Genomic DNA, 72,089 nt, shown 5'->3' with positions numbered 1-72,089 from the left:
GAGTTTCCTTCACAAAGTATGTAGGCAATAACTTTGGGAAGGAAATCCATGCCATTGTCTTTGATGTTTCTTCATCAACCTTGAAATTCGAATCATAGATCAGTGTTCTCATTTGGTACGAGTATCCCTCTCTATCTTGAATGTAGTATACAGGCTTTGATGTGAAATTCACAAAGTCTTCAAAAAGACTTAATCTGATAAGCACATGGCGGTTTCTTAGAAAACCTGTTCTACACTCACCTTTTATTCCACATTGTGTAGGGATTATGAGACGAAGTTGTTCAATATCTGGTTGACCATATGAGAACTTTCCTACCACAGCATACTGAAGATTTTCAATGATATTCATCTGATCAACTTCTACTTCAGTGTATTTAATATATGGCACCCCATGTAGGTAAGTTACTGGTTTCATTGGAATTTGGGGCAGTAATTGGATCTGATTATGTAATGTATCATTCAAGGTTTTTGGTTTGAACAGATCTGAATATTGTAATGGATTAGGATTGGTTTTTGGAATAGTCGTAGTTAGTGAGGGTTGGCCAGCCTCCATTGTGGACTGGCCACCGGCCATCACTTATTCCACAATTGAAGACGGAAAAGTGATGCAAAGTACCAATCTTTAAGGGTAAAATTGATTAAGATCTTGAGTAAATCTAAAAATAAAAATTGATTGCACAAGAGAAGTAGCTAAAGAATTGCACCACTAAACAGAGAAAGAATCAGATCTGATAAATTTGCAAATAATCTAAAAGAAAGAAGGCAGGTGTACCTTCAGATCTGCTTTTTCGGACAATTTGATTTCTTTATTTCTTTTGTTGCTCAGCTGACTGATTCTTGTTAGTGCAGACGAAAATCCGACTTCAAGCCAACCAAATAAAATTCCAATTGTTAATTCTCAAGACCTTGGGCTGCAATCTGTGAGAAGAAAGACATGGGAGCCTCCCAGCAAGGTAAGTCCTTTGATCTCATATACTTCATTACTTCCATTGTTCTATTTTCCCCATTGGACCTTCTTATCAGGAATCACGACAGATAATTTGAGATGGAGAGTAATTTTTTGGATGGCCATAACATCTAACCGTTATATAATACAAACTAGTTGTGTGGTTTTTTTTTTTTTTTTTTTTTTAAATTGTCTCATAAACAACTTCGAATTCACTTTCTTATGAGATAAAAAGTAGCCTTAGACAGCTAATGTATGTGAGTCACAAAATAAAATTCTTTATTTTCCTTTTCCATTTGCCAGGGCAAAAAATTTGAAAAACTATGACAAATGGTACAAATGAAAAAGACAAAAAAGGAAGTGAGTGAGAGAATTGTACTTAAATGCCTCAAAGAATGAGATGGATGACACGAGATATTGACTAAAGTATTATCCAAGAAATTCAATAATTTTGCTCAAATGAAAAATGGTAAGCTCCACCATGAAACTCAATCATCATGACTAAACTCTTCACAAATTTAACAACATGCAAAGTAAAAAAATAATGCCTCAAAACAAAGGGAAAAAAAATAAAATATAAGTGGAATCTCCAAAATCCAAAAGGTCCTGTCTGTTCTTTGTAATATTTCACTAAAGAATGTTGCTTCCTAGAAACAAAGACAGAAACATCAATCCAACAGCAACAAAAACAGACATTTGTAATTTCCAAGAAGATGATTGGTTTGAAGATTGAACAGGAATTGAACCAAAAACATTAGTGTAAGAAGGTGAATCTGCTGATGGAGCAAAAGCAGGTGAATCTGCATCATCATAAATTGTTCCATTTCCACCTGGTATTGAAATGTGAAGTTTTTGTAACTTTTCACAGTGACCTTCTGTTCCACTTGTGAAGTAAAATTCACCAGGTCTTGTAATATTGAACAAAGAATTTCCATTGTTCATGTACAAGATTGGATTTTTAAGGTTGCAACTATTGTAGTTTTGTTTTGTCACCTGTATTACTGAATCTTCACTTGGAGGGTACAAAAACACTGCAAAAAAAAAAAAAAAAAAAAAAAAATTAATTCAAGAAAGATTGATGGGGTTGAATATTTGTTCAAAGGGTATTAAAAAAAGCTAAAATCTTGAAGATCTGAGCTTACAAATTGAATCTCCAAGCTTGAGGACATGATTCTTGGACCATTTGACATAAACATCTTTATTTGCAGAAGAGGGTATATTCCAAGCATTTAAATCTCCAACCTTGTACTGATAACACAAGACTAGTTTGGTTTGTATTAACAGAAACAACTGAAATACAATGTACAAAGAATGATACTTTCTTGGAATTCTAAGAGTAGCCATGATTTTGTGCTCTCTCTCTTGTTTCCCTTTTGCCAAAATTGAGTGGAGGAGTCACAAATTAAAAGGGGGAAATTACCTTATAACACTGATTGGTTTGGCACAGTAGATCAGAGAGAGGATACTTACTAGAATACCCTTTATCCTTTGCATAATATTTATATTCCTTCCGTTTCAATTTATGTAATTCAAATTTCTTCTTAACTTGTGACAAAAAAGAATATCAAACTTATATATTTAGAAATAAAATAATTTTAAAATTCTCATTTATTTTAATGTGGTAATTTATAATCATAAAAACGTTTAAAATTCATTTTAAATCAAAAATTCTAAACAATATTTCTTACATTTCATATTGATTAACGAGTGTCACATAAGTTGAGACAAACGAATTAGGTGCAAATGAAGGTGCTCACCGTCAAAGGGCAAAAGAGGATCTAAAGCAAAAGAACAAAGTGTGTTGGGTTGTGTAGGGTCAATTATTTGATTAACAATGGCACATGGACAGTTGGACAATGAAACACTGGATGCAGCTTAACATGGGAATGGAGAGGACTAGAGCAGCAAATGGTTACTCAGTGTGCTTATAATTTTAGTTTATACATGTCACCATGTGCTTTGTGTCCTTGCCATTATTTATTTCAGGTCATTTCTTCCTTTTGTAATTTTTCTGTTAACAATAATAATAAATAATGAGTAACATTAACTGCGCAAGTTAGAGTCAACTATGCAAATACACTTATCTCAATCAACACAAGAACCAAAAGAACAAGAACAGGCTGCTGCATTCCATTTTTACATTGAAATTATAAAACCTTCATTTTTGGGGATCCGAAAAGGTCAATTCTAATTGTTTAACGAAAAGATTAGTTGTAACTAATTAAACATTGATGAAAGTCAACATAGATTTGATCTGAATAACACATTACCTACAAATACGCAGCGGAAATTTGTGAAACTTTTCGCTGCAACATTGTTCTTTGTTAAGTTTTTGTTTCTTCGTTGCTTCATTACTCGTTTTAATTCCTTCAAGTGTCTTGCTTAAAGTATTGGCCAGGCATATTACCATACCAAGATATACAAAGTGAGTATTATTCAGAGTAATTATAATATGACTGGGAAAACATTGTCTTAAACATATCAGAGACATACTAACAAATGAATTTAAGTAAAACCCAAAATGCAAATATGCTTTTACATTATCAAGAAAACATGCTATGCAGTGTAGCAACTCTCCATCAGCTTTCATATATTGATAGAAGGATACCCCTTTTTTCATATTGCAAAATCTACTTGCTGCATGAAGATTCAACAATGAAGTGAACCCCATTGATGAGCTTAGGAATGTAACTTCATCATATCCTTCTGACGAGAAATAACCACAGGTGCTTTAGTTAGTAAATAGCACTCTATTTACTCATTGATTTTTTTAATAGAAAACTGATAGTTGTTCTGCATGGTCTCGCTGAATTAACACGTCAGCGACTTCATCAACTTAGGCATTTAGAGGCGCAGTTTCCATTTCTCTCTCCTTGTGTGTCCAATCTTGAGGCTCTACAAATGCATCAACAAATGAAAAATCTTATATCTGAGTCAACTATCAATTTTTCGAGCTTAATGCACCTAACAGACAGTTTTAAGCCTTGTAACAAATCTCGGGGCACGGATATAAACAACTAGAACAAGTTACCATTGTTTTTGAAGAAGACAGAAGAAAGTATTGGCCCCCAAAATCTATATAGCATAATAGAGGTAACTATTTGTCACATGCTCCCATATCTCCACCGATAAATCATTCGTCGGGCTAACATTTTTCTCAAACTCGGAGTAAGGACTCAAAAAATTAATGGGAAGCAATTCTTACTTGGCTTTTCAGCAATAGCAGAGAGGCGTTTTTGCAAGATTGATGCCACAAAGAGGAAAATCGAACACATGCCAAACATAACAGTAATTGGAAATGCGTCAACCTGAATAAGAGAAAAATTGATCAATAAACAGTCAAAGAGCAATTCCTTGGATCCCACAGTTCATTGTGGAATTTTAGGAAAATCTACACTTATATTTCTTCTAGCAATCAAAATAAATAATTCTGAGGGTAGTTGTATGAGGATATACATCACATGTAGTGTGCACCATTGTTACTTAGCACTGCCTGCCACAATGCTACGGTACAATTTAGTATCTTAATTCTTAAAGCTATCCTGCTTGAAATTTAAATCATATATGCATAAGTATAACAATTAGTAAATGATACTCCAATATTACTTAGGTTGGTGTAACAGTTAGGAAAGAAATCTCACATTGTACAACACAACGCATACGAAGATATTGAGAGGAATGCGGAAAAAGTTCATGATTGTACTCCTAGCCTCCTCAGGAATGTACTGGGACCTCATTTTCATTATAGAAGGCCAAAATATTCCGACACAAGCCTCAAATGCACAAAAACCAAGAAGCTGAATGCAGCCAGAAAAAGAAATGCCTCCACCTTTTTCATTAGAAGGTGTCACCAAGAACTGTTTAAAGGTGAAAAATAAGTGGAATTAGAGAGAAACAATAGAATCACAACACCTGCGCAGTTATGCATTTAATAAAATCAACCCCTGGGATTCTTCCTTACACTTGTGAAGACGGGGATAAAGAGACAGACAGCAGATACTGCAAAAACAATCTGCATATAGCTTTCGACTTTGAGAGATGAGCGAGCTAGTAATCGAGATGCAAGGGAGCTGCCCAACATTGAAGACAACATGAAAGTTGCAAAGATGAAGCCATGAGGAATCTCCTCCGAATTAGGGCTCAGAGCTGGAGTCCATAGGAACACAAAAGTATACATTGAACCTTCAAATAAGGACTGTATAGCACCCAATAATGCGATCTTCTCATCTGGATTACATATGAGAAGAACTATTAGAGAAGCCTCACATATATGTCGCAAAGCAAAAGAAGTAACTCCATCTGTCCTATCTTTATTAGAAAACCTTGGAATAACACAAATACATTGCTCTGATCCCTGCGAAGACAGATGCAAAGGAATTAAGAGACTTTTGGCTATAAGCTTTATAGGCTGTATATATAAGATATTTGCAAAAGTCTTGACAGAAAGGCTTAAAATGGTGATGGTCTCACAACAGATGACTTTCATCAAAGGAAGAAAAATTAATGGATGTTGTCCTAATAGCTAATGAAGCTGTGGATACAAGCACCCAACAGAAAAATCCAGGAAGTATTTGCAAACTAGGCATTCATAAGGGCATATGACAATGTAAATTGGAATATCTTGCTCAATATGTTATACCAAATGAGCTTTGGGGTGAAATGGATCAACTGGGTGAAATATTGCATGTCTACTATCAGATTTTCTATCCTCATAAATGGATCTCCTGAGGGCTTCTTCTTTGTCCACAGAGATCTAAGACAGGGTGACCCATTATCTCCATTTCTGTTCCTAATAGCCATCGAAGGACTGAACAACATGGTTAAAACAACATAAGATAATGGGTGGATTAAAGGCTTTGAGGTATCCACGAATGGTAACAATAGTGAGGAGATCACACACCTTCAGTACGCAGATGACACTCTGATCTTCTGTGATGCAGAAGAGGAACAGTTGAGGTTCCTAAGAATTATTTTGGTATTTTTTTGAAGGAATCTCAGGAATCCATATTAACTGGAAAAAGAGTCACCTTTTCCCAATTAGTGAAGTACCTCATATGGAACCTTCGGCATCGATTTTGGGAGTAGTAGGAATCTTTCCTCCCGTCTATCTTGGCATGCCGCTGGGTGCCAAATCCAAATCCAAGGAGATATGGAACCCTGTTATGGAAAATGTGAGCTATCCAGGAGTAAATCCCAATATTTGTCAATGGGAGGAAGACTCACTTTAATCAACTCAGTATTAGATTCACTTCCAACATATATGATGTCACTCATCCCCATTCCTGCAGGAGTTACTCAAAGATTGCACAGTCTAAGGAGATCTTTCTTGTGGCAAGGAAACAAAGAAAAAAGGGTGGAAGTCTCTTATAATTAGCAAAGCTACAGGTGGATTAGGCATCAGAAACTTATACAATAACAGCAAGGCACTCAAAGATGAAATGGTTATAGAGGCACTCTCAAGAACCTTAAACCTTATGGAGTAATGTGATCAAAGCTAAATATGGGAGGAAGACAATTGGATGACAAAGGAAGTTAACACAACAGATGGTGTTAGTCTATAGAGGTCGATCAGGACACTTTGGCCTGTTTTAGAAAACCAATCATCAATCAGAGTGCAATAGCATCAAAGCTTCTCACTGGAAAGATAACTAGCTCGGGACTGGATGTCTGAAGGAAATTTTCCCTGATATTTATGTCCTGACCCAACATCAACAGAAGATTGTAGCTGAGATGTGGTCTCCCCAAGAATGGGAACTCGTATTTAGGAAATGTTTGCTTGCCTGGGAGGTGGCCAGACTGACTAATTTCTACAAAGAAATGGAAGGTTTCATAGGACCTCAGAATGGAGAGGACACTTTAAAGAGGCAGGGTCATAGCAGTGGCAAGTACAAGGTGAATGCAGCATACAAGATTATAAACCAAACTGATCTACAGATTAACAAATGGCCTTGGAAGCATATCTGGAAAATAAAGATTGCCTACAAGGTAGCAAGCTTCTCATGGCTACTGGCAAAGGAGGTTGTTTTGACCCAAGACAATCTTATTAAGAGAGTGATGTCACTTTGCTCAAGATGTTACTTATGTGGTGAAGATGTTGAAACAATTAGCCATCTATTTTTACATTGCAGGATAACTTACCAACTAGAAGATCTTTATTAATCTCAGAGGCATAGCTTGGACAATGCCTTTATTGAAGTTTTCTTTAGTTGGGATGTAGCTGGAGCTGGAGCAAAAGATAGAGATAGATGGAGGACTGTCCAGCATGTATTTGGTGGACAATCTGGAGAGAAAGAAACTCCGGATGTTTGAGGATAGTGGCAATACAGAGCAGAAGATCAAACTTAACTGTATCCTACTCTCTTGTTTTTGGTGTAAACAGATTTATACAAAAGATACTGTCTCAAAACTAGACATACTAGAATCTTGTTGGGATTGCAGATCAGTTTCTTCTCTTTTTCCTTCTGCACACATGTAAATATGGTTCCAGACTTCCAGTACAACACATGTACTGATTTATTAACATACACAATATGTTACCATCTCAAAAAAGAAAATATAAAAAATTAAAATTGTAACCTACTGCAGATGGGTCAGATAAATTGGTAAAGTTGCATGGTATTTGTAGCACTAAAGACATGCACATGAAGAATCATAAAAGTCTCTGTGTTGTATTGTAATCCGTTTTTTTATTTTACTAAAATATCAATATGATCTACTTCTCCACATACATGAATAGGTTAGAAGAAGGGATCAAAGCTTAAATTATGAAAACTACCAGAAGCAATTGCCACAGCGGCACCCTTGAATTGGGTAATTAAGTCTTTGCTTTCTGAAGGATCACCATAATTCTCAGTCCAAGTTGACAGTATAATGACCGCACCAATAGCAAGGAAACATGAAGCAGCATCGAAAGGAGAAACAGGACCCAGATTTAGTGTGTCCACAAGAACATTTCCAAATAGCCCGGCCAAAATAGCCACAAGACCATTGCCAAGAAATATTGCTTTTGAGAATGTTAATGATAGCCACTGTTGATCAAAGCCCCTCTGCAAGATAGGATCCAAAAAATCAAAGTCATTGAAAGAGAAAAAGGTCAGAAAACATAATACTACCATCAGATATGAGTCAACTAAGGATTACACAATCTTAGCTATAAGTGGCCTTTTGATGTACATGTAGAGTTAAGGAAGAATAGTTTGATAAAAAAACTCCTTAACCACAAAATAATATTGTAATAATTAATATAAGAATGTGTCCATATCATCGGTAGGGTTATACAATTTGCATCTTTAAACTAACAATAGAATAATTTAAGCACCTTATTATGCTCTGCAACAAGCCAAGACTCAAAGGCTGAGAATAGGAGAGAAGTGGCAATTCCTCCTAATATACGGCCCACCATCAAAATTTTGTACTGAGGAGAATGTTTGGTGATACAGCTCAAAATGTAAGTGATGCAGTATGTGACACAAGCCCGCTTTCGACCCCTAGAGAATTTTTTAGTGGTGAATGTAACATATCAAAAATAAAAAGAAGAGCATTCAACATCAAGATATAGCGGGCATACTGTTTGTCTGCTAAGGATCCTACAATTGTCCCGAACAGCATGGAAGATCCAAAGCCAGCAATAAAGAGATGGCCAATCTCACCCTTCCCATATCCATATGTTGTGTAAAGGTAGTAGACATAAGGACCCTGCAACCAATCACCAGCTATTGCCAGAAAAGGATATCAGTAACTTATGTACAGGCATTATAATGTGCATATACAGGCACAACTACAGATAAGCAGGTAAGCGACCACAAACCTACCCAAACAACTAACAATCATGAAGAATAAAACCATATCCTGCAAGTGTCTAGCAAATATATAAATCTATGATTAATGTCATGACTAAGGGAAATAGCATATTTTGTCAAAGTCCAATATCCAAAAATTGAATCAACTTGTTTTTATTATCCATTTTTGGATCTACAACCTCTCCAGAATTTTCAAGTTCATGTCTATGTAGTAATGTTTCAATTCCATGGCTGCAAAAGTTCTAGATCTTTCAATTTATTTTGATTTTGATAAGCCATTATTTTAGGTAACTTGAGTTTCCACCCTTTTAAAAGCAAATTTATACACAGTTCTACTTGATTGCACATCCCTCTCCAATCAGGAAAAGATTTTTTTTGTACACTGTCAGTACCATTCCCCTGTTCTAACTTTCAGAAGGAGAAAAGACAAAAGAAAAGAGGTTTTTCTTAATTTTGAAGCAATTAAAAATATCTAATCATACATGCAATCTGACGCCCTATATAGCACGTGCATGGCCACTGCTAATTTATTTGGTGGAATTTTAGCACTTCAATGTATAATCTTAGACAGAGATTAAATATACGACAAAAAACAACTAACTGGTATAGATAAAAGCTTCATATAATATGTTATCAAAAAGAAATGAGACAAAACGGTGTATGATAATAACTCACTGAGGTTATGTGTGTTCAACACTCTTCTGTCTCAGTTCTGTTTTGATAACAACTCTGGTTTTTCAGGAAGCATGATAATAAGTGCAAGATCTAATGGCCAAGGCTGAAGTATCATAACCCCAGAGTTCTTTTCACTTCGTCTGGAAATTACTAGTAGGAGTAGGATATTTTAAGGGAATGATTGGTCGGTCAGAAAAGGAAAAAGGCGTGAAAATCAAAGTGTCACTTCCATTCATTAAGGAACAATACCTAATCCCAAGGATGCTCAAAGTATTTTCGATTGGTCATTCGGGAACTAATCTTTAGCTGCCAAGCTAAAGAACCAGATATCACGAAGTCCACAGGAAAATTATTACTTACTGACCCAAGTGAGAAGCAAAAATATTCAGTAACATTTTATTTTTTTCTATCTATATATATACTATAACATTCTTGCAATCATCTTGTTAGGATTCCTGGCTCCGCCACTAGACTGTTTACCATTCATACATGATATGTGTGTATATATGTATATGCTTTTGATAACACAAAAATCTGTTACGTGGGTCCACCCCTCATTGCTTCTCCACTTAAATGGAGTACTAGACTTTAGTTCTCCACCTATGACCACATATCCCATGCTATACATGGCAAATTTGTAAAAAAAAAAAATGTCAAAAAAGAATAAAGGTAAACAGATATCTAAGCCAAGCTTCATAACCATGATTGGAATTTCAAAATACATTATGACATTGGATCAAAAGAAAAGATGCAAACTTGAATGGAAAGAAAGGGCAGCATTTTTAGAAGAGGGGAGGCAATGAGGAGATACTGACCCATCATGAGAGAATAGACAAGGATGTAATTGTTCTTGAAAGAATTGAAAGCAGGTGATGTTGTTATGCGATCTTTGTTTGTCTTGCTAAGCTCCAATGCAGCTACTACTGCTGATAATCCCCCAAACACCACAAAGTAAAATGCTTCCATTTTTCTCACATCAATCAAACACAAATGGATCTATATCCTCCCTTATAAAAGAAGAAGGAAATGGAGAGAGAGAGAGAGAGAAGAAAGTAAAGCTATTGTTTTTTTGTTGTTAGAGAAATTGACTACTCACCTATGGATGGGGATTAACGGACTTGGCCTTACTGAAACTAGTTATTGTCATAAGAAATGAAATGACTAGCCCAATATCTTTGTGATCTAATTTAAGAAATAGCCTGTTTAGGTTTTGTATATTTATACTTAAATATACATATACTATGCATATAATATGCTTACGATATACACTATTTTACGTATAATATACATATCAGTGTATAGATTTGTATATTTGGACTACTGCCGGTAATTAAGTTTGGCCGATGGTACATTTATGTAAGTTTTCCGATAAGAAATGAAATGAGCAGCCAAAATTTTGATGTAAATTTAGCCGTAGGAATTGCATTAGTACTCAGTTTTTACCGTACTATTCCAGTTATATTCAATTTTTTTCAAATTATACAATTGTATCCAATTTGGGGACAAAAGTCTGCTCCTTCTCTGCTTCTTCTACTCCTACTCCTCCTTTTTCTTCTTCTTCAAAAGCTTTGCTCCATGTTAATTAACAAAGATTCTATGGTACTAATTGCAATGTGGGGTACCAGAGCATATATAATGCTCTTTGAGCTCTAAGTGTTGAAGTTAATGTATTGTAAATTTTCATTTTATTTGGGCTAATTTCTGATTGAAAAGTCATAGATTAAATTGAGGCACCATGGATAAAATGAATGAGGTACCATAGCGAAATGCAATGGATGACTAAATTAATTTTGGATTGAAAAAGAATAATTTACATTGAAGTACCATGAATGAAATACCATGAGCGAAATGAAATGGAGGCACCACAAGTTAAATGAAAATGGAGGTAACATGAGTGAAATAAAATGAATAAATTATCAAAGTCTAGATATAGGAGTTTGGAGAAAAATAATGTTCAAAGTATGGGACTACTAAGCTAAACTTTAGAACAATATATCTGAAGTTTGCTTACACAAACCTAATTTGAAACATGTATGTCTGAACCTTTTTAACTTTTGTCCCATAGGACGTTTGAGGTGATTTTGAAATGATTGAACTTACAAACATATATGAACTTAAGGGCCGTTTGGTAGCTAATTTGGAGGTGAGTTATGCAAGTATTAAACATCCTACATAAGTAATACCACGTTTGGTAGCTGGTTATGAGGTAAGTTATTCATGTATAAAATTAATACGGCTTTTATTTGCAATTTAGAAAACCACATAACTAATAGACGTACATGTATAAGTTATGAGCAAATCTATGTATTATTTTATGTAGGATAGAAGATAGAATAACTAATAAATGAATAACTTAACCCTGCATAGCTAATCTCTGCATAAAATAATACATACATTCCTTCATCATTAATCTGTGTATAACTGATACCTATATAATTCTAACCAACTACCAAACGACCCCATAAGTTATGACTATAAATAGTGTTCCTCAAATTAGTTATCAAAGCATTTGTGCTAATTTAACAAGAGTAGTTTGAAGGAAAAACAACACAAAATACCCAAGAAAGGCAAAATATTTACCCGGCCATGTCCTTCCATAAACTAATTTCGCTTCTACTTAGACGGCCCAAAATATTTACACGATTAGCCCCCGCCCAAAACCCTTCCTCCATGATACCATCTCAGTATATCTTATAGATACCACGATGGTATCAATGAGGCCTAAGAGAGTATCTCATTGAAGGACTGAAGCAGTCCTCCATGATACTATCTCAGTATATGATTTACATAATGACATCATGGAGGACTGAGGAGTGTCTCATTAAAGGACTGAAGCAGTCCTCCATCTTACCATCTCTGTATACGTGTATAAGATGATGGTATTATAGAAGTTTTTTTTTTTTTTTTTAGAAAAGTGTGTTTTTTGGAATGTTATCCGCTATGATACCCTATCAGTATATTATATATACCATATGACTACCATAGAGCACTGTTGAGTGTTTTGAAGAGATGAAAGAAGATTTCTATAATACCATCATGGTATATAGGTATTGCACCCCGACGAGGAGCATGATGTATTACACCTGTAGGCCGGATATCACCTGGCGAAACAGTTACCATAATTATCATATAACCGTTATTCAATATAATGTGACTTAAACATGACTCAAAGGACACCTGCACGCAGAAAATTAAAGGCCCAAATACAGAAATATGCAATGATCCAACATATATATATATATATATACACACACACACACACACACACACACATAAGCGAGCCGACAAGGCCGCTACAATATCATAAGTGTCATAAAGCCGACAAAGCTATCAGGAGTATATCAAAACTCAAAACAAAGCTAGACATAACATCTACATACCCCACTATGTCTATGAGCCTCGAAGAGTGTGCATACAAAAGCATAAAGGTCGAGATAGGGCCCCGGCGTACCCATAACATACAAACATATATCATGATAATATAAGTATACCAAAAGATAGCAATTCCAGATAGCGGCACTTGCTGACAGCTGCTGAAGCTGGAAGTCCTACTGTGGTTGTGGTCCTCTATTACACCTGTCAAGACCTGCAACACTAAATGCAACGACCCATAGAATGGGACGTCAGTACGGATAAAGGTACTGAGTATGTACGGCAGGAAACAGTAACATAAGTAAGACGTAAATATAGAAGAATAGAAGTAACCTGATCCATCTGAGGACGTACAATATGCAATACATGAGTTTTCAAAATCATATGCAAGTATATACATATAGTAGCATTATCATCGTGTCATCATCATATCATCATCATCCCGCGCCCAAGGCATATCATAACATATCCACTGCAGTGATGTGCACATCTACGTACCTGCCCGATCAACTATAGCGCGACGCGGTATAGTAAAATAGTGCAATATATATATAATGCATGAGGAGCCAATGAACTAACATCGGACCTTTCTAAGTGACGTAAGGTCGGTAACCTTCGAATGAATTATGGAATTCGTATCGAATCCAAAGAAACAACTTAATGATGATAAACATGATAATATTTCAAGAATCATTGAAGAAGTACATCAAACTAATTGAGAAACAAGTAAGTAATCTGATAAGTGTATTTTGTTGGATTATAAATATATAATTATTCTTACAAAAACATAAAAGTTATCATTATTTTTCTATATTTTTAACAAAATATTGCAGGAAAGAATTAATACAGGGTCAAGTAAGATATCACAGAAAAACACAACAAAGCGGGATAAAAAGGAGCAAGAGTGTCATTGAAAGAATACGGAAGACATTCTACAACAAAACCAAGAATTCATAACATGTTTTCATGTCAAAATCGTTACCAAAGCAAAACGGTTACGAGAAGTCATAACATGTTATATATATATATATATATATATATATATATATATATATATATATATATATATATATATATATATAATCGTTACGAACAAGCAAAACGGTTATGACGAAGTCACTTTATGGCTATAAAGTGGACATTGTCAAACTCTGATGAGGGAGAAGAATTAGTCTTGGTCCATTTGTCTTCTTTTGTCTTTGTAGGATAACATTTTCTATTTTTTTTAGTTTTTCTTACTCCATAATGGAGTAATTTCTTTCTGTTGGGATAGTTGAGGAAGCTTGATATATTCATGATACTATCTCAGTTTTTGTATGTTCTTGGCTTGAAACATTTTATTTATATTTCAAACTATGCTGGAATGATAATTTCAATTCATTATTATCACGTCTACATATTTTATCTCTAAGTTATTCTTATATTAATTTTGTAATTCTCGCGGAGCAAAATTAATATATAATAACCAATGAGTAAAATAGCAGAGTGAGAGTAATTTTTAGTATTATTATTCCAAGTCTTTATCTTATTTCTTCCAGTCCTAATTCTCACGGAGGGATTGACTCAAATGACTTTATTGATTTAAAGGCTAATTGTTGACACCCAATTTTGTCCCTCCTTTATTCCAATTTATTTCCTTGGGCTTCTAATTTTATTGTTAATCTAAATACTTTTATTCACTACTATGTTATTACTATTGCTGCTATTATTTGTAAGTATCGCCACTTTATTATAATTACTATTTTAATATCACCCTCACATTATTACCTATTTATTGCTTGTTAATCATAAAGTTAAGCTAGATAATATTTCTTACTCTATTATTACATTATCTATATATTTATAGTTTTGCTATTATTAGTAACTTAGTAAAATTGAATTGTATCCTTATTACTATTAATTACTAATTGTGTGATTGTTACATATACTTTCCAAGTTATAAATTCCTATAAAGAAACATGAGGAATTGGACCAAGCACATAACCATGAGATAGCCCAATTTTCGGCCAAATTAGCAGCCCATTACCCGACTAGCCCACATTTTCAACTCACCAGCCCATACCCGAAACCGACCCGGCCCATTTATTTTCATTTCATCAGACCTAAATCTCTAATGAACAAAAGACAATGCACGTTGCACCACTTCGTTTCTATCTCCCTTCTCTCTTCCTCCCCATTTCTAGCCAAAACCCTAATCCCTTTCACCCTGCCAGATCTTGCCCGCCCATTTTGGGCAAGAGTTTTCAATACTTTTTTTATTCTCCCCAGCTAATAGCAACGTTCAACAGCCGCACATGATCGCCTCTCTCATCTCTGTCCTTTTGCAACAAAAATCCATTTCTTTCTTCAACCATGGCAGATCCTTGCCCCCCTTTTTCGTGCAAGTAGCTATATGGTCAACACAAGAGGCAAAGCAAACGTTTGAAATCTGATTTTATACAGAGAAAATCAAAAGCATTTCAACCCGTGACACCCCTCAGATGAAGCTGGCTGCTACACTTTTGGACCGTTCTTGAATGGTTGTTTTGAAATTCGAAACCTTTCACCTAAATATCGCGCCCAAATCGAAAACCTAGGTTTCATTTGCACCTATAAATATTATCTTAATCGTTCAGCAGAAAAAACAACAATCGGGAACAGAATACTTTACCATACTCAACATTTCACCTTTCCACTACTATTTTAAGTCCTAGCTTGTTCTAATTCTACTCTGTTTCAAGTTCTTTCTAGCCGCTGATGTCTTTCCTTGAAAATATCGATTTCTTGAGTCTTAACATTTTCGGGTAGCTTACTCCTACATTTGACACGATTCGATAAATCATTCGAGTCTGCTCTTGAACATTTCTGGAAAATAAGAACTTCTGGATTGTTGTAATTCGAGTTTCGAAATCTTTCGTCGTATTCGAGAGTAGATTCGAGGCCATCGACACCCAGTTCACTGTACCCAAAACAGGTCAGAAATCCTCCTTATCTCTGCTTTAAATTCTGTTCTATACAGACTTATGTAGCTAAGTTAGTTTAATTTAGTGCGACTATGACTTGGTATGATGATTGGTTACTTGGTTGAGTACGTTGTAATAATCCAGTTCGTCGAGATATAGGAGCTACGTCATGTGATTAATCTGCCTTAACGGATTATGTGTGTTAGTTTGGTTGGTTGTTTAGCACGTCGATCATTTCACTTAGTTAAGCATGAATATGCATTAATTAGCTCAGTTCTTCTTTGTTCAGAATGTTTATGTGTTTGGCTGGAATTTCATTTGTTTTAGAATCTAACAAGGATCGATGCCATGTTTTGTCCGTAAACGCGTGCCTAACTTCATTGCGCTTACATCTATCTTATACTACACCCCAATTAATATAAACAAGAGGCTAAAGACTGTTTGGCTTTATACACGAATACAGTACTTCTAATTCTGTGTGTCATGTGTTTAGGGAACTCGTTGGCTATTTATGATGTGGATGCTTTCGAAATAGTGATTAACAAATACATAGGCATTTGGTATTTTTTTTTCCAGACAGAACCGTGATCTGAATGTGCTTTAAATTATGTCTCCTTTTTAATGGCTTTTGACTAATGTTCTGTTTCCTTGCATAATCCAGCTTAAATTCTGAAACTATTTTCAAGTACCTTTATCGAAAGTGACTCCCTACATTCTTTAACTTAATCATGTGTTTAAACAATCCTTAAAAATCCTCCTTATGTCTTGGTCTGCTTATGGAATTGAAGCTTGGTTTATAATTCCATCCTTGCTTTCTTTCTCTTGTGTGAACTAGTGTAGGATGCAACGTGGAGGCAGTTAGTGTGTTGGTGGTTTTGATTAGTTTAAATTATCTCTAAATTCATAAATAAGATCTGGTTTGATTGTGTGAGTAATGGATTTTTTCTTTAGGTTGAAACATCTTGAAGTTTTATTGTTTAATCCTATCTCTGTCATGAGATTCTTATCAACACTCGAACTGCAGTCGCAGGGGTGGCCATAACATATGGCATTTACACTTCAGTCAAGAAATAATACAAGTGGATCAGATTTTGATGTCTTCTTTCATGCATTTTTAGAGGTCATACATGTTTTTATGTTTAGGTGCTGAGATCAGCGCATTCAACTCTAAACTGCCCTGCTCTAGGAATGGGCAGTCGTTTTTTTATTTTTTTTATTTTCCCTTTTACAAATTTTCCCTAAGCTTTTCTCTGTGTGAAACAAATGCTGAAGTAGGCAAAGTGACTATGAAAATAGATAGAGCAGGGCAGTTTAGAGTTTAGAGGAGTTAGAAGTATCTATTTTTTCTTTCAACTGAGTGCAACTTTTTTTATGCCATAGCTATACGTTCTATCTTCATAGTGTATTTTATAGTGTTTTCATAGCAGCCCCTTTTGTTTGGTCTGAAATTTGTTGAGTTCATCATATGATAATTCTATGCTAATCTTTTTTTTTTTTTTACATGTACACATCGGAGAAAATGGAGTCCCAATTCGGGACTCATCGTCTTCCGCATTCGGTGTTGGGCCGAAGCCCAACGTAATTTCTCTCGAGTCAGCCTCATCAGCCATCCGCAGCAATATATTCAAGTTGCTGGGCCGAAGCCCCAACAGTAAACAGATCGCAGCCTTAAATGGGCCGAGCCCACTTAAGCATACATGTTTTCCGTTGCCCTATTTTTTTTTTCTCGTGTATCTGTTTGCTAACTTATGTGTTTGTGTGCCGAAAAATTAATTGCTACAAGATTGACAATTAGATTATCTAATTATTTAGATTTTTTGACTTCCCGATATTAATAGGATATTCACCATGTTGAGGATAATACTTAGCTGTGAAAATTAAGTGATAATAATAGCTGCCCTGTTTTCATCTAGAAATATGTTTAAGGCTTTTAACTTTGGCGACGTACTTGGAAAATAATTTTGGTTTTGGATGCGGGCAATACATTTCTATCACGCAACTTTTAGTTCAAAATTTATCTTTTGCAAAAATTCTACCACTATCTAGTCTATTGAAAAACTTTAAATTTTAGCTTACTTTTTTGGAAAAAATAACGTGCTAATTCTTTCCTATTTTTGTTTCAAACACCTTTGGAGAGTTAATCCTTTAAATTTAAAAGCAAGACTTTTCAAATGATTTACAACTTTGATATTATTTCATCAACAAAATGTATTACTTATCACTTATGTTTTAAACAGATCTTCAACATACTTTTTTTCATAAAATATTCACATTTTTACACTTAGCCTAATTAATTGTAAGTTCGGTCGGTTAATCATTATTAATGGATCTTAGAGGGTGCATAATACCTTCCCTTTAAGTTAGTTGAACCCTTACCTAGAATTTTGGTTTCGTAGACTTAAAATGGAGTTAACTTTAATGAACTTTAGTTGTCCTAATTCACCATAATTAATTAGGTGGCGATTCCCTTAACTTTAATTAACCCCGGAATCACCGGAATGTTATAAATTATTTTGACTTAGGTTAGAATAGGGTATGACACTAATCACAAGAGATCTTTACTCTTGTAGCACAATTCAAGCAAGAAAATATTTCAGTTTAATCGTCACTAGTTTTAAAGCAATTAATTGACATAACCTCACGAAGTGTTAATTAATTATTTATTTCTTAGCGTGAAATATAATTGTATTGGCAATAAGCAATTATTCCTTAGAGAAATGCATGTAGAAACTAAGATTTTATTGTAAAAATATATCAAGTAAATTCAGCAATTCCCAACTCTTTTTATATATAAATCTTCCGGAAGTGGTTTGTTTTAATTAAGTAATTTATAATTTCAAACTCAACTTTCATCAATTTGATTCTCTCAAATAGTGACAGAGACAGTACAAATTTGTAGCATAGGTGGTTCCAATATCTGTGGGACGATATCTTAAACTTTACTATAATTTGATAGAGTACGAGCCGAAAAATCTATACAAATTAATTTCATCATAATCCAATAAAGAACATCTATAAGAAGTGATACATGATTGGAGTGAATTGTTATGAAACGCTCGTGTTCATGTTCTAGTTAGATTCGTGCAAAAAAAAAAGGGAAACAACACCTTGCATACCTTAAATCGTCGATCCGCTGCTTGAAGAAATCAATTATTCTAAAGGCCCTTAGTCCCTTGCCCCTACATGGAGATATATGACTTTACTTAGGCCATAATTGTTCATACACCAACGCATATGTAATGCATCTTTGAGACTATTTTGTTTGGGGTTAAGGGAATTCGGGCAACATATCCTCTGTTTTTACTACGTTCCCATGATCTCAATAACAACCAAAACCAATATCAAAGGCATTTGATCTAATTCAATATCCATATAATTCCTTTAACAACATTCCATAAGAGGTTACGCCATCTTTCGGCTATTAGGCTTAACACGCGACAATTTAACAAATATAACTTTGACTTAACCAAATTCTTCGATTATAGAGAAGGAATTTTACCTCAATTGGGTTAATTAGTACTTGCTACTGGTTTGGACCCGAGATACACCTTTCCCTCAGCGATATAAAGATGAAATCCAAGCTCACAACGTTAGCCGCACTTCCCGAGCCTAGTTGGACGATAGATTGTAATACTTATGGTGGAGATGCTGTAGAATCATTAGGAGAGTGCAAATATATGCTATGATGCTTTTAGACTCAGAGAATTATGGTGGGAATAACATAGGAGGGGTATTTATACTTGTTTAGGTTGGTTGCCAAAGCCTCAATTCGACGGCAAGCTCGACGGTACCGTCATTATTCGACGGTCTGTCGACTTGCAATCGTCGAGTTGCATAGAGGAATCGTACAATTTTGTACAAGCCGTATCTTCCACCGTAAATCTCGGATTTGCGATTTGTAAATTGCATTGGAAAGAAGACTCTTTGAACTTCAATTTATATAGGTTATGCATTCCATAACTCCTTATATACTAGGAGATATACCTCCCCAAAGTTGGACTAAAATCTCAGTCCAGAATTCTGCCAAATCTTCTCCACGTTTTGACAAACTTAGTTTCTTCGAGTCGCTTGATCCCGGAGCCTTTGGATACATGTTTAACACTTGGTAAAAGTATTCCTTGACCTCTTGAGAGCTCCATGGCCTCTCCGCGCTTACGTCGAGGAATACGTAGCATACTTAGTTTCTCGAAGGGTGAGATGTAACAATAGGAGATAAGGTCATACCATCTTGGTATCATCATTTTGGGGGCCTCTAGGTAAATAGTTTTGGGGCATGAAAGTAAAGGGACATTTTCGGATAATTATTTTGCTTGCAGTGGGCATCCGGGAACTTTTCCCTAGTTTTAACTAGCTTGATGGGCCCATGTAGCGTGTCTAATGCACGAATTTTCGTAAAAAGAAATCTCTCGAAGTGTCCCTCATGGAACTGCTATTTACTCTCCTCATCTCAAATTATCTGTCGCTTTTTTGTTTTACATGCTTTTAAGAAATATTAATTAGGATGAAGGAAATATTTAATTGATAGACTCTATGAATCTCTACAATATCTCTTATTCTAAAATAGCTAGCAGCACCCCTATTTATAATAGTAGAAATCTACTTTAACTCAAAACAGGAAAATCTATTCCTATACTAATTTGACTATAAATCCGAACCAGACATGGATTAAAATATCAAATCCTAACCAATTTTGAACTATTATTTCAAACATTCTCCCGTAATTCAAAATTGTATATCTAATTGTTGATTCATTTGTCATCATTTTCAAATTGATGAGGCACTTGTTTTGCAACCCATCAATTGTTAAAGCACTTTCTCTTCAACCGTCACTCACATCTTCCAATTTGTTGAAGCACTTTCTCTTCAACCTTCAATTGTTGAAGTACTTTCTCTTTAACCTTCACAATAGTTGGAGCACTTTCTATCCAACATTCCAGTTTGTTGATGCACTTTCTCATCAACCTTCAATTGTTGAAGCACTTTCTCTTTAACCTTCACAATAGTTGGAGCACTTTCTCTCCAACATTCCAGTTTATTGATGCAATTTCTCATCAACCTTCAATTGTTGAAGCACTTTCTCTTCAACCTTCAATGTTGGAGCACTTCTCTCCAACTCCCATTTTTTTTTCTTGGTTCGGTTGGAGAACTTCTCTCCAACTTCCAATAGTTGATGCACTTCTCATCAACACCCATTATTATTTTTCTTGGTTGTATTGGAGCACTTCTCTCAACTTCTAATAGTTGATGCACTTCTCATCAACATTCTAATTTTGTTGATTTCTTCTCTTCCTCCATGACATATTTGCTTGCACCTCTTTAAACATGCAATATTTTTCGTAATCATGCATGATTATTTTTCATGCATATATCATTAGCCCGACGTTTGCCAACATAATCATTGGCCCAACGGGCTGTATATATGGGTATAGTCGTTCGTCGGCAGCGGAAGCTCTTTAATTCTCTACTATGATCGTAGAAGTTTTGATACCAATTTAAAAGAAAATATTTAATTTATAAACACTATGAATCTCTACAATATCTCTTATTCTTTCTTGTTCTCAATATCTCTTATTATTTCTTGTTCTTTCTTATTATGAAATAGCTAGTAGCACTCCTATTTAGTAAGAAACCTACTTTAACTCAAAACAGGAAAACAACCTATTCCTATACTAATTTGATTATAAATCCTAACTAGACATGGATTAAAATATCAAATGATCCTAGCCAATTTTGGTTTTCTACAATTTTGAATTATTATTTCCAACATAGGATGCGTATTTGACTATGTTACCCTTGTTTATATCTAAGTTATAATCTCTCTCCATTAAATATTTACTCTATTTATGTTATCCCCATTAACGATAAAATTATACTAAGGGTAAAATGGAGAAGATAATTAATTGTGCCCTAAACTTCAAAAATGTCAAATAATTTGAGACATTTCTTTTTAATAACCACGACAGATAATTTAAGACAGAGGGAGTAATTTTTATTTCCGTTTTTGCATATCTTGAAAAAATAGGTTGGGTTTGTCTTATGGCACGGAAAATGACTCTTTTACCATCCTATTCCCTTGATTTTTTTCTCTATAAATCCCCCTAAAATTTTCTTAATTAATTTGGCATGTAATCGAACTTAAGAGAAGTAATTGTTATTCTTGCGAACTACATTTTGGGCTTGTCGTCTTTTCAATTTTTAAAATGAACGTAGAAGTGATTTTTTATGGGAAAATTTCATAAATAACTAACTTTTAGGGGTTATTTTTGCTGCGTAGCTACATTTTATCTATTTACATCTCGTAGCAAACATATAGCTAAACTTAGTGCTTGTTTCTTATTGTATTCACTATGGTGCGTTGCTGTATTCATGAATACAACGAGTAAAATTCAGTTGTATTCAAATTTGACTATATTTAGTTGTATTCAATTCGGCTGTATTCATTCGTACCTACTTTTACACTGTATTCAATTTATTAATTTAAATTCAGTTGTATTCAAACAACATAAATGCAAAAAGATATACGGATATTCAGTTGTATTCAAAATTCACTGTATACATTTGTATACAAAATAATCTTGTTCGAAGTACAAGAGAAAAATACATAAAGAAACATTCTATTTTACACTAAAAAAATAGCGAATACACTCAAATACACTAAGATATGAGATACAACAAATAAAATATACTCAGATCTAAGAAAAATTCGGTCGATTGGCCATGAATTCCGACCTTAGAAGACGACGACGGTGGAGGAGAGTGTATTTATAAGTGTAATTCTGAGATACACTCTATTTTGTGGTGACTGCTCCGGTTCAGATCTGATATACACTCAATTCGCTCAGATCTGAAATGCACTCTATTTTTGTGGTGACTGCTCCAGTTCACCGAAGCTAGAAGCTCCTTGCCGAAGCAGCGAAGAAGACGCAAGTCAGTGAAATTGATAATGCTGAGAAGATAAGGCAAAGGAACATCACATGTTCTATGACTAATACACGGAATTCATGGAGGATGTGCCTATTGTTTTGTAGGTTCAAAGCTGCATTTAGGAAAATAGAGGAAAATGGGAGAGAGAGGCCAGAGGGGTGAGAGAAAATGGGAGGAGATTGTGGGAGAATAGAGAGAAAATAGTTTTTAATATTAAATACAACATAATTTTAGTGTACTAGTTATCTTGTGTAATTAACATACATGATTTTGCTATGAGATGTAAATTAAGCAAGTATAGCTACTAAATATAAATAAACCTTAATGTTCTCTATACCATATAGATTTTTTTTATTTATACTGCATAAATTCTTTTTCGTTCTCCGGATTTGGGACAAACATTCCTTTAATTTTTATTATCAACCCACCCTAAAAGTCATGGGTTAAAATCCTATTCACACCAAAAGAAAAAAAAAATTAAAAAAAAAAATAGTACGCGCTCGCACGAAATTATGTGTCAGTCATTTCTCCAAGCAAGAGTCGGCGTCTCAAAAATTTCGGTGGAATAAAACAAAACTAATGGACGACCTTCGAGTCACCGTAAGTAAATATGAACACTCACTCTGTACATTTTTACTGGTCCTATGTATTAAAAATAGTTTTATTTTTACTTGCCTACTTTAAAAAATTAAGAGATAATTTATCGTTTCATCATTATTTTATCTTGATTATTAATTATTGAGTTGGAAAATTCAAGAAATTTTTATTGGTTACATAATTTTTAAAGTATGTTTAATTGATTTCAATCATTAGGCTACTTAACAATAATTAACGGTGATAAAATAAAGTTATTCTATTTTTGACTCTTTAATAAACGTGTCAAGTCAATACATGACAAGTAAAAATGGACGGAGGAATTAGTAATGAACAGATCTATATATAATATAAAGCTAAGCATAGACAAAGTGATGTGACACCTCTCTATGACCTAGAAATTAGAATATTTGAGTATTTAGGTTTAGATTGTTCCTTCCAAAAGGAAGAGTGCATGTAAGTTGTAACGGGGCACTAATGCACATAATGGTGCAATTATTGTGTAACAAATGATCTCCTTGAAACCGCTTACAAAAAAGCATTGAGCTAATAATAGAGAGTTTATATAGTGAGTGTTATAAATGCTATATTTTCATTGTTGTGCTTGAACTTTTTTTGGGGGTGGAAGAAGGTATTGGTTTTGTGGAATTCCAAGACAACGAAGTTGCTGGTATATGCATGTGATTTAGGGTGTTGTTTTTTCTTCTTCTTTCTTTACTTTGTTTCGTTGTTTTGAGGTAGGTCTTTACAAGAAAAAGGCAGGACCTTTCCCCATTCCCTCCAACCAACCAGGAAAATGAAATGGGGGAAAAAAAATATTTTTTTGCCTTTTCTCCTTCTTTTTATTTTTGTATATTATTTATTGTAAGAATAAAGTCTCAATTGTTTTTGAACCTTTTATTCTCCTTATTGGAAAAAAACTTAATTGTCTCAATTTCTATGTTTCTATTCTTTATTAATGCAAGAAAAGACCATGCTGTCTCAATTGTTATAACTACTAATATGTTAATAATTTTTCTTACATTTCTTTATGTGGTGTATATGAGATTGTAAATGGAGCTTCTCCGGGCTAACAAACAAGTGGTTTGTACAACATGGGTTGCGGTGGCAGTTTGGCGTCCCTTTACTTTTAATTAGAGGTCTCGAGTTCGAGCTCCTGGGAGTGAATTTTTTTTGTTGGAAGCGTTGTCCCCAGAAATAGGCAGCGATCCAGATTTAGTCAAGGCTCAATGTGAGTACCGGACACCCGGTAGAAAACCCCAAAAAAAAAGTTTTGTGGTGAATATTGTCACCTCCTTGCTAGAAATAAATGCTTTAGGTTAAATGTAAGAATTAATTTGATTTGTAAAGACTTAAATAAGAGAAAAACTTTCGAAATTGACGAATAAAATGTTAAACTTTTTTAAAATATAAAATATACTACTATAGAGAATGAAAAATAAAATGACGGTTATTACTTTAATTAACAACTAGTGAAATTTCTCGCACTACGTGCGGTCTTTATAAATGTAGTTGATATCGAAAAGCTAAACATTTATACAAAAATTTACAAATAAATATAAAATATAAGATATACATTTGCCAAATATAAAAATCAAATTAAATGATCAATGTATAAAAAATAAATAAAAGTGTCACATAGTTCTCGAGGAACAATCATTTCATAGGGAAAAAGAGCTAACCTTTCATATTATAGGAAAAAAGAGTATGTAAGGGGAGTCTCCTAGCTTGTCCTTACTATTTATATTTTGTCCACAAATACTTTATTATTAAAATTAAAAACACTATTAAGTTAATATATTTAGAGGTAAAATTGAAAGAACAGAAGAAAATTATGTTCAGGGAAATAAAAACATCATCTTTTGTTATATCACGTAAGATCGGAATTACATACCGAAGATCTATCAGAAACAGCCTCTCTATCCGAGGTAGGAGTAAGGTCTGCATACTCTACCCTCCCCAAATTCCACTTTGTGGGATTTCACTGGATATGTTGATGTACATAATTTCAAAATTACATTCATATATAAAGATGTAGATTAAGTAATCATAATAATAGTCTGCATTTGTATTTTTTTTTTTTTTATCATTCGATATCTGATATTCGTTCATCGGGTAATTTGTATACTTCCATCACCCCGGTCGCGAAAGGCTCTTTAAAGAAAGAGACGAAATTCATGTATACCACACCTACCCGATCCTTAATCTACATCAATTGTGAAATAAGAAAGAAGTATATAGCTCCAAATTCTCTTATCCGTAAAAAGCATACAATATATTACACGAGGCATATGCATGGCATTCAAAAGGCTACAAGACATGCAGTATGTCAATAATTAAAATTGTAATAATAATAATAATAATAATAATAATAATAATAAATTAAGTTACAAATGTACAAATCAGAAAGACTGCCATTTCACATCTAATTTCCCTTGAAGTTGAATTAAAATTTGTCAAATATGTTGTCCTAAAAGAAAATCTTGTTCTCATGGAAAATTCAAAGGGAGCACCACCTGTACAGAATGTATTATCCACATACATCTCTGCCTTTTTTTCCTCCGTCGTTGAATCATTATCTACACAATTAAGAGGAAACAAAAACTGTAACTACAAAGGCAAAGATTTGACACTGTCAGCTCATCCTTTTTCCAGACACCAGGTTTAACAATAATTTTATTATTTATTGAGAATTCATAAAGAGATTGGAGAGAGCCAAAGTTGTTTGTCTCTGTTGCATAGATTGTGATACGGAACTGATTTATACATATAGAGGGATAGATTAAAACTGAAAAAGGACCAAAAAGAAAAACAAATCATAACTAACAAATTCAATAATTACAAAGATGAAGATAAAACATTAGGGAGGAGAAAATTATGATACCTGGACTCGTGGATTCATCTGGGATTTCTCGTTTCAAAGTCGAGCCAATGAACCATCCTTCAGAAATTATACAGCTCATGAATCGTAATTAAAGACTCTTGATTTATTGAGGAAAAAGAAAAGTAAAAAAACGCATATGAGAAGGAAGAGACGTCCTGTAGTATTCTGAAACGGTGGCTATATGGGCTTTAGTTGCACAATTATTATTCTGTGACTTCATTACTGGTACATGGGCATTAGTTCCACATTAATTTTGTGAGCTTTTTTTAACCATTAGTTATGCATGAAATATTCTAAAAAGAGTCCCCAAAAAAGGAGAAAAAAGATAAATTCAATTGATGGTCATAGAGAGGTGCCACATCACCTTGTTTATCCCTAGCTTTATATTATATATAGATTGATAGGTCTTGTGATATAAATTTTATTAAGGATCCCTTCTTCTCATCTACTTTCCTAGGAACCAAATCTCGTGATGAAAAGCTAGAGAATAAAAACGAAGAATTGATAATTAAATGGAGTAAGCCTTAAGATATAATCTTTCTGACTTGAGGACTATAAATAATATTTTATTTTCAAATATTATAAAACATCGGTTTTTAAATAGGGAAAAGGGTCAAATTTACCCTGCAACTACTGTTTGTAGTTTAAATTTGCTCTCCGTTAAAGTTTTGACCAGTGGCAGTGGAGGGTGGTGGACAGCGGTGACAGTAGCGGAGAGGAAGAAGGGGAAGTGGTAGTTTGACGGAGAAGAAGATTAGGTATTGTAATTTTTTAATAAAAAAAGAAAGAAAATTACATGACAAAATTCAATTTGTAAGTTATAAAATAAAAATAAAAATATATACACGCATGACGTCTATGTGGATAAATAAGGACTCCTAATCAGTAATCCGTTAGTTATAAGGGCAAATGTAACAAGTTTCTTGACGAAAGAGGTAAATATGAACTAAAACTTTAACGGAGGACAAATCTACACTATAAACCATAATTAGAGGGTAAATTTGAACTTTTCCCTTTTAACTATAATGAGGTTCACTAGTGTTGATGCAAGAGGTGAGGTCACAAATATAGATGGTCGTCTACTTCTGGATTGACATTGATGTCTCTGTATGTGAATTATGAGGCATTTTCCAAGTAATAGATTAGAGATACCAGTGGATTCGCGTTTATTTCCTACTCTTCTTTGTTTTCTTTTTTTGGTGCAATCAGTAAGAATCTTTTTCTTTTAAAAATATTACTCATAAACGAGCAAAAAGCGAAATCTTAAACCATTAGAAAGAGTAGGCCATTTGTCTTCTTTTCTTAATCATAAAAGCCACCTCCAATCCACCATCAGGTTTCTAAGCATTTCGCGCTTACGTTTACTCTTCTTCATATTCAGACCGTATAATTTTGGATATTTAACACTTGATTATAATATAACCTACTAAAAAAGCAGCCCGGTGTACTAAGCTCCTGCTATGCGCGGGTTCCGGGGAAGGGCCGGACCACATGGGTATATTGTACGCAGCCTTACCTTGCATTTCTGCAAGAGACTGTTTTCACGGCTCGAACCCGTGACCTCCTGATCACATGGCAGTAACTCTACCAGTTACGCTAAGACTCCCCTTCATTATAATATAACCTACTAAAATATTAAAATATATACTTAATTTTGACTAAAGCTGGTTCTTTCATCTGACAATATTTATACCTGAGTATCCGTCCCAAACTGTACTTAACTATGTAAGTGTTCTAAAATTAATGATACAGCCATCATAAATACGTGCTTATCTCAGAAGCACATGTTTTAACAGTTGTTATTATTTGATTTGTTCGTTGACTCAAGGCTTGAGTCAAGTCTATCGAACTCAATAGCTTTGATTCAAATTCTATATTTATCTTTAAAAATCTATTGATTATGTATATATAATGGATCCAGAACCCATCAATTAAAATAAAAATAAAAATAGAACTCCGAACCCATAAACTTCAAAGCCTAACTCGCCTCTTCATACAAAATTATTCTAATTTCTAATAAGTCTTGACTTTCACCATTTTACTAGAAGAGACGCCGGCCACATATTTAATAAGAAATGAAACGAAAAAGAACACGTGATACGAATCCCTTATGAATCTTCTTGGTTGCTGCAGATGTGGAAAAAAATGACTTAAGTTTGCATAAATAGTAAGTCCCCCATGATAATAAGCACTATCTGCAACTTGAGCTTCTCCAAATGTACTGAAAGCTACATTTAATTTCCTTTAATTTCCCCTCAAACACTTTTAATTAAAAATGGACCGGCGGCTGAATGAAGTAGTTTTCAGGGGAGATGTTCGAGCCATTAAGAAACTCATTGAAGAAGATGAAAACATAGTAAAACAAACCATTGAAGGGTCATTACACACCATATTGCACCTAGCAGCTAGATTTGGGCATGTTGAATTGGTCAAGATGATTGTGAAGTTGTTCCCTGAGATGACGTCGGCCGAGAACGGGGATCTAGAGACCCCTCTGCATGAAGCATGCAAAGAAGGGAGGCTTGAAATTGTGAGAATCCTGCTTGAGAATGACCCTTGGGTTGCTTACAAGACCAATATGTGGGATAAGAGTGTGCTTTATGTAGCATGTGAGAGAGGGAGGATTGACGTGGTTAAACATTTGTTAAATAATGTGCAGATGCTGTTGATGCTTGAAGTTGATATGTTCACTACTTCACTTCATGCTGCAGCTTCATCCGGCCATACAGGTAAAATTAAACTTCCTTCTCTTTTTTTCTTATTTTATTTAGGTGGTTTCAGACATACCTCAACTACCTCAACTGATCTACCGAGTATGTACTATCTCTCGCTGGCGTAAGTATCTGGTCATTCTAACTTAGATGATAAGAAGAAATCACTTGTATTTTTTTTTTTTTTTTTTTGTCGTTATTGAAATTATATTTGATCTCTGGTCTCTTAAGTGCAACTTAGAGATTAGATATTATGAAATATAAGATGCCTGATTGATCATGTTCATCCATAAATTCCCTTATTGAACTTATCAAAAAAACCAAGTAATTTTCGTTATAAAATATATCACTCTTTATGTATTAAGCTCTAAACAAACTGATCATAACTTCTTTTTTTGATACATGCAAACTGATGATAACTGGTACTATACTATACAATGCAAAGAAATGTAGAGAATTTGCTTCAATTAAGGAATAAATAGTCTTGAAGAACGGGAACTTGTTTTGGATAAGAAAGTCCTAAGAGCACCAAAGCAGCTAGTGGCAATTATATTTTGCCAAGTTATGCCTTTTGCCTACCAAATTAAACTAGTAAAGAGTTCACAAATAAAATGTCTGTGTTAGCTTTTAAACTTACTAACTTAGGTCTATAAACGAGTACCATCTCTAACTATTCGGAAATAATTAACGGGTGATGATAATGGATGGTGTCGGTAGGATCAAGTTTCATAAAACCATTAAAGCAGCCAAAAAGTTTGAAAGATGAGAAAATAACTTCCAAGTAAAAATGAATTCTGGACACATCTTAGTTCTTATTATTTCTTAATGCCTAACTTTATATATGATGGTCACTGTTGTTTTTTCAATTATTTTAGCGATTTAGGTATTCATTGGGGATGACATGCATGATCATACATAATGATCACTTGAATTGCTTATAGTATATTTTACTGCTAATTTAATTTAAGAGTAAATACATGTTATATTTACCTGCTTAATTTATTTCCTTCTTAACGGTGTCACCCTAAACAGTAGAAGAAAAAGCACTATTGCTATGGATAAGGTTTAAGGGCGTGATTGGTTAATTTCCTCACCTATGCGTGCAAGTTGGGGTGGGCTCACAATTGAGCCAACCCGGATATATCGTCCCTACTTAATTACTTCATTAACTATTCTCATAACTCAAAATTGGTCTAATATCGTAGTAAAACATAAGATTGTGCTAAAATTAGACTAAGCAACATGGTGAAATTAAACTTAATGGGAATGGGGTGCCTTTCAATCAAAGGGTTGTTGGATAGCTAGGTCGTCTCTATTTTCAAATGTTCACACGAGCAAAGTCTACGTCTGGGCTAAGTCCTCATTGCTGGAATCATTAAGGACAATTGTCCAATCGTGATCCTCCTCTTCTGTTTACTTTGGGAAATTTGCGCTTTAGTCCCTAAAATATTGATAAATTTCAGTTAAATATTTATGATATCGGGTAACCACATATAACTTTACAATTAATAGCATTGTGCACTTTTGATTCTTTTACTTGCGCGTCTTCACAAATTAATGAATTATTAACTGTTAAATCATATAATTACCCATTTATTATGTTACAAAATTGTATTGCTAATCCTTATTTAAGGATAATAAAGTTTTGCGTAAATCTAAATATAACATTTTTCTTATGTAAAGGGACCAAAACAAATATTTTTAGTAATTGAAGGTTAAATATACTTAGTAAAGTATCAGAATGATAAAAATTAGGATTTATTAATAATTGAGGGATCAACAATGCAACCATTTTTCTTATTCTTTTTACAGTAAAGTCTTTAAAATGGAGTAAGTTATATACATTGTTAGCTTCAATAATTTTTTACAGTATCAGGTCACCCAAATGATATCTACAAGTAAGCATAGCCTTAATACGTGAGATTTGTAATCTTGAAATAAATATATAATGTAAACTTTAAAATGTCACTCATTATTTCTGAGAAGAAAAATGCTCTCTCCAATTTCATTATAAAGTCACCTTTATATTTGTTTATGTGCCTTTACTTTTTGCGAAACTATTTTACAAAGGAATTCACCACCCAGTCGAAATAGGAGTAGTAATAAGGGATAAGGCATAGAACCACATTTAAACTATGACGAAATTATCAATTACACACCTAAATTATATATGCGTGGATCCTGTAATGCCCAGAACTTTTTTTTTTCCGTAATAAAATCCTACTGGACATTTTCTTTTTAAGGAAGGTTTCATCCATAAATTTACTTTCATCCATAAATTTCCGAGTGAAGGGAAAATTTATGAGAGTAAAAAGTTACACTCCCTTAGTTTCAATATATGTGTCTTACTTTTTTTTTTAGTCCGTTTAAAAAAAATGTCTCTTTCCTTTTTTTATAACTCTTTAATTTCAACTTTTCACCTGACATGCTTGAAACCACAAGGTTAGAGCCATTTTGGTATATTCTATATATCGTTAGTTTAAAGCCACAAGATTCAAAAGTCTTTTTTACTTGTTTAAGCTCCATCCCAAGTCAAAACCAGACATATAAATTGAAACGGAGGGAGTAGTAGTATGTTAACTATTACTGGGAGTTAATTGGTTTGTAAAAAGAATTGGTAATTTCTAAAATTGTGAAAGGGGTGTATAATACGAATTTCCAGTTATTTGTTAGCATAAGGGCAAAATAACTACGTTGAAGTGTGAACCAATGAGGACTACTAGATATTGAAACTTCGCAATGGTCATAAATAAAACTATATAAAGGCTATATGACAAATGTTCTCGCGACTATATGAAGTATGAACATGACTTTGATTAAAGTTCATCCGAAAATTAAAATCATGTTTAACTAGTCTATCGAAAATCCCTTTAAGACAATATGCTATATATGTCTTGGCATGATTCAATTAAATGTCATTAGAACATCTTTGTCAATGAACACGTCCCGGGTCAAGTTGGCTAATCTAACTCTCTGCAAAGAGTGAAGAGATCTTATATCCATTCCCATGTCATCTAATCTTAGTGATCTAGGTATTGATTAATGTAATGACATGACGTTGAAAATTAAGAAAACTTTGAAAGGAGGGAAGCCATTTTTCTCCTTTTGCTAAAATATTTGCTAAAACTGTTTCATTCCTATCAAACGCACGATATGTCATTCTAGCTATCTTCAAATTTGCAGAAGTAATGAAGGAATTGGTTAAAGTACGACCTGATTTTGCTTCGAAGAATGACTTGAATGGGTGTAGTCCGTTACATATAGCTTGTAGCAAAGGCCACTTAGATATAACAAGAGAACTACTAAAACTGGACATGGATCTTTCTGCCTTACAAGATAATGAAGACAGAACTCCACTTCATTGGGCAGTCATTAAAGGAAGAGTGAACATTGTCGCTGAGATACTCTCGGTGAGTCTTGAATCTTCTGAAATGATTACCAAACATGGAGAGACTGTTCTACATTTGGCTGTCAAGAACAACCACTTTGAAGTGCTTAAATTCTTGATGGAGAGTCTTAACGTTTCAAATCTCATGAACATTCAAGATACTGATGGAAACACCATTCTCCATTTGGCTACTGTTAGGAAACTCACGACGGTAAGTTTTATTTTTCACTTTTATGTATTTCACTTCTAGGTTTATATATACTCTCCTTTTGTACTCTCGTGGTCCTTTTTTATGTGAAAGCCTTTGGTTGACCACATTGAGTTTAAGAATGAAAAAAATTAAACAATATTGACATTTCATCTTTGTGGTCTAATGTCTATCATAGACATTAATATGACTATAAAATCATGTTATAAGGCTAAAATGAGAATGTTCAAAATTATTTTGGCTGAGGAATATGTATTTTAAATGAAGATTATCAAAATCAGTGGAAAATATAAAGTCAAGTTTCAAGATGTAATGTGTGAAAATCATAAGCCTGAGTATAAACCACCAGAGAGTGACAATGTAAAAAAAAATTATACTATAAATCACTTTAAAAGTAATTAATTTAATAACTATTCATAATTAAAAGAAATTAGGTTCTTGGAGCTAACTAACATTTCCTTTGCAAAACAGAGTTGCATAAAAAATATACTTGTACATAAAAACTCAAAACTAATTGTTCTCTTCTATATACTTCTCTTCAGATGGTTATTTATCTACTTAAGCTTGGGGTAGAAGTAAATGCTTTGAATCAGAAAGGATATACAGCATTAGATGTAGTTGAAGCAGATGCAAGTAACTCTGGTGCTCTCGCAATTATCCCAGCATTACAAAAAGCCGGTGCCAAAAGATGCGACCAATTACCACCAAGTTTACAAGACATCCAGCAAGTTGTATCACCGAATTTGGGGTCATGGCCAAGAAAAATTAGTACTACTACTAGTACTTTTCAATCTCCATCCTCATCTCAACATTCTTATTATCATCATCAAAGGAAACATAACAACAATAATTATCGCGCTACAAGGAGAAAGAAAATCGAGCTGCAAAGTGAAGGTTTAAGAAATGCAAGAAAAACCATAACAGTTGTTGCAGTACTAATAGCAACTGTCACATTTGCTGCTGGAGTTAATCCTCCTGGTGGATTTAATCAAGGAAGTGGAAAAGCTCTTTTGGGTAAAAAAGCGGCCTTTAAGGTGTTCTTGGTATGTAACATTGTGGCTCTTTTTCTTTCCCTTGGAATTGTTAATGTTCTTGTTAGTGTTATTCCATTTAAGAGAAGATCCATGATGAAACTAATGGTGGCAACACATAAAGTTATGTGGATTTCTACTTTTTTTATGGCATCAGCTTATATTGCTGCAATATGGTCAATATTGCCACAAGGAAAAGGGGTTAATTGGGTACTAATTGAGGTTGTGGTTATAGGGGGAGGGTGCACTATGGTTGTGTTTCTCAGTTTGGGAATTTTGTTGGTTAGACAATGGAAAAGGAAGACTGATTGGAGAAAAAGAAGAGATGATAAGAAGATGAAAGAGGAAAGTCCAAAGAGTAATATTAGTAGAGTTGAAGAAATGAAAGTTGTGAAGAAAGAAAGTCGTGAGGGTAGCAGTAACTCAGATGTTGATAGCTCAGATCAAGGTTATCATTTGTATTAATTAATCAACTACCTACATTGATAGATTTGTATTAGTCTTCTTGTTGAGAATAATTAATTAAAGCCATATACATATTAGTTCCTCTTATATATCACCGTATAATCAGTTGACAGATGCTATAATTAATTTATTTGTTGAAAGTCCATTAATAAGGATTTCTAGTCATTGTTTAACTTTAGATCATGTGCATTTTGTTATCAACATTTTTATGATGGAGTATCTATTTTGGTTTGAACTCTTTCACTTATTTAAATTACTCAAATATCATCAACGATGACGAGGAACTTTCTTCGTTCTGTTTTTAACAAAACTGAGTCTTCATTGTATTGATTATTGATGTGCTAAAAGATACAATTTAAATTTAGTCTACCAAACTTAATTTGTATGATCCATCATTGATGAGATACTAATGATATTTGTTCTTAAGAAAATAGAAAACAATCTATTAGTACTTGAAGGTTTATATATGATGTTGAGACACTTGGTTTGGTTATTTCTGAATGATATTCCTCTGTTCATATTTGCAAAGCCTTTAATTTGTCTAGGGAGCTTATAGAAGGAATTGAAGACATAGATTTCCTCGATTTTATGACTGAGAGTTGACAACTTTTTTACATATTTATTGGGTTCTATGTAACAATGATTGATAAAGAATCCATGTTCTTCAACTAGTACTTGAATTTCCCTAATATAACGTTGGTTTACTTAAAATAATCTTTAGTTATTTTTTAACTAAATCGACTCTACCTTTGGCTATCTATTTTTACTTTTGTGCAAAAAATAATGTGTACTAAATCAATGGAGTATCTCAAAAAATATATTTTATGCAAAATTGTGCAAAAATAACCGAGGGGCGTCCGTCGGTTTCTTGTAAAAATAATTTAAAAAATAAAAAAGGGTAAACCGACTGACTACGTCAGTTTCTACTTGATTTTCTTGACCGACTCAGTCGCTCGATTTTTTTTTCAATTGGGTTTTGCCTGACTTTTCGTAGTGAGAACTTTTTGATTTGCGGAAGACCTATGGGTAGCCATAGAGATGAAGGCTTCTTGATATATGTATTTCTCTTCTTCCTATGATTGATCTTTTGATTGGGGGTGCCTTCTCTCCAATTTTGAATGAATCTAGAAAGTTAAGTCATTTCAATTACATATGAACTCAATTGCTTTCAAATAGTTCGTGTGAGTCATCGAATCTATCATAAAAGCTATGTGATAAATCTTTAGATCAAATTCTGAGGAGAATGTGTTTTGACTGCTGGGTACTTGATTAATAGAACACCATCTTCGATTTTTTTATAGGAAAACCAAAGTTGTATTTAATTGGCCAAGACACATCATTTTGAACACTAAACGACTTTTAAGTCGTCCTTACATTGACTTGGCACATTTATGCATGTGACGTGATTTTATCGATCTTGATTTGACTTGTACTGTCATGTATTTTGACACATATGGACCTTGGACTATGGAACTTGTCTGTCATTTAATATCCAACTAGATGGAGTAGTCCACTAGAGTTAGACATTTTGATTAAATCCATATATGTTGGAATTAAATAATAAATTCAATTATATTAGTTCATATAGGGAAATTCGCACGAATGCCACTATTTTGGGGTGCTCTTTAATTTTTGTCTCTCAAATCGTTGGTCGTTAATTTTTGCCCTTCGTCACTTTAAGTAACAAAAAAGTGATCGAAAATATTCCTGACATCAAAAAAAAAAAAAAAAAAATCGAATCTATGACCGAATTCGCAAGGCAAAGTTTGATAGATATTATGCCTTTTCTGACAAATTTACATAAAAATTATGCCTTTTCCAACATAGTTGTGTAGAAATTAAGTTATCTACAGATCTTATGCCAGAAAAAGGCACGTTTCTATGTAACTGTACCCCAAAAGGCAAAGTTTCTAACTTTGTCCGAAAAGGCACCTTGCCTTGCGAAATTAGTTAGTACACAACTTATGCTGGATAGCTTAATTTTTACACAACTATGCCGGACAAGGCATAGTTTCTTGTTGAGAATCATCCGGCACAATTGGTTGCTAAAAACCTTGAATTTTATTATTTCAAAGTAAGGACCAGCTTCGATTTTATAATTCTTACACTCAATTTTTTCCTTGTACTCACACTCTAGCAACTCTCCTTGTTGCTCTCTACTATTTCTCACTGGCCCTTACACTTCTCACTTCTTACTTTCTTGCTTGCTTATAGCTCAAATGGTCACCTCTATTTATAGGTGGTGGTGGAAAGATCTAGTAAGAGATATTTACAACTTTCTCTAGAATATTCCTAACCATCTTTTTCTGGAACCACTTTAGAAATCTCATTTTAGAGTTATTATTTCAATTCTCTAGAATTACTTGAACATTCTAGAGAAGAGACCAATCAAGAATAAAGTTGGTGATGATTTATTTTAACACTTCTCCTCAGTACCAACTTTGTTATCTCTTCCAACCATTCCAATGGTTTCTCGAAATCTTATAAACTTTATATTTTCCAGGCTCTTTGTGAATATGTCCGCTACTTGCTCGTCTGTCTTGACTTGCTTCATTTCAATTTCACTCAGAAGAACTTTTTCTCGAAGAAAATGATGATGTACTTCCACGTGCTTCGTCCTGGCCTGAAATACAAGATTCTCGGCCAAATGTATAGCTGATAAGTTGTATAATATAGTGGCATGGTATCTTCCAAAGGTTGATGCAAGTCTTTCAGGAGTTTCTTTAGCCATGTGCTCTCTTGTGCTGCCATTGTTCCTGCTCGATATTCTGCTTATGTCGTGGAAAGTGAAACAGTTGGTTGTCTTTTGCTGCACAATGATATTGCAGCCAATCCAAGATTGAAGACATATCTGGTAGTTGATCATTGAGTATTATGGTCACCAACATAATCCACATCACAATATCCAATAATTTTGTAAGGATTTTCTTTAATGTATAATAGTCCATTATCAATAATTCATTTTACATAACTTAATATCCTCCTGATTTCTTTCAAGTGAGGCTTCTTTGGTTTCTGCATAAATCTGCTGACTACTCCAACTGTGAAGGCAATATCTAATCTGGTCAATGTTAAATAGATGAGACTTTCGACAAGTTCATGATACATTGTGTCATCCTCCAGCCTTTGCCTTCATGGGAACATAGTTTTAAGTTTGGCTCTATCTGCGTAGAAGACGACTTGCAACCGGTCATTCTATAATTCTGGAGTAGATCATTCGCGTACTTCTATTGTCAGAGGAATGATCCATCTTTAGTTTTTTTCAACCTCAAGGCCAAGGAAGTGTTTTATTTTTCCCAACTCCTTTTTTTGAAATAGCACCATCAAGTTTCGTTTACTTCGATAAATCTCATCAAAGTCGTCTCATGTGATGATTAATCGTCAACATAAACTAATATGATGGCTAGCCTTCCTTCATGAGTGATAGTTCCAAGTGCATTCATGTTTTGATTATTGTCAAAATAATTCAAAACTGATGAGAGACCCGGTCTGGAATCTGCTCTCTTGTACTGTCAGCAGAGACAGCTAAAAAGCCGAGCCACTTGCTGCACACAAGTACACCTATGAGTTGGCCCATGCTTTAGGTCAAAGTGAATGAGTGGTCTCCATCCATCTCACATGCTCCCACTATGTATACATCGTGATGGCAACATATTGAGTAGACTTGAAAACATAATCTAAATCGTGCAAAGCTGCCGAAACAAGTTTTCAAGATCTCTCCAGAACAAAGCTACCTACAAGTTGAAGAACCTGATCCAGACATAAGTCTTAGTCTAAGTTCTTTATACTGTTGTTAGTCTTTGTTCGTTTTGCTTAAATTATAAACCTAATCTTCTCTTTAAAGGAAGTTGTTTGCAGGTACATTAAAAGTCTCAAAGGGTGCTTTTTGAAAGTGTGTTTCCTCAAGCTGTTGAGTAGTACATTCGACTAGGATTAGTCTAAGTGTATTAGTATCCTTAGCTAGGGTTAGTTAAGTGGAGCTGTTGGCAATCGGAGCATTGCAAGTGTGGAGGGACTACGAGGGTTAGTTCCTAGGTTGCAAAAGCATTTTTGTAAGGGTGAGGGATTATGGGAGTTAATTCCTAGCTTACGATAGAGTTGTAACCTAAAGTTGTTCGGTGTCGTGGAGTTGAAATCCAACTGGTGTAAGTCGTAGTTTTTAATTCCTTGAGCAAGGAGTTTTTCACGCTAACATCCTGTGTCCTTTACTTACTGCATTGCATAAGGGAACTGGTACACAACCAGGTCTCTCATACATTATTTGGTGGACGCATAGCCTGCACTAATTGGTATCAGAGCGGGTGCTTTCAAAGTCTTAACACTTAGAAAGGATCTATGAAATGGCAACCCCACCAAATTTGGAAGAAGGAAAGTCATTCACCAGACCTCCCAGATGTAATGGAAAGTACTATGGGTGGTGGAAGACTAGAATACACAATTTCATCATGATTGAAGACTCAGAGCTATGGGATGTCATCTGTGATGGTCCCTACATTCCAGTTCACATAAGTGAAGACAGTAAAGAGACCACTGTCAAAATGAGAAAGGAATAAAACGAAGCTGACAGAAAAAGGATTGAAAAAAACTATAAAGCCAAGAAGATTCTCATGTGTGGAATAGGACTGGATGAGTACAATCGAGTCTCAGCTTATTCATCAGCCAAAGAGATCTGGAAAGCTCTTCAAATTGCCCATGAAGGAACAACTCATATAAAAAAACTCCAAGATTGACATACTCATCACGAAGTATGAGATGTTCAAAATGAAAGACAATGAATCCATTCATGAGATGCACACCAGATTCATCTCTATAATAAAAAAGCTCCACTCTCTCGGAGAAGTCATCACAACCACCAAGCTGGTAAGAAAGTTGCTTGGTGTATTACCTGTAGCTCATTGGGAACCTTAAGACTCAAGAAATAAAGATGATCATGAAGAAAGCAGAAAAAAATGAGGGGAAGAAGGAGGAGAGCGTAGTTCTAAAAAATGCAAGAGGAGACTCAAGTGATGACAAGTCAGAAATGGCCTATCTCATGCAGAGATTTCACAAAATGATAAAGAGAAGTGGGGGATTTCCTAGAACATAAGGCTCCAGTAGAAGCTTCAAGGGAAATGCCTACTGCTATCAAATATGTGGGAAACCAGATCATTTCGTCTCAAAACAAGCAGGACAGTTATGACAGGACTGCAAAGAGGAACTAAGTTCGTGACAGAAGTTTCAGAAAGAAAGAGGCTGTTGATGAGATTGTGAAGCAAGCACTTGCAGCCCGGGGAAACTTTTCATGTGAGTCTGTGAATGAAAATGATAAATGGGAATTGTCCATGATGGCAATTAATGATGGAGCGACTGAGCATAAGTCTGACCTTGCACTCACGGCTGAATCTGGCATGGATGATAATGATGATGATGATGAGAACAAAGAGGTAAGCTTCTTCGACATAAAGAAAAACCTAAAAGTGTACTCTCAAAGGAAACTCATATCACTTTCAGGCGTGCTGATTAATGCGTATCACGCCCTGACCGTAGAGACACACGAGTTAAATCTTACTCTTTATGAAATAGAACAGGATCGGGAGGGCTTGTGTGTTAGCTAAAGATATGAAGAATCAAGTTCATGAGACTAACCAACAAAATATCTTGTTGGAAAGTCAAGTGAGAAAATATGAGGAAATCTTCTTCAAAAGAAGAAGAGAAGCAAGTAAGACTTTCTTGGAGCATGAAGAGGAGCTGAAGAAAGCAAAGCTGAACTTTACTGCTGAAACTAAAAAGAATGAGCAGCTCAAGAACGAATTAGAAAGGGCTAAGTTTGATCTTGACAAAACTCTAAAATGGATCTGGTTTTCGGATGAATTTACTTCCAGAAATGAGACTAATGGAAACAACAAAAGAAGACTTGGCTTTGTGGAGTAGAAGGCGCCATACAATCTTCACAACAATGATGTTTTCAATTTGGAAAACTAAGAATACATACATGATGGACAAGCTGATCACCCCTAGGAAGCCTTTGAAACAAGGATTAAAGGTATTCATATAGAAATGAACTTTGTCAAGAAGGGAACGAGAAAGAAAGAAACATATCCTCAAAAGAAAGGATCTTGAAGGAAAAAAAAGAACATGCTACCCGAGTGGCTAGAAGAACCTTAATCCATCCTTTCTACAACTACAAAGGACCCAAGCTGTTTTAGGTTTCCAAATCCAACTACTGACATAGCCTAAAGGGGTGGGAGAGAGAAGGAGTAGGCAACATAAATTAATAAATCGTGACAGATCCAAGATGTAAGATTGAGGTCAAAAGGTCTCCTTTCAAAGCCCTTATAGCAGGATGTGTGTCGTATGGAGATGAGTTTTTTTCCCTCTCAAATGGTGCAGGAAGGGATCTCTTAATAGCTACAAAGGAGGTTAGGTACTTCACTGGCAAGTGTTTTTTGGCTATATCTAACCTACTTTTGTACCATTACAGGTATACATGCATGAGGGGATTAGGAGGACTTAAGCGCAAGCAGTTCTGCACAGTTTAGAATGATTACTGATACATTCAAATTACCTTTTAGAGACCTGGTCTCCGTATCTCAGGTCAGTAATCTTTTCAGTACTCATAAATGTATTTAAACTGTAAGATTTCCAAATAAAGTATATGCCCTTTACCCTTCCAAGATCTTTCAAAATAGTATCTGTGCCAGATCGTTACTTAAACCAATCCTTGTCCTCTATTCATTTCCCCAAACCTTCGAAGCACAAAGACCAAGTTCCTCCAAGAGAAGAAGCAGTAAAAAGAATCTACAAAATCAAAAGGTTCTCTTTGGAAGGGGTTTTGATGTCAAGTTGAGAGAGGAGCCAGAAATGAAGGATTTGATGGAAATGGTAAAATTCCAAGAGCCGAGCTATATCTTTACTCAACCACTACGATGTGTATATGAAGCAGAAGTGGTTGAATTCTATAAGAATCTGCTCTGCTCTGATAATGCACTGACCCTAACATTGAATTTGACAGAGTGTGTGCTCACTAAGTCGACACTTGGGAAAATCTTGGGAGTAAAGACAACGAGACTGAGAGCTGTAGCAGATAATAAATCTCCAAAATCCCAGCAAGTCGTTGTTAAAGCTGCAGGGTCAGCAACAATAGCTGGTCTCTAAAAGAATGAGCTTAAGCCTGAGCATGAATGAGCTTTTGAGTTTGTCAGCAAGGGGCTTTTGCCAAGAATGGAGGGATGATCTACTGTTACGGTAGCAGACCTGGATCTAACGAAAGCTCTTACATCTTTTGAACCAATCAACTTGCCGGCCATCATGATCGAGAGAATGAGTAAGGTGGCGCAAATTGTGCGAGGAGGACCTAGTCTCCAGTATGGATTTTTCTTAATGAAAGTCCTTAGGCACTTTAATGTAAGAACTGGCAGAGCCTCATTGGGAACTAAGGACTATGTTTTCTCTTTGTCCACCTTGAAGGAGTGTGAGTTTGTGCCACAGGAACCAAGTGCTGGAAGTTCATCCACTCTCTCAATTCTAATTAAAGCTTAAGAAACCGCAAATGCAGAGATCAAATAACTCAAGGAGGAAAATGCCCTTCTAAAAGCCCAACTAGTTGAATGTCCGAAAGAACAGGTTCTGGGCGAGAAGCAAAAGGAGAAATTGAGAAGCTACGGGCAGAGAGGGATCTGTTGATAACTCAAGTGGACACACTCAGAGATGAGATGATAAAGGATTGTCAAGCCCATAGAAATTGACCTATACTTACTCAGCCCCTTCAAGTCTCTACACTGTCCAGAAAATCCTTCCCAGCCCCTATTCTTTTTGCATAAAACTAAAATCACCTTTTCCTGAATTTTGGCATATTTGTTGTTTAACTATCATTTGTGTATACTAAATTGATTACTATATGCACTTGTGCCGATCTTTCTATAGGCATATTGCTGTGTTCCTGTACATTATTGCTAGCTTGCTTTCCTTTATCTTACTCATGATTATGTTGCCCTCGTGGCTCTGAGTTAATATATCTGAACTTCTTTTTGGTTATGCTTTAATCTTTCCAAAAAGGGGAAGATATAATTGTGAGGTAAAAGTGAACTGAATTGAACATACGGTGATTAAGGGGGAAGCCATTGTGCTGAAAATTCACAACTGTGGGAAGACGTGCTGAGCAAGGGGGAAGAACTGGAAGATTGATATGTCATGATATTATCGCAATTTTTGTCTTCCAATTGACAATGGTACTGTATTTCTAACATGTTGTAGGTACCTTGAGAATGATGGTCTACTTCGCAAAGGGGGAACAAGTGGGAAGTTGGTTCTCAGAGGGAACATAGTCTATGAGTTTGTCATCATAAAAAAAGGGGAAATTGATAGTTCCAAGTGCAATCGTTTTTTGATTATTGTCAAAATAATTCAGAACTGATGAGAGTCCTGGTCTGGAATCTACTCTCTTATACTGTCAGCAGAGACAACTGAAAAGCCGAGCCACTTGCTGCACATAAGTACACCTGTGAGTTGGCCCATGCTTTAGGTCAAAGTGAATGAGTGGTCTCTATCCATCCCACATGCTCCCACTATATATACACCGTGATGGAAACATATTGAATAGACTTGAAAACATAATCTAAATCGTGCAAAGCTGCCGAGACAAGTTTTCAAGATCTCTCTAGAACAAAGTTACCTACAAGTTGAAGAACCTGATCCAGACACAAGTTTTAGTCTAAGTTCTTTATACTGTTGTGAGTCTTTGTTCGTTTGTGCTTAAATTATAAACCTACTCTTCTCTTTAAAGGAAGCTATTTGTAGAGACATTAAAAGTCTCAAAGGGTGTTTTTTGAAAGTGAGTTTCCTCAAGCTGTTGAGTAGTACATTAGGCTAGGATTAGTCTAAGTGTATTAGTGTCCTTAGCTAGAGTTAGCTAAGTGGAGCTGCTTGTAATCGGAGCATTGCAAGTGTGGAGGTACTACGGGGGTTAGTTTATAGGTTGCAAAAGCGTTATTGTAAGGGTGAAGGATGATGGGAGTTAATTCCTAGCTTACGATGGAGTTGTAACCTAAAGTTGCTCGGTGTATTAGAGTTGAAATCCTACTAGGGTAGGTCATGTTTTTTAATCCCTTGAGTAAGGAGTTTTCCACGACAACATCTTGTGTCCTTTACATACTGCATTGCATGAAGGAATTGGTACACAACCAGGTTCTTCATACATTATTTGGTGGACGCATAGCCTGCATTAACGAGCTTTTATGAATAAGCTTGAATCTACTGGTGCCACTTGATAGCCATTTTGGATTATAAAATCAAAAGTTTTTTCCGTACTATGCTCGGGAGGCTTGCTTCAGACCATATAGAACCTTCCTCAGTTTGCACACATAATCAGGATTGTCTTTATTCACGAAACATTGTTTCTGATCCATTTATATCTTGCGATCCAACCCTCCTATGAAGGAAAGCATTCTTCATATCCATCTGCCACATAGTCTAGGACTTACTATCTGCCAAATCAGTAGCACATTAACTGTAGTAAATTTTGCCAGGGGTTAAATGTCTCTTTATATCATAGCTGTACTTCTGCGAAAATCCTCGGGATACTAGTCGGGCCTTATACTGCTCGATAGATCCATCAGGATGTGTTTTCAACTTATAAACCCACTTATATTATATGGGTTTAATGTCCTTAGGTGTTTCCACTAAATCCCAAGTCTGGTTTAGTCTTGAGGCTGAAATCTCCTCCTGCGTTGCCTTTCTCCATTCACTACTCTTCGAAGGTGGTAAGCTTCCTGACCTTGTCAACCTTAGCCACTGCTGCATTTATATACTTATTATTTGGGCGTTTCAGTGGTGTGGACATTCTTAGTTGAGGCTGCGTAGCTTCTTGGACTCTTTTTTGCAACTCTTCTGAGTTTCATGGACTCTAGGTTACCATGGGCTTTTATTTTCTCCTTTTGAAGACATATCTTCTATATGTGATTTGTGTTTTTTTCCTACCTCTTGTTGTGATTCTGCCTTAATTTCTTATCCTTCTTCTTTAAGCTTGTGTTGTATCTTTTGCTCCAATTCTCTTGAATTTGGTACTGTGACTTCTTCGGACCGCGTGATAATGCTTCATCAAATACCACATTTCTTGACACCTATGTCCGATTTGTGGTAAGGACAAAACACCTCTATCCTTTTCTTTGTTCGTCATGACCAACAAAGATACAGCAGACAACTTTTTTATCAAATCTGTTGCGGAGAAGATCTGGCACAAACACATAGCACACACAACCGAATACTCAAAAATGACTTACGGTTGGTGTCATCTTCTTGAGTTTCTCAAAATCGAGCTCCAAAGTGAAGGTTTAAGAAAATCAAGCTCCAAAGTGAAGGTTTGAGAAACACAGGAAAAATCATAACAATTGTTGCAGTGATAATAAAAATGTCACATTTGCTGCTGGGGTTAATCCTCCTGGTGGATTTAATCAAGTAAGTGGAAAAGCACTTTTGGGTAAAAAAGCGGCGTTTGATGTGTTCTTAGTATGTAACATTGTGGCTCTTTTCCTTTCCCTAGGAATTGTTAATGTTCTTGTTAGTGTTATTCTTTTCAAGAGAAGGTCCATGATGAAATTAATGGTGGCAACACATAAAGTAATGTGGATTTCTACTTTTTTTACGGCATCAGCTTATATAGCTGCAATATGGTCAATATTGCCACGAGGAAAATGGGCGAATTGGGTACTAATTGAGGTTGTGGTTATAAGGGACGGTGCACTATGGCTGTGTTTCTCAATTTGGGAATTTTGTTGGTTAGACAATGGAAAAGGAAGACTGACTGGAGAAAAAGAAGAGATGATAAGAAGATGAAAGAGGAAAGTCCTAAGAGTAATATTAGTAGAGTTGAAGAAATGAAAGTTGTGAAGAAAGATAGTTATGAGGGTAGTAGTTATATATATATATATATATATTCTCTCTTCTACTTCTGATTGGGGATGCCTGCTCTCAAAATTCGAATGACTTTAGAAAGTTATGTAACCCTTCTATTTATAGTTGTAGAGGGTAGACACTCCAATTACATATGAACTCAATTGCTTGATTCTGATAGTTTTGTATGAGTCACGAATCTATCACTTAAGCTATGTGATAAAGTTGTAATATTTAATTGTTCAAGACATGTCATTTTGGACATTTGACGACTTTTGAGTGGTACTTAATAGGTGTTTGGACATGCGATTTCATCTCATGAGATTAAATCCCAAATCATGATTTCAAATTTTTTAAATGTAAAAGTTGACCAATAAGTTTATATTTTGTAAAAATAGATCCATAAGTTGGTAGATATATTTACTAATCATGTTTACCAACCATTTATATCAAAATATTAAAAGATCTACAAGTTGGTAGTATATTTATGACCAATTTACTCTTACCAACCATGTATATTAAAGAGTAGTTACACTATAACTCATGTTCAAATTTTCATTTTATTGAATTAAAGTTTGATCAATTGATGTTGTATTTTTCAAAAAGGCCTTCTAGTAGCGTATTAATCTTATTATGAACTATGACTTGCTCATTTGGTAAGATTGTATAAAAATTGGGAAAGTTTTGATGGTTTTCACAATATATGGGGTTTTTATATCTATAAGAAAAAATACAACTTAAAAAGTCCAAATTGCATGTACAAACAAAACTTCAATTCAAATCATCATGATTTCATCTCATGATTTCAAATCATGTCCAAACGGCTCTTAATGTTGACTTGGCTCACTCATTACATATGCATGTGAAATGATTTTATTGATCCTTGACTTGACTTGGTGCTTCATGTGATTTGACACATGCTAAGGATCTAGGGCTAATGGAGCTGGGTTGTCATTTAAAATTCAACTAGATTGACTAGCCCACTAGATTTATACATTTTAATAATCCATATATGTTGGACTTAAATAATAAATTCAAGGAATATTTTCCTGTTATAGCTATGTCTAAAACCTATTTATTAATATTAACTATATTTTTTTGTATTTATTATTAGTAGCTTAATTATTTATCAAATTACCATCTATAACTTGTTTTTATAAATGCAGTGTATTTTTCTAAAAATAAGGCACCTCTCTCTCACTTACTCGCAATCTCTTTTCTTTTTTAAATATTTTTCTCTCACATCTTAAATTCTCTCTATCCAATTTTTACTCCCATTATTCTTCACCATAATTATCAAGATTTCTCTCACATCTTAGCACGATTTTTACTCCCGTTACAAGTAACAAATTTTGGTAAATTTTAGTGTTTTTGTTTATGTTGTATTTCTCCTCACGAGTACAGTGTAGTTTTTAAAAGATTTGAATGTGTTCATCTTTTTTGGTGGAAATGCAGTGGTATTTTTTATATTTTCGCTTGTATTTTTTTGTATAGAGTGTATTTTCTTATATTCACTTGTATTTAAAAATACATGTATTAAACTATAAGGAAATACTAACGAAATATTTAGCCCCAAAAAATAAGAAAAAAAATACATGTATTTAACTATGAGGAAATACAACCGAAATATTTAGCTCAAAAAAAAGGAAAAAAATACATGTATTAAACTATAAGGAAATACAACCCAAATATTTAGCCCAAAAAGATACATGTATTTAACTATGAAAGAGAAACCTGATGAGTTATGGATGATATGATAAATACGTGATTTGTGGTTTGTATCCATTATTAGAATATTCCATAACTAATGGGGCACTAAAAAATCATCCAAAAAATAAGGAAGGTCAGGAAATACATGTATTTTTACAAACGAAATACAACAGTAAAAATCTAAAAATCAGCTACATATGGTAAATATGAAAAAGTAGCTATAATATGTAAGAAAATCTCAAAATATTAGTCCGTAATATTTACACAAATTAATATGTTTTGAATTTAGGACATGATTCAAATTTTTATGGGATCTAAATCCAGTAAAACTTGAATGTCTACAATATTTAATAATTAACTATTTTTTAATGTAGTGACCAATTGAGTAATGATTTAAATTATGTCGCCAACTTTACTTGACGAAAATATTAATAAGAAAATTAGTTAAGACTTTGTCTTGATAATCCGTCGGTAAAATTATAGCTACAAGGCTATTACTATGGAGTATTATTTAAGCAATGAATCTGTGGGTATCTGTTAACAGAAGGAGGAGGAAATAGAGAGAGAAGAAGAAAAGCTATTTTTTGTCCTTGAAAGAGAAAATGACTACTCACCTATGGATGGAATGGATTAATGGACTTGGGCTACTGAAACTAGTTGTTCTGATAAGAAATGAAATGAGCAGCCCAATACCTATGATGGTCTATTTTTTTATTTTTTTTTAAAAAGGACAAAAATGTATAGATTTTGTACATTTATACTTAAATATTTTATATACTATACATATAATACATATAAATCCTTGTTTTCTTCTGAGCTGAGGGTCTTTCGGAAACAACCTCCTTGCCTTTCAAGGTGGGGTAAGGTCTGCATACACTTTACCCTCCCCAGACCCCACATTATGAGATTCAACTGGGTATGTTGTTGTTATTCATATAATACATAGAATATACATACCAGTGTATAGATTTGTATTTTTGAACTACTGCCAGTAATTAAGTTTGACCGACGGTACATTTATGTAAGTTTCCGATAAGAAATGAAATGAGCAGCACAAATTTAGATGTAAATTTAGCCACAGGAATTGCATCAGTACTCAGTTTTTACCATACTATTCAAGCTATGTTCAATTTTTTCATATTGTACAATTGTATCCAATTTGGGGATAAAAGTCTGCTCCTTCGCTGCTTGTTCGACTCCTACTTCTCCTCCTCCTTCAAAGGCGATGCTCAATATTAGTTAACAAAGATTCTACGATACTAATTGTAATGTGGGGTACCAGCATATGTATTGCTCTTTAAACTCTAAAGGACCGGTTTGGCCATGAGAATTTTTCATATCACTTTATTTGAAAATCAGTGTTTGGTCCTGAAAATTCTAAATACAATTTGAAGTTGTATTTGGAATTTGAAAAACACCTAAAAACCTGTTTTCACTTTCAGTATATTCAAACAACCAAATATTCTTTGCAAAAATTATAACCAAACACAATTCCATCTTCAATTCTAATTTCAAAATTTCAAATAAAGTGAAATATATTTGGTTTTCATGGTCAAACACCTATTAAGTGTTTTAGTTATTGTATTGTAAATTTTCATTTAATTAGGGTAATTTTGAATTGAAATTTAATAGATTAAATTGAGGCACCATGGATGAAATAGATGAGATACCATGAGTGAGATGTAATGGATGAATAAATTAATTTCAGACTGAAAGAGAATAAATTAAATTGAAGTATATGTAATGGAGGCACCACAAGTGAAATGAAAATGGAGTTAACATGAGTGAAAAGAACGAATAAATTATCAAAGTCTAGCATAGGAGTCTGAAGTTTGAGACTGTCAAGCCAAATTTCCGAAAAAATGTTTATACAATAGTATGAAACTACCAAGCTAGACTTTAAACAAAAATATATGAAGTTTGCTTGCACATGCCTAATTTGAGACATAAGTTTATAACTTTATATACAGATTTTTTCAACTTCAATCTTGTAGGTTTGAGATGATTTTGGAATGACTGGACTTATAGAAATTTATGTACTTCGGATTATGGCTTAAATAGTTCTGCTCAAAGGAAAAATTACATGGTGTAACTAACTTATACCCTACATTTAGCATACATAACTATGTTTTGAAATAATTACAAACCGTAGCTACTATTTTACTTTCGTAGCAAAATCCCAATTCCTTCTATTTTGTTTCTGTCCCACTTTCATCAGAACCCTCTCCTCCCTTTCCCTCCACCACTTCCTCTTCAACCGGTGCCTCCGCCTCTTCCTCTCTACATTTTGTAAATTGACTTCACTTCATTTTTCAGATCTGGCTATGTCCGATGGATTGCTGGAGATGACCAATGATTTTAAGATCTGGTCGTGCTCCCTTTCCCCTGCCCGGCAAAACTTCGTCATCTCCGACAGATCTGGTCGTGCTCCCTCTCACGAACGAACGAACACAAGGAATACAGCCGCCTGACAATGAAAGTGTAGCTACGAACTGTGAATAGCTAAACTATAGCTATTAGCTTTGGAACCGTAGTGCATTTTGAAATTTGCTCTTCCTCAAATCAGCTATTTGAGCTAATTTAGCAGTTGTTTTAACGGGCTTGATGGGCTTTCTATTTTTCATATCCAATAGTCATGGATTCACCAAAAGTTTTTTTTTTAAAAAGTACCTGATCGTACGAAATTATGTGTCAGTCATTGCTAGTCTGATTGTTTGGCGTCTCAAAGATTTGGGTGGAATAAAACAAAACTAACGGACGACCTTCGAGTCACCAAAAGTAAATACTAGTAGGAGTACTGTATTAAAATAATGAACAAATGTTGATGCAAGAGGTGAGGTCACATATATAGATGGTCGGCCACTTCTAGATTGACATTGATGTCTCCATATGTGAATTATGAGGCATTTTCCAAGTAACACGATTATAAAATAACTAACAAAATCACAACATATATACTTAATTTTGACTAAAGGTTCTTTCATTTGACAATTATACCCGAGTATCCTTCCCCAACTTATTCGAGGACCTTTGTAAAAAGAAATATCAAACCATGTAAGCATTGTAAAATAAATGATAAAGCCATCATTAGTGTGTGCATATCAACTCTTCTCAGAAGCACATGTTTTAACAGTTGTTATTACTTAGATTTGTTCGTTGACTCAAGACTTGAGTCAAGTCCATCTCAACTTGGGTTGGGTCCAATTGAACTTTATTGGTGTAATCAAACTCTAGGCAAACCTCAATCATATTTTTAACATTTGTATCCACGCATGGATCTACATAGCCATTCATGAAATTAAATTCATAATAAACTGTCATCTTAAGAGATATAATAAGAAACAACAATTTAAATTGAGGGTTGAATTTGAATACGATTGAATTATATAAAGAGTTTAAGCTATAAATTAAGCCTCAATGCAGCTAAATTACACAAATCAACAGCTAGTCGAGTAGAGTTGATCAAGCCTTAATTTTGACTTAGCTAGTCGAGCTCTAATTAAATTTTGATTGTGTAGATTAATTGGTTAATGAGCTGAACTTAGACTGAAAGTGAATCAAATTAAACTTTTTTCAAAACAAGCTAATCTGAGCCTGTCTCTTTCGATTTAACTGAGTTGAGTCGAGTTAAAATACAAATAAGCTAGAATCCCGTGCTGGCTCTGGTAAGCGACATGCATGGCCAAGTAATTAGGGGCGGCGGAAATGTGTCAGTTATGGATTCAGACGAACTCAATAACTTTTGTTTGGACCTTATATTCATATTAAAAAAATCATTAAATATGTATAAATATTTGATTGCGAACTTAATAACTGCGACGACTATGATTTCGGTGACAAGTTCAAAATCCGTAACTCTAAATTCTGGCTCCACCCATGCTTGTAACTACACTCCCGACCAACCCATACAAAATTATTTTCAGTCTTGACTTTCACCATTTTGCAAGAAGAAATACCCGCCACATATATACCCTATATTTAATAAGAAATGAAACAAAAAAAGAACACGTACGTTTGGGAATCCCTTAGGAATTTTCTTGGTTGCTGCAGCTGTGGAAAACAAAATACTTAAGTTTTCATAAATAGTCAGGCTCCCATGACAATAAACACTTTTAATTAGAATTGGAAAAAAAATGGACAGGCGGCTAAATGAAACAGTTTTCAGGGGAGATGTTCAAGCCATTGAAAAACTCATTGAAGAAGATGTAAACATAGTAAAACAAACCATTGAAGGATCATTACACACAATATTGCACCTAGCAGCTAGACTTGGCCATGTTGAATTGGCCATGGTGATCATGAAGTTGTTCCCGGAGATGTCGTCGGCCGAGAACCGGGATTTGGAGACTCCTTTGCATGAAGCATGCAGAGAAGGGAGGCTTGAAATTGTGAGACTGTTACTTGAGAATGATCCTTGGGTTGCTTACAAGACCAATATGTGGGATAAGAGTGTGCTTTATGTAGCATGTGAGAGAGGGAGGATTGACGTGGTTAAACATTTGTTAAATAATGTGCAGATGCTGTTGATGCTTGAAGTTGATATGTCCACTACTTCACTTCATGCTGCAGCTTCATCCGGCCATACAGGTAAAATTAAACTTCATTTTTTGTTTCCTTATTTTATATAGGTGGTGTCAGACATACCTCAACTGATCCACCGACTATCTACTATCTCTCCCTGGCATAAATATTTGGTCATTCTAACTTAGATGATAAGAAGAAATCACTTAATTTTTTTTTTTTATTGAAATTATATTTGATACCAAGTAATTTTCGTTATAAAATATATCACTCTTTATTTATTAAGCTCTAAACAACCTGATCATAACTTCGTTTTTTGGTACTTTCAAACTGATGATAACTGGTACTATACTATACAATGCAAAGAAATGTAGAGAATTTGCTTCAACTAAGGAATAAATAGTCTTGAAACAGTAGGAACGGGAACTTGTTTTGGTTGTCGAGGTTGTTTGGTACGCGGACAGAATTATCCCGGTATTATAATCCCAGGATTATAATCTTGAGATAAATTTATCCCATATAAAAGGTTGTATAAAATAATTCGTTTGGTACACGGTATTAGCTGGGATGTCCCAACACTAACTGTGGGATTAATTTTGTATCATGTTTGGTAGAAGATATAAATTTATCCTGGGATAAATTTATACCTTGTACCAAACAAAGTATAAAGTGCATCCCAAACTAAAAGATCGGATATCCCATCTTATCCCATTAATACTGGGATTATTTTATCCCATCTCGTAGATGAGATAAATTAGTCCCAAGAGATAGGATATATTAGTTCCAAGATTATAATCCTGGGATAATTTTGTCTATGTACCAAATGACCACTGTCAAGGTAAATGGGATTGAGTGGGATATCCCACTTTAAGTATAGGCTTCATTTTATACTTTGTTTGATAGAAGGTATGAATTTATCCCGGAATAAATTTATACCTTCTACCAAACATGATACAAAATTAATCGCGAAGTTAGTACTGAGATATCCCACCTTATACTGTGAACCAAACGATTAAGAGCACCAAAGCAGCTAGTGGCAATTCATGATCACTTGAATTGCTTACAGTATATTTTACTACTAATTTAATTTAAAAGTAAATACGTGTTATATTTACCTGCTTAATTTATTTCCTTCTAGTATAGTTTACTACTAATTTAATTTAAGAGTAAATACATGTTATATTTACCTGCTTAATTTATTTCCTTCTTAACGGTGTCACCCTAAACGGTGGAAGAAAAAGCACTATGCTATGGATAAGGTTTAAGGCCGTGATTGGTTAATTTCCTCACCTATGTGTGCAAGTTGGGGTGGGCTCACAATTGAGCCAACCCGGATATATCGTCCCTACTTAATTACTTCATTAACTATTCTCATAATATCGTAGTTAAGCATAAAATTGTGCTAAAATTAGAATAAACAACATGGTGAAATTAAACTTAATGAGAATGGGGTGCCTTTCAATCAAAGGCTTGTTGGATGGCTAGGTCGTATTCACACGAGCAAAGTCTACCTCTGGACCAAGTCCTCATTTCTGGATTCATTAAGGACAAGTGTCCAATCGTAATCCTCCTCTGCTTTTTTCTTTGGAAATTTGCGCTTTTAGTCTCTAAAATATTGATAAATTTCAATTAAATCTTTATGATATTCGGATAACCACATATAACTTTTCAATTAATAGCATTGTGCACTTTTGATTCTTTTACTTGTGCATCTTCACAAATTAATGAATTATTAACTGTTAAATCATTTAATTACCCATATATTATGTTACAAAATTGTATTGCTAATCCTTACTTAAGGATAATAAAGTTTTGCATAAATCTAAATATAACATTTTTCTTATGTAAAGGGACCAAAACAAATATTTTTAGCTATCGAAGGTTAAATATGCTTAATAAAATATCAGAATGATCAAAATTAGGATTTATCTATTATTGAGGGATCAACAATGCAACTATTTTTCTTATTATTTTTACAGTAAGGTCATTAAAATGGAGTAAGTTATATACATTGTCAGCGTAAAATAATTTTTTACAGTATCAGGTCACTCAAATGATATCTACAAGTAAGCATGACCTTAATATGTGAGATTTGTAATCTTGAAATAAATATATAATTTAAACTTTAAAATGTCATTCACTATTTCTGAGAAGAAAAATGCTCTCTCCAATTTCATTATAAAGTCACCTTTATATTTGTTTATGTGCCTTTACTTCTTGCGAAACTATTTTACAAAGGAATTCACCAACCAGTCGAAATAGGAGTAGTAATAAGGGATAAAGCATAGAACCACATTTAAACTATTATGAAATTGTCAATTACACACCTAAATTATATATGCGTGGATCCTATAACGCCTAAAACTTTTTTTTTCCGTAGTAAAATCCTACCGGAACGTTTTCTTTTTAAGGAAGTTTCATCCATAAATTTGCTTTCATCCATAAATTTCTGAGTGAAGGGCAAATTTATGAGAGTAAAAAGTGGTACTCCTTCCGTTTCAATATGTTTGTCTTACTTTTCTTTTTAGGCAGTTTAAAAAAAATGTCTCTTTCATTTTTTGACAACTCTTTAATTTTAACTTTTCACATGATATGCTTGAGACCACAGATTAGAGACATTTTGGTATATTCTACATATCGTTAGTTTAAAATCACAAGATTCAAAAGACTTCTTTACTTGCTTAAGCTCCGTCCCAAGTCAAAACCTGACATACAAACTGAAACGGAGGGAGTAGTAGTATGTTGACTATTAGTGGGAGTTAATTGGTTTGTAAAAAGAATAAGTAATTTCTAAAACTGTGACAGTGGTGTATAATACGAATTTCCAGTTATTTGTTAGCAACAGGACAAAATAACTACGTTGAAATGTGAACCAATGAGGACTACTAGATATTGAAACCTCGCAATGGTCATAAATAAAACTATATAACGGCTATATGACAAATGTTCTCGCGACTATATGAAGTATGAACATGACTTTGATTAAAGATCATCAGAAAATTAAAATCATGTTTAAGAAGTCTATCGAAAATCCCTTTAAGACAATATGCTATATGTCTTGGCATGATTCAATTAAATGTCATTAGAACATCTTTGTCAATGAACATATCCCGGGTCAGGTTGACTAATCTAACTCCCCGCAAAGAGTGGAGAGATCCTATATCCATTCACATATAATATAATCTTAGCGATCTAGGTATTGATTACTGTAATGACATGACGGTGAAAATTAAGAAAACTTTGAAAGGATGGAAGCCATTTTTCTCTTTTTGCTAAAATATTTGCTAAAACAGTTTTATTCCTATCAAACGCATGATATCTCATTCTTATCTATCTTCAAATTTGCAGAAGTAGCGAAGGAATTGGTTAAAGTGCGACCTGATTTTGCTTCGAAGAATGACTTGAATGGGTGCAGTCCGTTACATAAAGCTTGCAGCAAAGGCCACTTAGATATAACAAGAGAACTGCTAAAACTGGACATGGATCTTTCTGCCTTACAAGATAATGAAGATAGAACTCCACTTCATTGGGCAGTCATTAAAGGAAGAGTGAACATTGTCGCTGAGATACTCTCAGTAAGTCTTGAATCTTCTGAAATGATTACCAAACATGGAGAGACTGTTCTACATTTGGCTGTCAAGAATAACCACTTTGAAGTGCTTAAGTTCTTGATGGAGAGTCTTAACGTTTCAAATCTCATGAACGTTCAAGATACTGATGGAAACACCATTCTCCATTTGGCTACTGTTAGGAAACTCACGTCGGTAAGTTTTCTTTTTCACTTTTATGTATTTCACTTCTAGGTTTATATATACTCTCCTTTTGTACTCTCGCAGTCCCTTTTTATGCGAAAGCCTTTGGTTGAGCATACTGAGTTTAAGAATGAAAAAAATTAAACAATATTGACATTTCATCTTCGTGGTCTAAAATATATCATAGACATTAATGTGATTATAAAATCATGTTATAAGGATAAAATGAGAATGTTCAAAATTATTTTGGCTGAGGAGTTTTTATTTTTAATGAAAATTATCAAAATCAGTGGAAAATATAAAGTCAAGTTTTAAGATGTAATGTGTGAAAATCATAAGCATGAGTATAAATCTCTAGAGAGTGACAGTGTAAAGAAAAAATTACACTATTAATCACTTTAATTAATTTAATAACTATTCATAATTAAAAGAAATTAGTTTCCTGGAGCCAACAAACCTTTCCTTTGAAAATCTGAGTTGCACAAAAAATATACTTGTAGATAAAAACTCAAAACTAATTGTTCTCTTCTATATACTTCTCTTCAGATGGTTATTTATCTACTTAAGCTTGGGGTAGAAGTAAATGCTTTGAATCAGAAAGGATATACAGCATTAGATGTAGTTGAAGCAGATGCAAGTAACTCTGGTGCTCTTGCAATTATCCCAGCATTACAAAAAGCTGGTGCCAAAAGATGTGACCAATTACCACCAAGTTTTCAAGACATCCAACAAGTTGTCTCACCAAATTTGGGATCATGGCCAAGAAAAATTATTACTACTTCTAGTACTTTTCAATCTCCATCCTCATCTCAACATTCTTATTATCATCATCAAAGGAAACACAACAACAATAATTATCGCGCTGCTAGGAGAAAGAAAATCGAGCTCCAAAGTGAAGGTTTAAGAAATGCAAGAAAAACCATAACAGTTGTTGCAGTACTAATAGCAACCGTCACATTTGCTGCTGGAGTTAATCCTCCTGGTGGATTTAATCAAGGAAGTGGAAAAGCTGTTTTGGGTGAAAAAACGGCCTTTAAGGTGTTCTTGGTATGTAACATTGTGGCTCTTTTCCTTTCCCTTGGAATTGTTAATGTTCTTGTTAGTGTTATTCCATTCAAGAGAAGATCCATGATGAAACTAATGGTGGCAACACATAAAGTAATGTGGATTTCTACTTTTTTTATGGCATCAGCTTATATAGCTGCAATATGGTCAATATTGCCACAAGGAAAAGGGGCTCATTGGGTACTAATTGAGGTTGTGGTTATAGGGGGAGGGTGCACTATGGCTGTGTTTCTCAGTTTGGGAATTTTGTTGGTTAGACAATGGAAAAGGAAGACTGAATGGAGAAAAAGAAGAGATGATAAGAAGATGAATGAGGAAAGTCCTAAGAGTAATATTAGTAGAGTTGAAGAAATGAAAGTTGCGAAGAAAGATAGTCATGAGGGTAGCAGTAACTCAGATGTTGACAGCTCAGATCAAGGTTATCATTTGTATTAATTAATCAATTACCTACATTGATAGATTTGTATTAGTCTTCTTGTTCAGAATAATTAATAAAAGCCATATATATATACACGACAGTATAATCAGTTGACAGATGCTATTAATTTATTTTGTTGATATTTCCGTTAATAGAGATTTCTATTCTTTGTTTATCTTGAGATCATATGCATTTTTCTATTTTATGATGAAGTATCTTTTTAACTAAACCGACTCTACCGTTGGTTATATATTTTTACTTTTTGAGCAAAAAATAATGTATATTAAGTTGATGGAGTATCTCGTAAAATATATTTTACGCTAAATTGTGCGAAAATAAATGAGGGACGTCCGTCGGTTTCTTGTAAAAATAGTTTTAATAATAAAAAAGGGTAAACCGACCGACTACGTCAGTTTCTACTCGATTTTCTTGACCGACTCAGTCGCTCGGCTTTTTTTAGTCGTTGTTTGGCCCGACTTTTAGTAGTGAGGCTTTTTGATTTGCGGAAGACCTATGGATAATCACAGAGATGAAGGCTTCTTGATATATGTATTTCTCTTCTTCCTATGATTGATCTTCTAATTGGGGGTGCCTTCTCTCCAATTTTGAATGACTCTAGAAAGTTAAGTAAATCATCTACTTATAGCTATAGAGAGTAGGCACTTCAATTACATTTGAACTCAATTGCTTTCAAATAGTTTCATGTGAGTCATCGAATCTATCATTAAAGCTATGTGATGAATCTTCAAATCAAATTCTGGGGAGAATGTATTTTGACTGCTGGGTACTTGACCAATAGAACCCCATCTTCAATTTTGAATGGGAAAACCAAAGTTGTATTTAATTGGCCAAGACATATCATTTTGAACACTTAACGACTTTTGAGTCGTCCTTACATTGACTTGGCACACTTATGCATGTGACGTGATTTTATCGATTCTGATTTGACTTGTTGTGTCATGTATTTTACACATATGGACCTTGGACTAATGGAATGGATTTGTCATTTAAAATCCAACTAGATGGACTAGCCTGCTAGAGTTAGACATTTTGATTAAATCCATATATGTTGGAATTAAATAATAAATTCAATTATATTAGTTCATATAGGCCAATTCGCACGAATGCCACTATTTTGGGGTGCTCTTTAATTTTTGCCTCTTAAATTGCTACTCTTTAATTTTTTCCCTTCGTCACTTTAAGTAACAAAAAAGTGACCGAAAATATCCCTAACATCGAAAAAAAAAAAAAAATCGAATCTATGACCTAATTTCGCAAGGAAAAGTTTATAGAATCTATGTCTTTTCTGGCAAAGTAACATAAAAACTATGCCTTGTCCAATATAATTCCGTAGAAATTAAGTTATTTGCGGAACTTATGCCAGACAAGGCCTGTTTCTATGTAACTTTACCAGAAAAGGCAAAGTTTCTAACTTTGTCGGATAAAGCACTTTTCCTTGCGAAATTAGTTACTACACAACTTTTGCCGGATAACTTAATTTCTACAGAACTATGCCGGACAAGTTATAGTTTATTGTTGAGAATTGTCCCGCACAATTGGTTGCTAATAACCTTGAATTTTATTATTTCAAGGTAAGGACTAGCTTCGATCTTATAATTCTTACCCTTAATTTTCTCTTTGCACTCACACTCTAGCAACTCTCTTTGTTTCTCTCTACTATTTCTCACTAGCTCTCACACTTCTCACTTCTTACTTTCTTGCTTGCTTACAACTCAAATGACCACCTCTATTTATAGGTGGTGGTGGAAAGATCTAGTAAGATATATTTACAACTTTCTCTAGAATATTCCTAACCATCTTTTTCTAGAGTTATTATTTGAATTCTCTAGAATTACTTGAACATTCTAGAGAAGAGACCAATCAAGAATAAAGTTGAAGATGATTTATTTTAACACTCCTCCTCACTACCAACTTTATTATCTCTTTCAACCATTCCAAGTGTTTCCCGAAATCTTATAAACTTTATATTGCCCAGGCTCTTTGTGAATATGTTCGTTACTTGCTCGTCTGTCTTGACTTGCTTCATTTCAATTTCAACCAGAAGAGCTTTTTCTCGAAGAAAATGATGATGTACTTCCACGTGCTTCATCTTGGCGTGAAATACAGGTTTCTCGGCCAAACGTATAGCTAATAAGTTGTATAATATTGTGGCATGGTATGTTCCAATGGTTGATGCAAGTCTTTCATGAGTTGGTTTAGCAATGTGATCTCTTGTGCTGCTATTGTTCCTGCTCAATATTCTGCTTATGTTATTTAAAGTGAAACAGTTGGTTGTCTTTTGCTACACAATGATATTGTAGCTGATCCAAGATTGAAGACATATCCGGTACTTGATCGTCGAGTGTTATGGTCACCAACATAAACCACATCACAATATCTAATAATTTTGAAAGGATCTTCTTTCATGTAGAATTGTCCATCATCAATAGTTCATTTTACATACCTTAATATCCTTCTGATTTCTTTCAAGTGAGGCTTCTTTGGTTTCTGCATAAATCTGCTGGCTAGTCCAACTGCGAAGAAAATATTTGATCTAGTCAATGTTAAATAGATGGGACTTCTGACAAGTTGACGATACATTGTGTCATCCTCCAGGTATTTTCCTTCATGGGAACATAGTTTTAAGTTCGGCTCCATTGGTGTAGGAGATGGCTTGCAACCCGTCATTCTATATTTCTGGAGTGGATCATTTGCGTACTTCTGTTGTCCGAGGAATAATTCATCCTTAGTCTTTTCAACCTCAAGGCGAAGGAAGTGTTTTTGTTCACCTAACTCCTTCATTTGAAATCGCACCATCAAGTTTCGTTTACTTCAATAAATCTCATCAAAGTCGTCTCCTGTGATAATTAATCGTCAACATAGACTAAAGTGATGGCTAGCCTTCCTTCACGAGCTTTTATGAATAAGCTTGAATCTGCTGGTGCCACTTGATAGCCACTTTGGATTAGGAACTCATTGTTTTTTGTACCATGCTCGGGGGGCTTGCTTCAGACCATATAGAGTCTTCCTCAGTTTGCACACATAATCAGGAATGTCTTTATTCGCGAAGCGATGTGGCTGATCTATGTATATCTCGCGATCCAACTCTGTGTGAAGGAAAGCTGCCAAAACTAGTAACACACAAACTGTAGTAATTTTTGGCAGGGGCTAAATGTCTTGTCGTATCAGAGCCGTACGGGCTACTAATCGGGCCTTATACTGCTCGATAGATCCATCAAGATGTGTTTTCAACTTATAAACCCACTTACATGATATGGGTTCAACGTCCTTGGGTGTTTCTACTAAATCCCAAGTCTGGTTTAGTCTTAAGGCCGAAATCTCCTCCTGCATGCCTTTCTCCATTCACTACTCTTCGAAGCTTCTTCAAAGGTGGTAGGCTAGTTGACCTTGTCAACCTCAGCTAGTGCTGCATTTATATACTTACTATTTGGGCATTTCAGTCATGTGGACATTCTTAATTGAGGCTGCGTAGCTTCTTGGACTTTTTCTTGCAACTCTTCTGGTTTTAATGGACTCCAGTTTACCATGGGCTTTTATTTTCTCCTTTTGAAGACATATCTTCTATATGTGATTTTTTTCACCTACCTTTTGTTGTGATTCTGCCTTACTTTCTTGTCCTTCTTCTTCAAGCTTGTGTTGTAGCTGTTGCTCTATTTCTCTTGAATCTAGTAATGTGACTTCTTCGGACCACATGATGATGCTACGTAAAATACCACATTTCTTGACACATATGTCCGATTTATGGTAAGGTCACAACATCTCCGTCCTTTTCTTTATTCGTTGTGAGCAACAAAGATGCAGCGGACAATTTTTTTTATCAAACTTGCTGCGGAGATGATCCGGCACAAACACATAACAAACACAACCGAATAATCAAAAATGACTTACAGTAGGTGTCACTGTCTTGAGTTTCCCGAAAATCGAGTTCCAAAGTGAAGGTTTAAGAAATGCAAGAAGAACCATAACAGTTGTTGCAATGCTATAGCAACTGTCACATTTTCTACTGGGGTTAATACTCCTGGTGGATTTAATCAAGAAAGTGGAAAATCACTTTTGGGTCAAAAAGCGGCGTTTAAGGTGTTCTTAGTATGTAACATTGTGGCTCTTTTCCTTTCCCTTGGAATTGTTAATGTTCTTGTTAGTGTTATTCCATTCAAGAAAAGGTCCATGATGAAATTAATGGTGACAAATGTCACGACCCAATTCCACAAAGTCCCGCAGGCACCTACCTATCCCACCTCGGTAGGCGAACCCTTAACCCAACATTCACAAACATAGTATAAATAGAGGAAAAAGATTAAAGTAACGTAAGTCTAACATAGAATATATAATAAATGCGGAAGTATATAAAAAACCACCCCAGTATCTGGTTTGGCCATACAAGAGCATCTAACTAAAATCTATAAGTCTGGAAGTAGTAATAATACATCAATAGTCTCAATAATGTGTCAGAATAGCAAAGTAAGACATAATGAAAGAAGAGCCTTCGGGTAGCGAAGAGTCCACATGCTCACCCCAACAAGACTCTAATCATGTCACGACCCAATTCATGAGTCGTGGTGATAACTACACTATCCCCCCGAGTAGGCAAACCACATTCCCAATAACAAGGTAAATAAGCGCAAAATAAAAGAAGAAGAAGTTATCAAGTCGTAAATATTTATCATCACTAGAAATGTCACGACATCCCCAAAATCTGGCCAAAAGGTAAAAAAGCGCTAAACATAGTCCGGAATACAAGTTTGAAAATACCCGAAGGCTACATATTGTCTGTCGAATGCAAAAGTAGAAATAAATAAAGAAGGTACTTCAAGGGCCACGGATGACCAAGTAGCTCACCCTGAATGACTGAAAGATGTCACCCTCGCATTTTAGCCACGGGCGTAGAACTGGAGCCTGGATCGTACACTGCACTTAACAAAAAATGCAGAAAGAGTAGGATCAGTACAACACTAGTACCGGTAAGCATCATAGACCGACAATGATTAGATAACGCATAAAAAAGTGGAAACTAACAAGTAGCACATAGAACAAACAGGTATGGTCACGTATCATATACAAGTAAAGTGTAAAGGAATCATGAAATCAACCAAGACAGATCTAGCTCACCAAATGATTAGTCAAATATATTAGTGGATGAATGCAATGCAATGCAACAATCACCTCTCTCACTCCACTCTCATACACACATGCTAAGGGCAGTGCCTCAAAGCCATGACCCATGAGGGATCCGCGAAGTCCATGTACCACTCGTGCTCTCCGGCAGAAACCTCAGAGGCTATCAATCACTCTCAATCTCCGGCAAGGACCTCGATGTCTCTCTGTCACTCTGAATCTCCGGCAAAGACATCGGAGTCTCTCTGTCACTCTCAATCTCCGACAAAGACCTCGGAGTCTCTCAATCACTTACCTTACCATCATCACAAGAATAATATGAAAGGCATGTTATGCATGATATCAGTCTCAACAATATACAATCAAAAAATACAAGTCATATTATAGTCCACTGTTCAATTATCAATATTACTGTTCCTTTTCATATAATGAGTGAGCTAGTATGTGACTGAGATACAAACAGGTGATAATCACAGAAAATAATACATATGGCAACAAGCCCACATAACAGCTGACAGAGCCAACCTAATTGGAATTCACCTCCACTTCATGCCCGAAGGCCTATCATGCTATCCCCGTCACTTTCTACAACTACATACGATTCTCTAATCAGAGTCTAACTAAAGTAGACAGTAACCTACCTCAAGGCCGAGCGGGTGTCACGAACAATCAAACTTGACCTTTTCCCTTCCGGAGCTCTTCCGAATGAACAGTGTCTATCAAATATATAACTCACGTTAATTATGAGTCTAAAACTTAACTTAGGATTAAAATCTCACTTCCTACAACTCAAATACCATGGATTTGAAGGTGTTCATATAATTCAATAATATGATATTTAATTAGGTAGACCCAATATATAAAGATTGAAATTGATACATGATAAACATTAAAAAAAAATACAAAAAAAAATAAATTAGAAACCAGATGCAAAATTCGAAACAGTGACCTTCAACAAGAAACGCACATGACCCCTCACAATTCTGGACATAGTACTCTCATTGTTGCTTTAAAAATAACAATGAGGAAAAGAGAACAAGACAAAAACTTGTTAATTCTCTAAACCCTCATTCTCAATTCTATAAAACCAGAAGCTAAAATAAGAAAATAGTGACTTTACATTTAAAACACAATGGAAGCAACCGTACGGGGCCATATTACTTCTATCAATATTGCCCAGAATGATTTGTAATCATTACTCTTATCATTCGTCCTAATCACAGGTCATCATTATGTCACCTACTTCACCAAAATATAAATGAAGCATAACAATTTTTACCTTAACTTTCTTCCACAGGAATTGCTTCCCGTTGCCTCTTTCCCGAAATGTTATTCTCCCTTAGCCTAGCCAAATATATGCAACTTTTCTTTTTGATTAGTATTAGGTATAAAGAAAAAAAAGTCAGTTATTCCCAATAGAACCGTATGACCCATGGCATAAAGAGAAGGGATGGTGAGCTGGACCCACTTCTTTTACCATTTAATAACCAGACAATTGCACTTTAGTCAACCAATCCATTAACATATTAGCCAAAAAAATAAATACTCTCACCTCATGCCTTATATATATATATATATATATATATATGTATATGCAAATAAAATTCCTAAGAATAAACTATTCACACACATTAAATAAATATATTTCAAAAATTACCCATCAATTGTATAACCGTGCCACCTATCCCCGCAAGTTAAGAATACCATTTAAAGCTACGGAAAGGGTATTTTAACGAAAAAGAGTCCAAAAGTGCTAAACAACCAAACGGATCATTACAAATCAATAGGCTCGAACTCTCAACCATAAGAGGTAGACGTCGATCCCATCTGATACTCTGCATTCATAAAAGAATGCAGCAAGTGTAGGTCAGTATAAACGACACGTACTGGTGGGTATCATAGGCCGACTAAGATTAACTAACATATACCAAGATAATAAAATAAGATAAACAAGTAAATCAATAAGGTATAAGCCAGCACGAGCCAATAACCATGTACAAATCATCATCTATGTTATAGCATCTAAACCCAACTGTGCCAAGTCTCAGTACATCAACTCTGAATCCGTATATCACAAAAAGCCAAAGGTATAATGCAATGCAGTAATGTATGAAATATGAATGCAATGCATATGCACCGATACACATGTACTCCGATGATGGAGCATCACATCTCGGCAGCACAACTTATGGGGGACCCGCAAAGTCCATGTACCAATCCTCACGATTCTGGTAAAGACCCCAGCAATCGGTACCAGCACTCATACCTCGATTATGAGATAAGCATCGGACATCGGTCCTCATGTTACTCTGATCCAACTGAGCCCAGCTTATAACCGTGCTTTCTTGTATATAATCAATGTATCAACAATATATCATGAAGGATGAGAATGCGTGCAATGTATGAGTTCAATGTCAATAATCAAATCAATCTCAACAGTACCACACATGGGCACACCAACAATATCAATAAAAAGGCTACACAATAAGCCACAATAGTATCACAAACTTCGTCCCAAAACAGCAACAAGTAAGGTGGTACAATATCATCATCAAGATATATCACTAGTCATCAATATCTACTATCACTACGTGGCAATGAGCCAACAACAAATAGAACAAGATAAGTCACAAAACAATGGGGTGGCTAGCCCTAAATCATATAACAAGGACCAACCTAAGGTAATATCCCACCGAACTTCATAACCAAAGGTTTACATTCATTCTCCGACAATATCATCTGAATATATGCTTCGCTAATCGGAATCTCACCATAGGGTAAACCGTAACCTACCTGGAAGGTCGAACAACAAAGTCTCCAACAATCACACCTTAGTCTTTCCTTTCCTTCGAGCCTCATAATAATGGAAGTCTAATCATATCCAAAATATGCAATTAGAATCAAGAAGATCATCAATCAAACCCTACTTCTATTTAAGACCCAAATTCCTGACCTATGGAATGAGGTTTATAAACTAGAAATGATGGAATTTGGGTCCTATAGGTCCCAATATGAAATCAACACTCTAGGTGATCAATTCCCATCAATAACAAGCTAGAAGAACCAATAATTTACTTAACTAATAATTTACTTAGATTCGGATTCTAGGCAAAACCCCCAAATTTGGGTATAAACCTTAACTTTCAATTCCATAATTTAGCCACTAATTAGGAAAAAATCATGCAATAATAGATTCTAGTCATCAATTGCATGCTGAATGAAGCTAACTCAATCAATAAATCAAGATTACAAAGCCTAGAAAGAAGAACTCATTGGACCCTCTTTTAATTCTTAAACTCTTAGTGAACTAGCATGATAAAGGAATCCTAATGTGATAATGAAACCATGGAATGGAAAAGAAAGTAAAGGGACTTACCACAATTAATTTCCCCAAGAAATGCCTTGAAATGTTCTCAATAACTCAATTTTCGGAATAGTAATGAATGAGGAACTTAGGGCTTTTAACACTCATTTAATGAAATTAACTGTCTGACACCCGCTTCCGTGACCATTATACCACTTCTGCGGTCCCATGACCGCTACAGCGATCCTGCCCTAAACCACTTAAGCTGCTACAACGGCAGGGTGACCGCTAAACCGGTATTGCTGCCGCGGTGCTGGTGCCGCCATAATGGGCACCAGACACCAGAAATCTCTTCACAGTCTCAACCCGAAATCCCGACTATTATCTGAGGCCATCTGCTCACATACTATATATGCAGACATATATAAAACACTACCAACGCACTCGTGGCCTCGAAATTCCCAACGGATGTCTCATTGACTAAGTCAACCCCCGATATCTCAGCATCAACTTCCCAACCTAAGTCCCGAATTGCACCCGAGTGCATTGGGAATTGAACCAAATATATGCACAAGTTGTAAATGACCATACGGATCTCTCGAAATCGACGGATTCCCGAAAAAGGTTCGTTTACCCAAAAGTCAACCTTGAGTGAACTCTTTTTCGCTTTAAGCTCAAATTTTCCAAAAGTCACCCGAATCATACCCAAACACCTCGGGAAGCATGTCAATGGTCCCCTCAGGTTAGAAATGTCACGACCCAATTAGGATCGCGCGGGCACCCGCCATTCCCACCTCGATAGGCGAACCCTCAACCCAACACAATTCAGTTACAAGTAAAGAACGAGATTTAATAAACTTTAAGATATGTTGTAATTTAAAAAAAAGTCAAAATGATACATTCAAATAAATTTGCGGAAGCTTTTACAACCATTTAATAAATATACTTACTCAGCTTCCCATAACATGGTCTAGACTAGTACAAGACCGACTAAGATTGAACCCGAATAAAATAATGTATCTAAGACCCAACCTCCATCTCAGAATGAAGGTGATGGAGGCCTGCAAGGTAGGCACCGTGCATCTTTCGGGAAAACTCCAACAATCAATTTCCTGAAAAACTCTACACCCCAAAAGGAATATAGCAAGAGTAGTATCAGTACAACACTAGTATGGGTAAGAACCATAGGCCGACAATGGTTAGAAGAACATATTAGTAACAGAGTTCACAAATAAGCATGATAGGTAAAACTAGGTCAACAGTACACATTACCTACCGCTAGGCTCAACAAATAAAGATTCTTATCCTCGTCAATTTCTCCCTAGTAATCTGTTTGCCTAACTTACATTATATTCCTTTCTAACTCATCTAGCATACAATAGAAAATTGGGATCAAGTATCACAAGTCAACTACCATTACACTATCCACTCTTAATATCAGAAAGTTATCTCGTCAATCTGATATTCATTATTCCCCTGAATTTAGGAAGCCAAAATGTACAACTGAGCCAACGAGAATCAAACAGAAGTAATTCAATATCATGGCCTATGTTTATAAAAACTATGCCCCACTGTGTCAAGTTTTAATACATTCACCCGACTCTTTATATCATAATTAGATCACAAGAATATCATGAGAATTCAAAAGGTACAATGTTATGCTGCATAATAATGTATGGAATATTGATGCAATGCATGTGCACCGTACACATGTACTTCGATGATGGAACATCACATCTCGACAGCATAACCCATGGGGTCCCGAAAAGTCCATGTACCTCACGATTCCGGCAACAACCTCGGTAATCACTATCTCAAGATTCCGGCAAAAACCTCGGCATCGCTGCCGCTCTTCCTTGATTCTAGGATAAACATCGAACATCGGTACTCACGTCACTCTCATCCAATTGAGCCCAGCTCATAACAGTGTTTCCTTAAGTATCGTCAATGTATCAACATTATATCATGAAGGATGAGAGTGCGTGCAATGTACGAGTTCAATGTCAATAGTCAAATCAATATCAAAGTACCACGCATGGGCGCACAAATAATATCATGAAAAGGCTGCACAATAAGCCATAATAGAATCACTATCCTCGTCTCAACGACAACAAGTAAGATACTACAATATCATGAACGAGATTAACACTAGTCACCAATGTCCAGCATGGACAAAATCAAAAGAACAATATCACCTCATTCCTTTACTTTCTAACGACATCAATATATGATAAATACGCTTTTTACTTATAAAGTCACCACTAAACATCCAGTCTGGAATGATTTCATGTTCTTTTGGCATGTTTATCAATCTTCATACCAAATTATGATTCAATATTAAATACACACAGGACATGTTTATGCACATCGAGAACTCTTCATTAATGGAGCATAGTAAGTCAAGTACCGAACAACTAGCCTTCCAAGTCACATAAAATCCACCAATATGCAAGGGAATACCAACACATGAACCTAGAAAATCTACAGGCCAGAAGCCCGAACATATAAATCACATAACAGTACCATCATAAGAATTCCATCCCAATCTTCAAAATCCTATACATGCATTCTCCATTTCATCTAATACACGAATATGTAAGTCTAACCGGAGTCTACCAAAGAAATGAAGCCGTAACCTATCTTAGGCTGAACAGGTGTGCGAACATCCACTTGGATTTCATCTTCCATCTTCATAGGGAGTTTTTAGATCCAAGAGGTATAAGAACGATGGATACATTCGAGTAAGCAACAATAGAAGAAATCACGTCATAGGGGTAGAGTCGTCATTTCTAAAATAATCATTCTAGATTCTTGATTATTGCTATATTATCACTTTTATGGAAAACAGGGTTTACCTATGTCAAACTTACCTCAATCATTCACATGAGACACTATTAGCCACTTAGCAACTTAACCCATTGGAGAAATAGCAAGGATTTGTTCTTAGAATTAGTTCTTGCATAAGAAAACCATCTTATAGCTACTAATTATTCTAGGACAATCATTACTACAACTCCCCAAAGGTATCATAAGTATTTTTCATGGAAGACCCTTTATTTAAAGCTTTTGCCATAGTAAAATATGGTGTAAGAAGAAAAGGGAAAATTAAAAGAGAAGAAATGAGGGATTTAAAAAGATTAGCTTCCCAACATTTTGGTCTCAAGGAGATAAAAATATCTCCAGATGGCAGTTGTAACTTGGGAAAATAATTGCTAGGTCAAGTTAATAAATGGGGTTTTAAATAGGTTAATCACTGGTCGTCTAACGCTTCAGCGGTCGGCCTACATCTTCAGCGGCACCGCTTCAGTGTCCTCGAGGCTGTTTCGGTGGTTTGATGTAATTCTTCCCACCTATGATTCAGTGGGGAAGGGGTTGCTGGGGTGTGACCGCTGTGGCGGTTTGCCTGGCACTAAAGCGGCATGACTGGGTCCAAGTCCCAAAATTAGTTATTTAATTCCTATTCGTACAACGGGTCCAGTTAGGTTAGGTGTTCATCGGGAATACCTAACGAACTGAACAAGTCCAGGATGTCAAAGTTGCGATAATTTTGGGATCTACAATAATGACTAAATGGGTCATTGTATCAGATACCAATTAAACAACCGTTCGTCCTCGAACGACAATAAGCGAACCATGGTGCACGGAGAAGCAAGCCCGTGAATTAAACTTAGTAGCCTTGATTTGGAATAACCTTATCTTGTGGAATTCCGGGTCAACTATAAGATATAGTGTCTTTATTAAAATAATCTTGAGTGAACAAAAGGCGTGAAAGAAGTAACACTCCACTTAATGAATCGCCAAAATTAACGTTACCACTCCCGTCTAGACTAATCGAAAAAGATCATCATGCACGAATTTAATCCTAGCAATATACACTTTGTGATGGCTTGACTGCTAGTTTTCACGTGGATATCGCAAGAGTATTAACTCTGATGAATCAGAAGGATTCATAATCATAGGTCTATTGGGGACACATGGGTAAGACAGTAAACTCGGGTCGTAATTAAATGGATCGAAATGTTGAAAACAATAATTTCCAGGAGCCTGCTTTAGCAGCTAGAGGTAGCGCTGCAATGGCATGGCGGAAGCGGTCAGACAATCGCTGGAGCGGTCAATCAGGAATTCAGAAAAATAAAAGGCTTTGCCCCTTTTCACCTTCCCCATTCCCTCAATTACACTCCCCCCAAACCCCGACTGCCTCTCCATTTCCTACCACTCCACAACTTTATATCTCCCTCTTAAACACAATAAAAGTCTCCTTAACATCCCCACACTTCATTCTACTCCTAAACCCAACTTTACATCACTATAATTTGCTCTCTAAGGAAGGAAAAATGGCTCTCAAATGGCCATTCACAATTGATGTGACGGGAATTTATGGCATATTCAAGGCCTTTTTATGAGGAGTTTTACTTGTTTTTAAGCAAGTTAGTATCTATTTAATGTGTTTTTAGTGTTTTTCAGGTAACAGAACAGATTTGGAATGAAATCAGTTAAAAGTGTAGAAGTGGTTGTAAACTCAGTTTACGGACCGTATTCTCAAATACGGGCTGTATTCCATGGGCGTATTTAAGAATAAGAAGAACCAGAAAGCTAGGATAAGGAAATGGTGATTTACGAACAACTTTTACGGACCGTATTCCACTTTACGGTCCGTATTTCAAAGCATATTTAACCATTCAAGCATCTGGCAAAAAGTCAAAGTTTTGGAAGCTGATAGACGACTATACAGAAGACGGACCGTAAATCAAAATGCGGTTCGTATTTCAAGAGATTGCAGTTGCTCAAGTCTTGAAGGAAGACCTGGTCGTAAACTGGTTTACGGTCCGTATTTCAGTTTACGGACCGTATTTTGTAGCGACGGGGACCAAAGTGTAAATCTGTAACTTTAACGTTTTCAGAACCTATAAATAGTCATTGTAGGGTTTTAATTGTCATCAGTTATTATATTTTTGTCTCTTGACTTAGAATATCAAATACTCTCTAGTTTTTGAAGATTCAAACATCAATTCAAGTATCATCAATTCCTCTTTTCTTCCAAAGTAAGCAGTTATAAATTCTTCAATTTCTTATTTCTTATTCTTTGTCATGAGTAGCTAAATTCCCTTACTAGGGTTGTGAACCCAATGATGGGTGTTTTGTGATTGGGTTTGTGATTGATCTACACATAATGGATTATTAGGGTTTATTTATTCTTCATTCTTCATTCATAATTAATGGTTGCAATTGATTAAAGCCATAAACCTTGATTTATTTGGAAAAATAATTAGGGTTGGTAAGAATAAATAATAAGGACTCCAAGCTGTAAACTTTGTTTAATAAATTCACCTAGGAATAAGAAGAATTTACTTGGCATAATTAATCGTTCTTCATAGTTACTTTTTTATATTTGGGGAAATCATAAAAAGAGATAATCTTTATTTATTGGGAAATAGTAGAGATTCATATAGAGGTTAAGTACATTCATATAATGATCCATTAGAAGTATATCAAGATCAATACCCATGATCACACACTCTATCTAACGGGGACACAATCTTGGTTTCTTTTACCATAAATTCTAACCCAAAGCAATTAATCATAAAAAATCAACTTTTACCAAAATCATCGGATTAAGACATTAGACCTAAATTTAGCATCAGGTGACTTTAGTAACCTTTTCACACCATATTCCCTGTGGGATTCGACCCCAACCTTGTTGGGTTACTATATTTGACAACGTCCGCGTTATACCATTAATAGGTGTAATTTGAGCGTATCAAATTTTGGCGCCGTTGTCGGGGAATACAGTTTTGAAATTACTAAATAGTGTTTGCTTTGATTGAAGTCTTTTGATTAGTCCATCACCCCTTGTTTGCTATTCTTTGTAAACCAGGTCAACATGAATCAGAATCAGCAAAATCAACATGCTGTTAACCAGGGAATCGATTGAATAATCAGGCGAATGAATCAGATGATGAGAATGTTTTCGCTGATCTTGTTCCAGAGGAGGACTATGCATCTGCTATTGTTCATCCTCGATTGGAGCTGCTAGCGTGAAAATTGACTCCTCTCTATACCAGTTGCTGAAGCTTGAGGAATACTTTCGGAACTCTACCTAGAATAACCCTCAACGTCATTTGCAGAATTTTGTGGATGTGTGTGCTAATCACATACAAAACAACGTTTCACAAGATGCTATTCGACTGAGGTTATTCAAATATTCCTTAGCTGGAGATGCAAGAACATGGTTTGAGAAGCTGTCCCGAAATTCGATTACTACATAGGGAGAGATGGTGACTGCTTTTCTCAAGAAATGGTACCCTCCTAGTAGGAAGGCTGAAATTTGTGACAAGATATATGAATTTAAGTAGCGACCGAGGGAAGAACTATATGAAGCCTGGGAGAGATTCAAGGAGTATTTGCAGAAGTGTCCGAATCATGGTTTTTCGGAGCACATATTAATGGAGAAATTCTACCGAGGGCTAGATCCAGTGATGCAGTCAGTTGCTAATGCAGTTGATGGTTGTTTCATGAACAAATCTTATCGATGAGTGACCAACATACTTGACAAGCTAACTACTCACAATCGGGCTTAGAACTCAAACAATGCTGATGTTGTACCGTATGATAGTGATATGATCTAGAATATGGTAAAGGAGAATCTAGATACCCAGCAAACATTGGAAGAGTTTGCAACAAATATTTCCTTGCTACAAAGAAGTTTGATGAAACCTAGATTAACAAGGTAAATGTTTGTGAGAATGATACAATTATGCTAAAAGGGATGTACCAGACTAAAAAATGGTCCATTTCATGATGGGCCTCCTATGCAGGTTGAAGATGCTAACTATGTGAATAACTCTCATGGGGGTTATCAAAGATAAAACTACCAAGGTGGAATCAGAATCAATGGAAACCTCAGCAAGGTCAAGGTGCTTATAAGAACTCAGGTAACTACAACAATATTTATGGTGGTGCGAACCAAGAGAGCTACAAAAATAGTAACAATTTTGGGAGCAAGAGTTCAAATCCTTATATACCACCGAAAGGGCAGTCAACAGAGCAAGGTAGTTCGAAGGTTGAAGTAATGCTTGAGAAGATTATGGAAAATCAGTCTAAGTCGGAGAGGACTTTATCTGGGCTGATAGAGACAGTGGGTTCCCATACAGCGGCTATTTAGAAGCTTAAGTCATGGATAAGGGATTTTTTTAGAGAGCAGCACCTTCCTAAAAAGGGAGGACTTTTGAGTGACATTATTTCGAATTCGTAGACTGAGGGAGGTGGTGTAGATTGTGTGTTTGCCATCACTACTAGGATTGGTAAAATACTCCAAGAGGCGATAAGAAGGTGGTTGATCTTGAGTCGATAGATGAAGAGGAAGAGGTGCAGTCTAAAG

The 72,089-nt window shown here is 35.0% G+C and overlaps 4 protein-coding genes, 1 long non-coding RNA gene and 1 other non-coding gene across 7 annotated transcripts; 3 read left to right on the top strand and 3 right to left on the bottom strand.

The window, feature by feature from the left end:
- Positions 1 to 1,363: 1,363 nt before the first annotated feature.
- Positions 1,364 to 2,359, bottom strand: LOC132635804 (early nodulin-like protein 8). Its single transcript, XM_060352337.1, has 2 exons — positions 2,089 to 2,359; positions 1,364 to 1,977 (listed from the first exon to the last, which is right to left on the bottom strand). The coding sequence occupies exons 1-2, from the start codon at positions 2,288 to 2,290 to the stop codon at positions 1,577 to 1,579; spliced, it is 603 nt and encodes a 200-aa protein (XP_060208320.1). The 5' UTR covers positions 2,291 to 2,359; the 3' UTR covers positions 1,364 to 1,576.
- A 1,004-nt stretch (positions 2,360 to 3,363) lies between these two features.
- On the bottom strand, positions 3,364 to 10,523 carry LOC132635802 (uncharacterized). Of its 2 annotated transcripts, none has more exons than XM_060352335.1 (8): positions 10,236 to 10,523; positions 8,514 to 8,658; positions 8,265 to 8,433; positions 7,722 to 7,992; positions 4,908 to 5,173; positions 4,588 to 4,803; positions 4,152 to 4,254; positions 3,364 to 3,841 (listed from the first exon to the last, which is right to left on the bottom strand). In XM_060352335.1, the coding sequence occupies exons 1-8, from the start codon at positions 10,384 to 10,386 to the stop codon at positions 3,783 to 3,785; spliced, it is 1,380 nt and encodes a 459-aa protein (XP_060208318.1). In that variant the 5' UTR covers positions 10,387 to 10,523; the 3' UTR covers positions 3,364 to 3,782. The 2 variants fall into 2 exon arrangements, with proteins under 2 accessions (XP_060208318.1, XP_060208319.1); XM_060352336.1 differs by lacking the exon at positions 10,236 to 10,523 and adding an exon at positions 9,421 to 9,753.
- A 4,407-nt stretch (positions 10,524 to 14,930) lies between these two features.
- LOC132635801 (uncharacterized) lies at positions 14,931 to 17,563 on the top strand. Its single transcript, XR_009580753.1, has 2 exons — positions 14,931 to 16,877; positions 17,050 to 17,563. It is a non-coding gene; the product is annotated as an uncharacterized LOC132635801 (long non-coding RNA).
- A 10,758-nt stretch (positions 17,564 to 28,321) lies between these two features.
- LOC132635800 (ankyrin repeat-containing protein At5g02620-like) lies at positions 28,322 to 34,154 on the top strand. Its single transcript, XM_060352334.1, has 3 exons — positions 28,322 to 28,865; positions 32,031 to 32,446; positions 32,986 to 34,154. The coding sequence occupies exons 1-3, from the start codon at positions 28,412 to 28,414 to the stop codon at positions 33,937 to 33,939; spliced, it is 1,824 nt and encodes a 607-aa protein (XP_060208317.1). The 5' UTR covers positions 28,322 to 28,411; the 3' UTR covers positions 33,940 to 34,154.
- Positions 34,155 to 50,539: 16,385 nt separating this feature from the next.
- On the top strand, positions 50,540 to 56,444 carry LOC132638342 (ankyrin repeat-containing protein At5g02620-like). Its single transcript, XM_060355266.1, has 3 exons — positions 50,540 to 51,102; positions 54,385 to 54,800; positions 55,335 to 56,444. The coding sequence occupies exons 1-3, from the start codon at positions 50,649 to 50,651 to the stop codon at positions 56,286 to 56,288; spliced, it is 1,824 nt and encodes a 607-aa protein (XP_060211249.1). The 5' UTR covers positions 50,540 to 50,648; the 3' UTR covers positions 56,289 to 56,444.
- A 14,587-nt stretch (positions 56,445 to 71,031) lies between these two features.
- On the bottom strand, positions 71,032 to 71,138 carry LOC132638940 (small nucleolar RNA R71). The gene has a single exon (XR_009581996.1). It is a non-coding gene; the product is annotated as a small nucleolar RNA R71 (small nucleolar RNA).
- Positions 71,139 to 72,089: the final 951 nt, after the last annotated feature.

Source organism: Lycium barbarum, chromosome 4, assembly GCF_019175385.1.
Source record: "Lycium barbarum isolate Lr01 chromosome 4, ASM1917538v2, whole genome shotgun sequence".
Classification (NCBI taxonomy): domain Eukaryota; kingdom Viridiplantae; phylum Streptophyta; class Magnoliopsida; order Solanales; family Solanaceae; genus Lycium; species Lycium barbarum.
Note: the sequence above shows the minus strand (reverse complement) of the source record. Positions and strands in the feature narration are given on the sequence as shown.

Coding starts and splice junctions, on each gene's coding strand:
- LOC132635804 (XM_060352337.1), bottom strand. CDS start 2,290: ATGGCTACTCTTAGAATTCCAAGAAAGTATCATTCTTTGTACATTGTA. Junction 1,978..2,088: donor CAAGCTTGGAGATTCAATTT/GTAAGCTCAGAT, acceptor TTTTTTTTGCAG/TGTTTTTGTACCCTCCAAGT.
- LOC132635802 (XM_060352335.1), bottom strand. CDS start 10,386: ATGGAAGCATTTTACTTTGTGGTGTTTGGGGGATTATCAGCAGTAGTA. Junction 5,174..7,721: donor CGCTGTGGCAATTGCTTCTG/GTAGTTTTCATA, acceptor TATGTAATCCAG/ATGAGAAGATCGCATTATTG. Junction 4,804..4,907: donor TTATCCCCGTCTTCACAAGT/GTAAGGAAGAAT, acceptor ACCTTTAAACAG/TTCTTGGTGACACCTTCTAA.
- LOC132635800 (XM_060352334.1), top strand. CDS start 28,412: ATGGACCGGCGGCTGAATGAAGTAGTTTTCAGGGGAGATGTTCGAGCC. Junction 28,866..32,030: donor AGCTTCATCCGGCCATACAG/GTAAAATTAAAC, acceptor TCAAATTTGCAG/AAGTAATGAAGGAATTGGTT. Junction 32,447..32,985: donor CTGTTAGGAAACTCACGACG/GTAAGTTTTATT, acceptor ACTTCTCTTCAG/ATGGTTATTTATCTACTTAA.
- LOC132638342 (XM_060355266.1), top strand. CDS start 50,649: ATGGACAGGCGGCTAAATGAAACAGTTTTCAGGGGAGATGTTCAAGCC. Junction 51,103..54,384: donor AGCTTCATCCGGCCATACAG/GTAAAATTAAAC, acceptor TCAAATTTGCAG/AAGTAGCGAAGGAATTGGTT. Junction 54,801..55,334: donor CTGTTAGGAAACTCACGTCG/GTAAGTTTTCTT, acceptor ACTTCTCTTCAG/ATGGTTATTTATCTACTTAA.